This window comes from Cucumis sativus, chromosome 7 (assembly GCF_000004075.3).
Source record: "Cucumis sativus cultivar 9930 chromosome 7, Cucumber_9930_V3, whole genome shotgun sequence".
Lineage (NCBI taxonomy): Eukaryota > Viridiplantae > Streptophyta > Magnoliopsida > Cucurbitales > Cucurbitaceae > Cucumis > Cucumis sativus.
Genome location: NC_026661.2, coordinates 13,975,123 through 14,047,211, shown reverse-complemented (window position 1 = coordinate 14,047,211; position 72,089 = coordinate 13,975,123). Strand labels below are relative to the sequence as shown.

The window sequence follows — 72,089 nt, the reverse complement described above, 5'->3', positions numbered from 1 at the left end:
TTGATGATGTACCACCTACATTTAGGGGTAGTATTGTGTCCAAAAAAGATAATCAACTAATTTGAATAGTTAATCAATTATAATAATGTACTGCTATGACTCACAGGAGCTTAACTCAATGATCACCTAGGCTCTTCCTAGATGTGAGATACCCTATAAGTGTTCTTAGGCTCCCCCGAGTGTGAGATCCGCGTCACCTTCGACGTCTTTAAGCTCTTCTTAAGAGTAGTAATATTAGTGACTTTTTCTTCAGCTTTGACAGCATGCGTGAGGCTTCCTTCTAACGATATTATCTTTCCCTTATGTTAGTGAATTCCTTTCAGTGATGAATCTGAAGCTCCCCTAAGATTGAAAACTCATTCTTTGTAGCTGAGTCTTAAGGATCCTCTAAGATCAAGGATTCCATCTCAATAGCGGTGGTTTAGGCTTTCTCTAAATAGTAATTATCTTCACTAGCTACAATCAACATATGAACAAAACTTGCCCAATAAAATATAGTGAGTAGTGAGCAAGAATACAACGAAGAACACAACGGTCATAGTATATATAAAAAACAACTCTTGTCCGATGAAAAAATGAAACTGCTTGAAGAAACCAAAATTGACTTGCACAATAACCACATTGGCAACCTAAACAAAGTTCATAATTTAATTTAAAGACTAGAATCCAAGAAGGGAAATAACTCACAATTGGAAAAGATCTTCAATAAAATATAAAATCAACTTTTGAAATCTTGAACAGACATATTATAAAAGACTCATAAATTTATATTAGAAAATTTGAGTATAGATTTGTGTATTCAAGATAAACGTGACGTAGATATTTCCACTAGCTTAAAATCACTAAAATTAAAGACTTTGTTTGTTTACTTATTTTTCTAAAATGATGTTTTGACCAACAACATTCCAAAAACATAGAATAAAAAGATGCTCTCCCTGGGTGGTTAGCTTTTCTCTATCTCTATATTTGTAAGAGAAAAACATTAAAAATATCGTTGTTTTGGACATGTGTTGCCTAAGGCTCTCCCTCATCTTTGTAATTTCATTAAATTTTCTTCTTTTCCTATGCATGTATGGGCGATTGAATTTAGATACATTAATTTTTTTTATAACAAAACTTTACCCTTGTAATATTTATTAATAATTTATAATAATGGATAGATATTTAGACCCACCCAAAGGGATTTAGACATGTCGATCCATTGTCAAGAGAGATCAACATCTAATCCAATGTATTTTAATTAGGTTGGACTTGGATCTAGTTTGGATTGACTTTTGGACTTCGATCTAACCGAAGACATAAGGAACATATTACTTGACGTTATAATCATCTTCCTCGACCAGTTTATCGTTAGCATGCTCTGGGTTCTAACAGCAAAGGTTGACAACTAAACAGAAGGATTGCACCTGCTGCGGGAAAGTGAAGGGTTGGATCAAGTGTGAACTCGATTAATTGGTTAATTCAGATAGCAAATATTAATAATTCCAAAGTTTAATTAAATCAAATATGAAATCTAGAAATAGTTGATCTGTTACGTTTGTAGTTATATTTTTGTTTAAAGAATTGGTTAGTACATGGACAAAGGTGCCAATAGCATTTACCAACGTAATATAGAGATAGAAATTTGAAGATATAGTATTACCCCACGTGAGATAGAACGCTTCGCAAGAAGAGCTCACCCAAGAGGATCGTTTTGGAGTTATGAAAATTGGTTACATTTAATTTGATTTCAAATCCCAAGCCTTTCCGTACAATAATTTGATCATGCCTATCATAAAAACACGAATAATACGAAAGTTTTCGATTGTTTTTGGTTAATTTTCATAAATATAGCAAAACATCCAAATATTTACCGTTTGGATAACAAAATAAAAAAAGGTTATGAAGCCGACATTTTAAAAAAAATTCAGGTTTGTCCTTCATTTTCATCTTCTTTCTTCTATTCTTCTACAATTTTTCTTTTATATATTTTTTAGATCATGATCTTTATTTTCAATCAGTCATAAAATTTTGTATTTTTTTCAGGGTGTTATTTGATCTATGATCGTTTACTAAATATAAAAGATCTTGAAAAAAACTGTCAACATTCGAGATACATTTCGGCTCTTCTTTCTTGTTTGCAATAAAAAAATTCTCTTTCACATTGTGTTTATCTCTTGTTGGTTGCCTCTCTCAATCACTTTCTATGAATTTATATTAAAAATATATATTAAAATTTAAATTCAAATTGTTCTTAAAAATATATATTAAAATTAAAATTCAAATTGTTATAAAAAATATATATTAAAATTTAAATTCAATTTTTTTTATTAAAAGCTATATATTACGTGTTATTTAATAAATTGTTTAAAATATAACAAATTTAAAAATAGTCCGAGCATAAATCTAGCAACAAAATAGCAAATTTAGTTAACATTTACCAAATTTGAATGTTGTTTGCAAAATACACTCTTTTAATAAAAGAGACACAACAAATTAATTTTCTTTTAATAAAAATCAATCAAAATAAGTGTACAATTTGAAATATAAATTAAACTAACTATGTATTATCTAATAAATTTTTTAAAAATAATTTAAAATATAAATCCTTTCAAAATAGTGAAATAGTGATTGCCATTATTTTAGGAATTAGATTTCACAATATTTGAATTCAAAATACTATTAAATCTATAGAAAGAGGAACAGTTGAAAATCTTTTAACAATTTTTTAGGAAAAATATTTATTAAACATTAGTTTTATGAATTAAATAAATAAATGTTAATTAATTTGATTTAAATATTAATAATCCAAAAATTTGTTATGAATTATAGGCATATATTTAGGAGATATTGAGAAAATTTTGTCAATCTCGAAAATATATTAAATTAGTTAATATTTTTCAAAAGTTTACAAATACACTATATGGTATGATATTTGGTCTCATTATTTGTATCATGTAAATACAAGTAAAACACGTATTATCCTACATAAAGAGATATAACACATGTATTATACTTCTTGATCACACATGCATAACAATGATGATTGAAAATAAAACGTCACATAGAAAATAAAACGTCTAATTAAAATAAATATGAATATTAATGTAATTAAAAAACACAATGTGAAAAGTGTTGGATCGGTATGACAACCCTAGATGGGAGTGAATAAGGTTTAAATAAACTTTTTGACAAATAAAAAGTAAAATCAACTAATTAGATATTTTTTTAAATTTAAATAAAGAACTTTGTAAACTTTGTTAAATAACAAGATTGATAAAAATATATGAATGGAAGTATGCAATCAAACTCAACGAATAAGAATATGTACTAAAATTAAATTAAAAAATATTTAGAAAAGAGTTAGAGAAGAAGACACCGTAATTTTATAGTGGTTCGGTTAAACTCAACTTATGTCCACTTTCCCAAGCACCTCTTGGAATTTTGATTGAAAATTTTCTTTGCATTCTTTCCACGGATTTGAGCCGAACCGATTCTTGCTCCTTTTTCGGGTTCAAGAGTAAACCCGATCCTTTCCACGGGTTAGGATCCAACCGCTACAATATGTTGAAGTTTTTAAATCACACAAAAGAAAACTCTCTAAAAGAGTGAGTATACAATTTGAAGCTCACAAATTTAATCCTCACAATACAATAAGAAGCTCTCAAGAATAAGATGAAAAGAATAAAAATTGGAAGCTTTAGAGAGAATAACAATGTTGGCTTTTTGCTTGAGGATTGTAAAGATTTAATGATCTTGTCTTTTTAAAATTTGGGAAAAGTGAAGTATTTAAAAAGAGAGGAAAGATAAATTCAAAATCATTTTGGGTCATTAGATATAAGTAAAAGAAAAATGAATGGTTGAGATTTAAACTTAATTAGCCGTTAGACACAATACAAATAATAATATAATAATATGTCTTTTCAAAATATTTTGTTTAAAAAGAAATCAATAAAGCAACTTCACCATCTTTTAAAAAAACTAGCCGTTAGACACAAGAGAAAATAATAATATTAAAGTCATTTTCTTTTTAAATTCATTTTCTTTATAAAAGCCAATAAAACATAACAAAAAACCACATTTGTTACTCCTTCATTGCTACAAGTGGCTTTCTCTAATTGGTTCAAATTGAATGTTTGGTCGCCACGTCACCATCTCAAATATTTTTTCGTTAAGCTTCTTTTAACAATATTTTCTTCATTTGAACTTCGATTTGGGTGATTCAAGAGGCGTTAGAATCATTTTTCCAAGCTCTGCGATATGGTCTATTCAAATTAATAAAATTGTTAAAAGAAAAATCAGATTTGTTATCATCAAAACATAAATTAATTGAATAATTAAAATAAATTAATTTGATATTAAGGGCCAAAAAGCCAACAGTGAAAAGTAATTATTCGATACGAGAGGCACAATAAATTATTTTTTTAATAAAAATCAATCAAAAGAAGTGTACAATCATAATTAGTACGATTGTAGTAATGATAAAACTTTGTTTTTAAATTATTATTAACCATACGTACTATGTATTATCTGATAATTTTTTTAAAAATAACTTGAAATATAAATAATACGAAATGCTTAGTTTATGTTTGCCATTAAGGATATGATGTAATATTTGAAATCAAAATATTATGAAACATAATGATTTGGGAATGGTTGAAATTCTCATAACAATTTTTTTATTAACCATAAGTACTATGTATTATCATATAAAAATAATGAAATAGTGATTGTCATTGTTTTAGGAATTAGATTTAATAATATTTGAATTCAAAATATTATGAAGTCTAATGAATGAGGAACGATTGAAATTCTTTTAGCAATTTTGTAGGAAAAATCTTTATTAAACCTGAATTAAATAAATAAATGTTAATTAATTTGATTTAAATACTAAAAATTCAAAAATTAGTTATGAATTATACGCATATATTTAGGGGATAGGAAAATGTTGTTAATCCAAATTAGTTAATATTTTTCAAAACTAATTATAGTTTGCAAATACACTGTATCTATGATTGTGTGTTATTTGAGAAATAAATTATATCTAAAAATACTTATTATCCTATTTAAAGTGTCAAATAAATTATATCTAAAAATACTTATTATCCTATTTAAAGGGTATAAACGGATAAAAAAAATCTAAAAAATTATGTAACCACGCTATTTTTTAAAAGTTTGTTATATTAAATTTTGCTATTCTCGCTGTTAAAACTTCTCATCTTTCACACTATTGAAAAGCTCTCTCATAGAAGCCTTAGATAATGATCACAAATTATGGGTGTGATGGCCCATTTGATTTTGGCGGATTCAGAGAGTGGGAATGGGTTTTGTTCAAATCCATGTTTATTGCAAGATTATAAAAATATAAGATTGAATTAAATATGTATGTATGTGTAATCTATATACACAAAAGTTGTCAAAATAACACATTCGATGAAATACTTAATAGTAAAATTTCAAATTCTATCGTTAGTAGAGATTGATTTTGGCGGATTTAGAGAGTGAGAATGAGTTTTGTCATCAAATCCAGGTTTATTTTAAGATTATAAAAATATAAGATTGAATTAAATATATATATACATATATATATATATAGGAAAATTGTCAAAAATAACACATTTGACAAAATATTTACATCACATAGTAAAATTTCAGATTTTATCAATAATAGAGATTGATAAACACTGATACTTCTATCAGTGACATTGATAGACAGTAATAGAAGTCTATCAATTTCTATCATTGACAGAATTCACAATTTTACTGTAGATTATAAATAATTTAATTATGTATTGACTAAATTTGGGTGGTTGAATGTTAAATCGAGCGTGTAATAACAAAATTTAGAGATATTTTTTAATAGAAAAATAAAAAATATATTTATTCAAGCCAAAGATAAATTTAGTTTAAAATGAAAAAAAGTAGGAGAAAGTACCAAATTTTGTAAACCATTATAATTAGAAATTCAATAAAAAAAAATGATAAGGGATACAAAACCATGACACAACGTGTAAAGAGTGGTTGGAAACTAAAATTACATAACAAAAAGCTAAAACTTATTGAGAAAAATGTGAAAGTCGCTCCCACAAACCAACACAAGTCTTTTCTGCATGTTTTGTCTTCACTCACATGCATTCTAAGAAAATTTCCATAAAGGTCATTCTATATAGGATTGTTCCAAGCTAAGCACACCTAAACTTTGGAGCTCCTACGACCGAGCCACCGAAAAGGAAGGTGCACATTGTTTGTATAGGTAGTAACATTTAAATCTTTTAAGTCTTTATTAGTCTTACTTTCATGTTCTCAGAATTCCTCTCATTCAAATGTGTTACGATTCATTCACGTCCTTCTCCTAAATTCGAAACATTAAAGACAAAATACAAGAAAAGAGGATCTAGAGAGAATAAGAAGATAAAGTTCAGAGAGAAAATATAGAAATAGTTTTACTATTAAGATATAGAAGGAGAGAAAACAAAATCTTAAAAATATTTGGAAAAATGTTAAAAAACTTTATTTTAAAAGGGGCATTTGCAAAAATAGTAAAAACAATTATGATAATAGGATCCATGTCACTACATTTTCTAAATTACAAAAGTAGCAAATTTAAAAGCGGACAACCTTTGATAGTTTTCTAATAGTCATTTAATATATCTAATTATTTGTCATATTTGCATTACGTAAAAAAAAGATTTTGAACTGTTTTTTTCTAATTTTTTTTTTTTGTCATCCATGTAATTTTCGTTTTAAAAAAATCAAATCAGATAACATTTTAACCCAAATTTAGGTAAATATTTATATATATATCAAGGAGTATAGTTATTATAAAGAGAGTGTGGTTTGATTTTATATCTTGATGATGATTGATGGATATATATATGAAGGAGTATAGTTATTATAAAGAGAGTGTGGTTGATTTTATATCTTGATGATGATTGATGGATATATATGTATATATGATGATGATGATGATTCAAAATATGATAATCAAAATTGAGAGCCGCATTTTTTTAGATTGTGTTATAATTTTGTTGTTTTGGTTGGGGGGACAAAAGTGGCTTTAATTAATACAAGGAAATGAAGAATGAAATAATGGAAAGAAAAAAAAAAAGAGAGACATTTGTGGATGCTTTTTTTGTTTATAAGGCAGATTTTGTAAGAGAAGATGCCAAAAATTGAAAGGTGTTTGAAGAAGTCATCATGGTTTCTTCATTAATAATTGAGATTCATATTTGGGTTTGGTGGGCCTCTTCCCCTGCCTCCAGGCCCCTTCACTCCCTTTATCACTCTCTTTTACTTCCACCTTTCTACCTAACCTAACTTTTTTCTCACTTTTTTTTTTTTCCTTCTTCTTACCACTCATCTTCCTCTTCTTTTCCAATCTCATTCCATCAAATTTATGACTAATTTAGAAAGCTATCCTTTGAATAATATCCACTTTAATCCAACCTTAAACTTGGCTTTGATGCTTACAAGGACTGATTTGAGAAATGTCTGAGTAGAGAAAGAATGAAGGAGGAAAGGGAAAGAAATTTATGATGGTTGATTAAAGAGGGAGAGAGATAGGGAAGGAAGGATGGGGACACAGAAGCCATATGGTTGATGGGCAACTTCTTGATCCCACATGCAAAGGAAATAACTATGGGCCGGGCTTTTAAATGAATTTCTGTCATATGGTCAAGAAATGGATGAAAATTCAACAACAAAAATGGAACAATAATTGCAAAGATAAATTACAAATTATGTAAATAAGATGTCAATCTTATCTTCAGTAATCTAAAAGTGGGTAAGTGAAGATGCAATTCAACTATATGTCTTCTATTTATTGCCGCAAATGATTGTGTGGCTTATGAAATTTATCACAAACAGCACACAAATGATAGTGTTAATATTCAAACAAATTTATGATTTGCCTACCACAAATTTTGTAATACAAGAAAGTCAAGTGCTTCTGAGGTTGCTAATGATGTATTTGAAGCTCCATTATTAGGTGTAATAAAGCCAAATAATTATGTGTTTATTGCTTTTTTCTTTTCCTAATTCTTGTTGGGAGAAAACCTAACTCTTTTTTTTAGATCAAAACAAGAACCCAGGTATAAAGAGTTATTGTAGTTTATTTTCCGATTGATCATAGCAAGTAATTTCTTTTCCGTTAGAAGATTTTGGTGATGACTATTCATTGATGATAATTTTGAATAGGTGAAATGCTTTTATATACATATATATATATTTTTGTTAACGTTGGACATTATTTCATGTATAGGTTGTCAAATGTGCTTAGCTTAACGATAGAAGTTTGATCAACATATGTGTATAATTGTTGTAATAAAAATAAATATATATAGCTTAATTTTATTATAGTGAAAGATTAGTTGGGAATACTAATTCTAATAACTAATGAAAAACCCAAGAGAAAAAGTAAATTTTAAAAACCTATATCATATGCTTTAGATGTTACTTAAATTAATTAAATTCCTTTTAAAACAAGCTTTCTTCAATATATAAGTTTTACAATTTTCTAAAATATATCATCATCTTTTCTGAGTTTAGAGCTAAACTTCTTACTAATTGTTAGATCCATATTATGGTACGTTTCCTATAAATTAACTACACATATATTAAGAACACAGGTATTAATTAAGAAATTATCTTTGATTACTTCTAAAAGTATCTTTAATCTATTATGTTGTCAATGTGAGTATGTAGATTGTTTTCACTTGTCACTGAACATCAGGATTTTCATTAAAGAAATCAGGATATAATAAAATGAACTCACTTTCGTGTTCACTGCACAAGTAATTTTGTAATCTAAAGTTTAAATCAAAATATTAGTTTTCAACCTCTCATTACTAAAATTACAAATCATTTAATATTTTGTAGGAGCATTAAAAGTATTATGAATAGATTGCATAAATACAAGTATTTGATGTGACTGAAAATAGATGTCATAAACTTCTCTTTTAACCATGGAATAGAATTTATAACAACCGATTAGACTACTAGTATAACACAACGTAATAATAATTGCAATATTTGATTGATTAGCAAAGAAGCGTGAATATAATTTCAAACTAGTTAAGATTTATAGATAAAGAATTAATTTCGAACTAGTTAAGATTTTTAGATAAAATGGTAATTTTGAACTACTTGAGATTAATTTCGAGATAAAATAGTAATAAGGGATTGGAGTGGTTAAGAATTTAAAGCGAGAAAAATAGGAGTGAATGTAAAATGCAAAAAAATTAAATTGCTAGAAGTACTTAAAGTGCAAGAATGTAAAGTGCAAAAAAGAAATGAAGAAATAAAAGGTAAAATAAATCATTGTACCAAAATCCTTTTACTCTATGCCAGTTGATATGTATGTAAGTAGAGGTTTCTAATGAAAAGATATTCGATGTAAACATAGTAAAAAAACTTTCGTTTTGTTTCCACTTTTGATTCTTAGAGAGAAAGGAAGACTTATCTTCTTCACACTTCAGTTTTGTCTCGAAATCTTTATTTCTTTACCTCGAGATTAGCTTTAGCTTTCATTCTCGTTGACCTGAGATCAACTTTAGTTTTTCATTCCTTTTTTCCTTAGACCAGCTTTAATTTTTCTTTCCTTTTGTCCCGAGATCATGCAATCGAGGAATCAATACTACATAAAAGAGAGTATGAAGAAAAGGAAGAAGAACACCATATCTAAAGTGGTTTGGCAGTGAAAGCTTACATCCACTTTGTAGAAACAGCCATCAAAGACTTTCTTTATTTCCAGAGTTCAAAGATACATTTTCTCATACACCTCACGTTCACCTCTTTTTCTTTTGTACATATTATGTTTACTAATAGATTACAAGAACAATTTGAACTAACTGTATTTTAGTTTTAACGATTTTAGCAAAATGCTAACTAACTTCTTTTTTGCAGAAATTACAAAAGTGAAGCTTCAATCTTAAGGATCAAGGTAATTTTAGCTCAATTAATAACAAAATCTCCGCCTTGAGCTAAAATTAACTCAATACCTTGGTTTTATTTTGCAAATCTGCTTTTAGTTGGATGGTCTACTAATCTCAGTATATCTAGACAGTACTCAAGCTTGGGTCGTGGCACTGCTTTAGTCAGAAAATCAGATACATTCTCTTCTATATTTATCTTCTTTATTTTAATTTTACATTTCTCCGTCTCATGTATGATAAAGTGTAAACAAATGTCTACGTGTTTTGTTATGTCATGAAATTAGGGATTTTTGGTTAAATGTATAACACTTTTGTTATCACAATGTATGCTCACTATGTCATATGTGAAACCAAAGTCTTTTAGTAATCCTTGTAGCCATTTAACTTCTTTTATAGTTTCTATTAATGCAATGAACTCTATTTTTGTGGTAGATAAGGCTACAATAGATTTTAAATCGAAATGCATACCTTGTTAGAGACCTCTGGTTATCTATATCACTAACAAAGTTCGAGTTTGAATAACCTATTGGATTGAGACTAGTTGAGTCAGAGTGTTTAATAAAAGCCCTTTTCTATAAGTGCCAACTAGGTGTCTTAGTACCCATTTAGTAGCTTTCCAATGAGCATTCTCCGGGTTCCCCAAATACCTACTTACTAAGAAAGAGTAGTGGGCTAAATCAAGTCTAACATTAAATACATTAGGCTTCCTGTGACACTTCCTTTTGTTAGTCAGTATTAGGAGAGTTCTAAGTTGAAAGTTTAAAGTGTTGAGCTAGGGGAGTGCTTACTGCCTTGGCATTTGCCATGTTGAACTTCTTTAGGACTTTAGAAGCATAATTTAACTAGCATAAAAACAACTTCCATTTTTTTCAGTTTCTGTAGATCTCCATTCCTAGGATTTTTGTTGCAGACCCTAGGTCTTTCATCTAAAACTCTTTACTCATTTGAGATTTAATTTCATTTAATTCAGACATGTCACTTATTGTCAATAGCATATCATCTACATATAGTAGAAGATATACTTCTCCTTTCTTTGTGCACTCTTTTACGTAGACATAAGAGTCATAGCTTCTTCTTCTAAACTTTAGCTTACAAATGAACTTATCAAACCGCTTATACCAACATCTAGGAGATGTGGGGATACTCTCGACGTAGTGACCAATGGCGTCAGAAGTGGGTGTCTAATGCTCATACGTAACGTTACAGGTCGGGAGATATTCTATTTTTCGACGCCCTTTCTCCCAACGATGTAAATAGGCGTTGGGATATGAATTTTTTTTTTGTAGTGTATATATATGTTATTCTTTTCATTTTTAGGGTTACTTGCTTCGTTGGAAAAGTATGTTCATTCAACGTTTTGAGCTTAGTGTTTATCTATTCCTTAACCTTTATGTGCTAATATCTACTTTTTTTTGTGCTTGTCGTTGAAAATCATTGTCATTAGAAAAGTATTGAAGGGATAAAAGCCCTAGTCAGCAGAAGATTTTACAAAACCATTCCTTAAATTAATTTGGAAATCCCAAAATACCAATACATTGACAATATTTAGAAACAAAATTCTAAAAAACTAAGCATGCTTTTAAATCAAAAGATATAGAGAATGTAAAACTTACGTAGTTTGACGCCTCTAAATTTACAAAAACTCTAAATTGGAACACCATCCATAAGAGTTCTTCCTATCTTCTGGGATGAGATTGGTTTGTGGAAACCAATTGGGATGAAAAAAAGTATAGAGAGAAACTTTTTTTTTTTCTGTAGAGAGCAAAAGCATTCGCTTGAAGAAAAACTATTTTCTTCTCCATATTTATAACTTCATTTCCACGTGAGAATCATGAGACTTTATTAATTTAAAAATATAAAATTAATAGAAATTTCAAATAAATAAATAAATTAGTATTTCATTTAAATCATATTTAGTGAATATCTCTCCGAAATTAATTTAATTAAATAAAATTAAACTAAACTATTAATTAATTCTCCAATTAATTAATAGCTAAATTAAATATCTTATATTTAACTTAAATTAAATTTGAATCATGACCAATAATTTTAACATGAATTTTATTATGAATCCAATTCACATTAAATTAATATTTAAAGTTATTCAAATATTTTATCTCTCATAAATTAATTTTGAATATATTTAAATTAAATTTATAAAATAAAGTTTGATTAAAATATAAATTTTATATTATAACGTATCACCGTACATTATACTAATTCCTAAAATAAATTTGAACATTTCAAATTACAACCAATATAAATAAATTTTATTACCCTTTATGAGCTAGTAAGAGAATCTAATGAACCTATAGATCAGAAGCTACAACGATATGAGATTAATTGGCTAAACTCATTAACCATATTAATCAAAATTCATTAACTGTGTACACTCCACTAAAGACTCACATCTGAACTCTTCTCACTGTAGATATATTTATGAGTCCACGGATATAGACCAATACCACTAAGTTAGTCGTTCACAAGTGTTCGTAACACTAGCTGGATCAAATTACCGTTTTACCCCTAGGTTACATCTAGTCCTTAATTATCGGTGCCTCTCTAATAAACAACATGTTTATGGTCCAACTAATACACAGAAACACCTCTCATGTCATAGAGAGTGTAGGACACTTTGTTCAAGTCCTAGAGACACCATTTAAGAAAACACTCATATACTTACCCTAAAGTAGGAAGAAGTGAATTTCATCTTGTGTAATTATGTTTCCAACTCCCAACTCGATCTTGTCTCCAAAATGATAAGCGAGTTGGAAATCTGACCACTCTCACCTGTACAAATCAAAGGACAATCCCTTGCGAACAAGAGTTCATAATACGCTCAAGATTAAGACTAAGTTACCTAGGTCATCTTAATGAAATAGAAACCTAACTAGTTAACGGAGTTACATCTAGTGGTTACTATTTCATGGTTTGGTCTTATGTAAACTCATTGCATAGGATACCTTCACTCGCATGTCACCTATATGAACGTGTTAGATCCTTGCGTTTGTATCAAATACAAAGTGAGTTGTATCCATAATGTTGCCAGGATAAGGTACCCAGCCTTATCGCTATACTGTAGACACTTTAAGTCGATCTCGATCATTGATCCCTATATGTCTCTACCTACTGTTCAAGACTCATCAAACAACTTAAAATGTTAGTTTATTGGATTTGAGTTATTAAGAAGAAACTAATAATACAATCAACAACATTTATTGAAATTATAATAATAACACTTTATTAATAACAATCAATGGATTATATTTACAATCTACGAGTTTTAAGACATAAATCCCAACAAGTATGTGCGTTGAACTTTTGGTTCGATGACCATTGTAGAACTCAGGAGGAGTCCAATATTGATATTGTGTTTAGAGGAGCCTAAATATAGTGAATTCGAGGGGATCTCACTCTTAGAGGTAGCCTAAGCATATTGGATTTAGGGGATCTCTAGAAAGCTTAACGAAGCATATTTTGTGGAAGTGAGGGAAGTTAAAAATTACGGAAGCCTATGTTGAAACATTGAAGAGCAAGCTATACGGGAGTTTGTCAGATAGGTACTTTCGTTGTAATTGCTACTCTGTATAAATTGAAGTTTTGTACCACTGGACACATTGCCTCCCAAACACATGTAACTTTGCACTAAACTAGGTTATCAAATTCTGTGTTGCTATTTTTTTCTGTAATTGATGACCCTCTTTTCGGATATATTACCTATGACATCATGCTTGACATTGTATTCTCCGTCAGATTCACCCACATTTTTTAGATAGAATCTAAAATTCGCTATATTGATTTGTAATTATTTTCAACAATTTTACATTATGTATGCTTTTTTTTAAGTCATCCAACTATAACATTTATAAAAAGATTTGAGAAGTTGCCTTTTAAAATATGCAATTTCCTAAAAGTTACCTTGTAACAAAAGTTATTCTTTAACAAATTAATAGCACATTCAACTGTTTTATGAAATTAGTAAATTAACTTATATGATATATTGATAAAAATTAAAATCTCACTATATTACCTACTCAGTTTTTCAAATCTCTATTTGAAATTATATTTTCGACAACAAATTTTGCAATATTTTATAAAAACCATAATAACCTCTCCATATTCACATTCATATTCATGTATCCTAACTTAATTTTGATTTCTCTTCCAATTCTTTTTTATTAAAAAAATTATTGTAATGATAGTGGATTGGAAGGCTTGACATAGAAGAAAAAAAAGTTGATTATTAGTCTCCTACACCAAACCACATTCATTAAATAATTAATCACAAAATAAGGGCGCCAAAGAAAAAAAAGTATTGTATTATTGAAGAAATTAAATATGAAATATGATAGTCAAAAGTCAAAAGAAGTACATGCACAAACCCCTACGTGGAATTCCAATGACCTCTTTAATTTGTCTACACCTAATTTTGAAGATAATTATTTTATTAATTCTCTCTCTTTTTAAAAAAACTAGAGATTATTGTATAGTATAGGAGACATGCCAACCACTCTTGGCCAAACCCCAACTCCTTAATGCCCTAATTTTCCTCTCCCCATTTCTATTTTTCAACATATACACAATTAATAGTATGATCACACAAGTATAAATATAAATAAACAAATAAAGAGTTCAAAGTGTTCGTGGCTTTCCACGCTTTAATTCCAACCTTTAAATAATTTAGATCATAAAAAAGCTAGCATCTTTTGATCATTTTTGGTTTTGTTTACAAAAAAACAGTACTTCCATTGTCAATTTCGATATATATATATATAAAAGAATTTCAATTTGAAATTCACTTTTATTTAGCTCTATAATAGTTTAAAGTGTTCAAAATGTCTCTAAAGTTTTTTTTTGTTCCCATGAGAGTTTATAAAATTAAAAAATGTTTAGTAAATTTAAAAGTTTAAATTTTGTATCTATTTGTTAGATTTACAAAAGTTTTAAAAAATCATTAATCTATTATTAGCTAGATATAAACACATTTGAGTTTATATGTGAAGAAATCCTAAATTTTTAATTTAGAGTCCAGTAGATTCTTGATAATTTTGAAAAATATTGAATATTTTAATTCCTGTTAATACAAATCTAAAATTTATTAGACGTGGTTGAAAGACTAAGAACCTCCTTACAAGAAAAGAAAAGAAAGACGTAAGAAGCAATGTAATCCATTTCCAAATTTAAAATTTGTAAATACATTAATAGAATTCATATAAGAAGTTTGTTGTATCTATTTCTTACTGTTAACATCGTAAACACATCTCAGGTAGAGTTGTAATCGGGTTAGGTTGGGAGACATTCTCAACCCAATCTATACTTTCGGATTATTTAGGTTGGAACCAAAATAATCCAAATTTAGTTTTCAACTCAACCCATAAGATATGGGTTGGGTTGTTGAGTTGTATTGTTTTTTTTTTTTTTTTCGTTTCTAATTTCTAATGGATGGTTGTTGAGAAGATTAGAGACGGAGGAATGATCTGAGAGATCTGAGATCTGGCAAAGATCAAGGACGAAGGAGAGTTAGAGAGGAGATGTTGAAGATGGAGGAGATTTCGACAATCGGGAGACTGAGATCTAAGAGTTCAAGATTGTAATAGATAGAATTTGTTTATATAGAAGTTTTGAAGGATTAAATGAAAATTTGATAGTTAAATTTGTTACCACAAGTGCATAATATATTTTCACCTTAATTTCTCTTTATCTCTGCTTTTTTTTTTAAAAAAAAATTAGAATGGTCAAATGTGAATAAATATTAGAAAATAAATATCTTCCCATCTTCTAATTTGATATTTCCACGAGAACAATACTCGTTATCAAATATAATAAAAAAAATTAAACTATTTACAAAATATAATAAAGTCTATCGAGTTCTTTACCATTTATTTAAATTTTTTATTGCTATGTTTGATAATTTTAAATTTTTGTTATTTATATGAATTTATTTTTGGATAATTTTTTTCTCTTGTTGTCTAGTTTCCAAGAAAGTATTGATGTGCTTCATTCTTTTCAGGAATAATAATTAAGTATCTAGTAAGATTTTTAAAAAGTTGCAAATCTAACTATTGCTCGTAGAGAAGTTGACAGATATTTTTATATTTCTAATATTTTTAACATGTTGTTATGTATGCGAATATTTTGAATCTAATTATTATATTTTCAACTTTTTTTTATTTTTTTGGTTTGTTTATGGTAAATTTTAAAAGAAAAAATAAACAACATAGAGGTTTAGGATATTTGGTCATTAATTAATATTGGAATCTTTAACCGTTACTTCTTGCAATCCATTTGTTGAGAAGATATTATTCGATAATAATTTTCTTTAGACACCTATATCATTTTAAATAAATGTTCTAATATCATTTGTGTTTATGATTCTTATACTCATGTGTCAACTTTTTATATTAAGTTGATATCATTATTACCAAAATAAATAATTTTTTAAAAAAGAAACATAAAAACAAGATATTAAATCTTTCAATAAAAACCTCAAATACTCATTTATATATCATAAATAAATTTTGTAGAAATAAAAATAAAATAAAATCTTATTTTGGGTCTTATTTAAAATAAACAAAATAAATATTATAAGAATTCTTATAAGTTCCATAATTTTTAAATCAAATACTATAAATCAACATACTAAAATCATAAATGCGGAAGAAATCATAAACATTTTCCTATGACGAACTACATTCACTTCTTGTCATTCGCCAACTTTCCTCTACTTTTATCGTTGCTTGAAAAATTAAACATAAAAAGAGTGAGTATAAACATATACTCAGTAAATGACCCATTACTTATCCCACTAGGTGCTGTTAACTTTCCATTAGGATCCTGAAAGAAAGTACACCATAACCATCGTGCTCCTGAACACACGTTATCTAGTGATTTGAAAGGAAACACATCTCGTCTTTGGTGATCCCAAAGGAACACCTAAAAAAAACTAGTCTTCATTAACCTGAATGAACACCTAAAAGAATCATGTTGTAAATAACCCTATCGAACCACTCCTAAAACATATACTAGTCGTGATCTTGAGGGACACCTATGTGGGTATAGCTCTAACAGATAAAGCTAACAGAACACCCATAGCCTATACATGTAGGATATTATAAATGTCATATCTTAATCACAAAGTATCTTAATCATTTATATCTCAGTCATGGTATATCTCATTAATAAGATATCACAGACATCAGATATCTAAGTTATATGTACTTTAGCCATATATAACGGTTGTCAATTTTTTTCTTTTTTACTAATGCTGTGAAAGGCATACTCATCAAAATAAAACCAATGCCAAATAAATTCTAATACTATAGTGGAATATTGACTATAAATCAACTCTATGGGACAAACTACAATAGTTGTTATGTTTGTTGAAGTATTTAAAAAAAAATACTTGTAAATAAATATTTATAAAATATAACAAACGTTAATTAATATTAGTATTCTAATATATGTTGACTACTTAATAAAAATAAAAATGAAAATAAATTTTATAATCTTATTTTGGATTTATTTTAAATAATTAATAAATATTAACATCAAACACTAAAACAAAAGTACTTCAGAGAAAACAATTGAGCGTAAAAGTTAAAATCAAATACTTTCACTTAAGCAAATTACTTGTATTTCAATAACACATTAATTCAATAGTCAAAACTCCAAATTATACCACTAATTACATAGATTCATGTAGTTTAAATTTTTTAAATTTCTTATTTATAATTTGATCTTTATATTACTTATACTTTTATAATGTTGTCACTCTGATTACTATGTATATATAATGAATGAAAAAAAGAGGTGAATCATTCAAAGGGATAAAAAGACAATTTTGAAGATCTCTTAGAGTTGATTCAACTAAACCATAGAAATTAAACTGATAGAGAGAAGTAGGAAAAACTTCAAACTTTCAAAAGCATTGGAAAAAAAAATACTCATTGAAAATTTTGTTTAAACAATACAATAAAAACAAAAAGTGTCCCCAAAATTCAAATAATTAAACAGAATTGAAATTATTATCTCCATTATTTCCTAACTCATAAATTTTCTCCTTTTACAATATGAGAAGAAAAATCAAATCTTGATAGTACACATTTACGTCGCCATTAAATTAGGCACAATTTGGCTTCATCCACCAATTTTCTCATTCTCATTTTTAAAAAATTAAATTAAACAGATAAATAAAATAAATTATTTTAAATCAAAACTATAAAAATACGTTAATTGTAATTGATTATGTTTGGAAAAGTCTCAAAATTTTAATATTAAAAGTTGGGGCAAAAAGCAGGCTGAAAAAAGGAAAAAGAAAACAGATGATAAGGTTGGTTAAAATTACAACAACCGCAAGAAAAAAAAGTAAAAGAAATGAGTTTGATGTTCATACGTTTCTTCGAAATTGAAAGTAAATCTCCCTCACGTGCAAAAATATAGATCACGTGTCATAAAGTGGTATGATTTTGGACTCTTTAACACAAGTTTGTATAATTGGTTAAATATATATATTTACTCTCATTAGTTTTCAAATGCTTTGAATAAATGTTTATGTTTGGTGTTTAGGTTGATACATTTTTCTTTTATAATTCTTATTTCAAAATAACAAAACTCTCTACTTTTCTCCAAATAAACAAAATAAATTATTTATAACATTTGTTTCTTATTCTAACAAGATAAATGTTACTTTTCATCATTATTATTTGGTTTATTTTCTCGGTTCCGATGTAATTTGTTTATTTTTCTTATATTTTTCTCTCTTTCAAAGTCTCTCAAAGCTTCTTTAGGTTTGTATTTATAGGTAAGTCTCTCGTATAATCAACATCATCAAAGAATTTTTTTTAAAATCCATTCTTTTGTATCTCTAAAAAGTCGTGCTACTTACAAAATGAAAAAACAAAGTGATAGTAAGAGACATTTAGATTGATAATCCAGTCCGATATAATATGATTTACGTTTATGAGACAATATGCATTAAGAAAATCTAATTAAGCAACTTACGTGGAACAATGCTTATCTATTGAATAACTTCTATAGAAACTCCCACTCACTATTTCTAGTGTACTAAAACCTAAGTTTCTCCTATATAAGTATAAAGATTCCCGTATTAACTATAGTGATAACATTTCCTTGTCTTGTAAATACGAATACTTTAAACAAATGACAGCTACTCTCTATCATTATAACTCTGAAAATATTTTTTTCTTCCGCTGCAACTTCAACTTCACGAGGACATAAACTATAAAATCTCCGACACAATACAAAAATGTTTTGGAGGTTAAATATGTGAGTTTTTAAGCAAACAACTTAGTGTAAATATAGAAAAAGCTTGATATAGAGAGACAAGTACCAAATCATAGAATAACAAACTTCCTTCTGCTCAAAAACCTCTTTAAACACAACATTATTTCAATGGAATGATGACAAACGGCAACACCAACTGAGGAACACACAAATAAATAGCAACTTTCTTTTGGCAATGAAACCAATATGGATCAAAATCTTTTGTTGCCACATGATGAGAACAGTCCAGACAAAAAGGCAATACAATCATAAACAAAAAAAAAAAAAATTTCAGATAAGTTGTACAAATAATGGAACAACATATGTACAAGATCAAAGGAGGTAAATTCGTTGGCTTTCTATTTTATTATCTCCCTTTCTTAAAGTAAAATAGATAAAAAATTTTTTTTACTACTTTCAGCGTTTGAAAGAGTAAGCTTTAACCTTTTTTTATAAGTAAAATATACGTTTTTTTTATAAGTTCGTTGGTTAACAGTATCAAACATTATTATATTTTATTGGAAAACTACTCTGATTTAAAAACATTATGAAAAGGAAGATAAAAATAAAAGTCTCTATTGATTTAAATTTCTACAGAGTTATTAATTATGAAGATGGGACGAATTGACATTTTGAATATTTCAATAATATTATTAATATAATTTTGAATAATTCATATATGATGGATAGACAGCTAGCTTAGCTTTAGAGAATTAATTGTTTTACAAAGTTAAAAACTTTTTTCTTAAAATTGAATAAAATACCATATAAAACCAGTTCAAAGATAATGTGGGAGAAACCTTTCAAACCAAATATATATAATGGTTATAGATTTATATTTTAATAATCCAATCCAAATTTGAATAGTATAAATGCCATAACTCATTTGTCAACATATTTGCTCTTTTCCACGAAGGTTAGGTGTAAAATATTAATATAATTTTTAATTTTTTGACCATCAATATTATTTGGTACATTAAAGAAGTAAATATGTAAGCTATATAAAGGGAGGTGAGGCGTTGTCTCGAAAGCACAACCAAAATCCCATTGTGGAAGAAATATGAGGAAATCTAGGCCCTCTCTCATGGCCTATCTTTTGGCAACCATTTTGGTGGCGACTCTAAGTTTGCCATCCGTACTTGCTGCTGAGTATGTCTATTCTTCTCCTCCACCTCCTTATTATGTATACAAATCACCTCCTCCTCCTGTCTATTCCTCTCCTCCGCCACCAAAAGTGAAGTATGAGTACAAATCACCACCACCTCCGGTTTACCACTCTCCTCCACCACCTATTTATCACTCTCCACCACCTCCAGTTTACCATTCTCCTCCACCACCTGTTTACTCTCCACCACCTCCAGTTTATAAATCTCCACCCCCACCAGTTTACCATTCTCCTCCACCACCAGTTTACAAATCTCCACCCCCTCCAGTTTACTATTCTCCTCCACCACCTGTTTACCACTCTCCACCACCTCCCGTTTATAAATCTCCACCCCCACCAGTTTACCATTCTCCTCCACCACCAGTTTACAAATCTCCACCCCCACCAGTTTACCATTCTCCTCCACCACCTGTTTACCACTCTCCACCACCACCTGTTTATAAATCTCCACCCCCTCCAGTTTACCATTCTCCTCCACCACCTGTTTACCACTCTCCACCACCACCAGTTTATAAATCTCCACCGCCTCCAGTCTACCATTCTCCTCCACCACCTGTTTACCACTCTCCACCACCTCCAGTTTATAAATCTCCACCCCCTCCAGTTTACCATTCTCCTCCACCACCTGTTTACCACTCTCCACCACCTCCAGTTTATAAATCTCCACCGCCTCCAGTCTACCATTCTCCTCCACCACCTGTTTACCACTCTCCACCACCACCAGTTTATAAATCTCCACCCCCTCCAGTTTATTATTCGCCTCCCCCACCAAAAAAGTACGAGTATAAATCACCACCTCCTCCAGTTTATTACTCTCCTCCTCCAATTTATCACTCTCCCCCACCACCAGTTTACAAATCACCACCTCCTCCTAAAAAAGACTACGAGTACAAGTCTCCTCCACCACCAAAGAAAAACTACGAACACAAGTCTCCACCACCTCCCAAGAAGGACTATGAGTACAAGTCCCCACCCCCACCCAAGAAGGATTATGAGTACAAGTCCCCACCCCCACCCAAAAAGGACAATGCGTACAAATCTCCCCCACCACCAAAGAAGGACTACGAGTACAAGTCTCCACCGCCTCCCAAGAAAGATTACGAGTACAAGTCTCCATCACCACCAAAGAAGGACTATGAGTACAAGTCTCCACCGCCTCCTAAGAAGGACCACAAGTACAAATCTCCGCCCCCTCCCAAGAAGGACTACGAGTACAAGTCTCCTCCACCCCCCAAGAAGGACTACGAGTACAAGTCTCCCCCACCACCCAAGAAGAACTATGAATACAAGTCCCCTCCACCTCCCAAGAAGGATTACATTTATTCCTCACCTCCACCACCTCCTTACCACTACTAGATCAATATGCATTATATATTATTACTCCAAGGTAAGCCTTTCATACTTAGAAATGTCTCTCAAAATTACAATTGAAATATCATGTTTTGCTTCTACTATTATTTAAAATAATATTGTGAAGAATTAACTCAATCTTATAAATTCCTTGCAGGAAAAAGAAAAAGAAAATACTCATACAATAAAGAGATGGCCAAACGATGATCGTCAATGTGCTCAAACCATGGCCTTCCATTATAAATTATATATGTCTTGTTGATCCATATTTTTCTTTCCACAATTTAGTTCTACATAATGTTTGTATTCATATTTTACAGAAATTATGAGAATATTTCATTTTCTTTTCCAAAAGATTCAAAAACTTTATTTGAAGATTACTATCATTTTTACTCATTGATGTTCCAATCTAACTTAAATAATGACAAAAGGGATGACAGCCTATGCAAATTAAATATACTTAATATAGAATAAAATAAAATAAAATTGCTCATATTTGTATTATTTTATGTCAAACAACAAAATTAAACAGACGTATTTTTCGAAACTAACACCATATAATAAATTCTATCATCGTTTATAAAGGTTAACTCACGTCTAAAACAAAAATTGATAAATTAAGTAATATAAATAAGTGCACTTCAGTTCGTATGCATTAGACCAATATTATTTTTGGCAAGTTATCCTTCATTGTACTTGGCAAAGTTTAATAAACTAATTGAATACCTTTGTTGACCTTAGAATTCACTTTATAGGTCTATTTTTTTTTATTTTATTAAAGTAGTATAATGATTGCTAGTTCTACATGGGAGAATCATAACAAGGCTTCTTTCAAATTTGAAGGCTGACTATTTCAATAGATGTACCATTTCAATTAAATTGTTGTTTAATATCTTTAATTATTCCTTTATTATTAACATCTCTTTAAATTTCCTAGTAGAATTCGTTTAGTTTAATCGGATCAACGATAATACATCTCTTTCAAATGTAAGGGGCAGTTGCATACCAATGAAAGCATATTTAGATTTACATAAATATTGCAATGGATACGTTTTTTAAATTAACACATTTAGCAAAAGAAAAAAAAAACTTTTAGACTATTTCAATTTTATTACTCCAACTTTATCTTCATACCATCAAGTGTAATGAGTAGTAAGCACTCGTTCATTTGCTTTTATTCATGAAATTAATTAACTTGAGTTTTTATTATTCTTATGCATTATTTTTCTAGTACGGCACCAACTCAAAATGGTTCTATTTGTCTACTTACTAACCATTTTAAATGAGTACGTGTTGATAGTCTACATGTTGACATAACAATGCTACATTTGAAACATTTGATTTTTTAACACTGGTTGATTTTTTAAAAATATCAATATACTAATGATGCACCTATAATTATACTTCAAAATATAAATTTTGAATTAATATTGATATATACTAATACATAGATGTTATACTTAAATATTTTTAGCACAATTGTTGATAATATTGATAAATTATTAGTAGTAAATTTTGAAAGCTGAACAGTAATGTAGTATTTTTTTAACCTTGAAAACTTATAGTTTAGTAAAAACATAAATTTTTTGCTTAACATTAAAATACTAACTATCTAAGGGTTGTTGAGTGATTGCGAGAACTCATGTACTGTAACAACCAAACTTTCTAACATCTCTAACTATGTTCGTTACTTCATAAATGTAAAATTAAACTTGAAACATTTTAACTGTTCGGGTAAATTTTAAAAAAAAAATCAAGAATGACACTTCAAACAATATTTATAAAACTTATAAAGAAATAAATAGAACTTTTGCTTGGGTCTCCTAAAGTGTTATAAAAGATAACAATACAATAAAATAATCCTCATGTCTAGTTTTCTATCAAAAGATTTAAAATAGCTTGAAAACAAAAACTGAGCAGAAGCGATCCTCTAGTCCCATATGACGTGATCATAGGTGTCACTCTTCACTCACAAGTAATCCCTTTACCGAGGCTTTTTAGGTGAGCTCATTTCAAGAAAAGCATAAGGTACAAATCATAATATGACTTAGGTAATGAACTCAAATTAAGGAGAACAAAACATAGTATATGTAGTGATCCCGAAGGAACACATAATATTAGGTGTATACATAAGCCTGTTAGGAGAGTTAACAGTCACCTGAGAGTATCTAGTAGAAGAATCATTTACCTCAAATCTAAGAATAAATGTCGTTGCCTAAGAAAATAATCGAGGACAAAGCAAAAACATAACCCATAGACACACAATCAAACTTTAATTTATTCTAAATTTAGAGTCGAAATGCCATCCTTCAATCCCAACAATTAGTTTTACCGGTAACTAGATAAATAGTAAAAAATGAAGTTTAGTTTGTAAAAGTCGAAATTTTTTATTTTAATTATAAAAATGAAGAAAATAAAAAGAACAAAAAAAAAAATTACAAATAGAATTTAAATGTTCATACTCTATTACAAATGACACCTTCTAAATACAATAATTGTGAAAAAGAGAAATACACCATGATTAATATAATACCCACGTTCCAAAACAACATCAAAACGAACATTTTTATTTTCTTCCAAAAAGAAAACCCAAAAAATTCAAACAAATAGTCAAAACTCTAAATTGCCTCCCAAAATCTTTTCATCTTCTTCAGTCGTGGACCCCTTCAACGTTCACATGTTCAACCGACCTTCATCGATGGTGGTTCTTCTCTGATCCACACTCGATCCATATGGCCAACTAACATGTGAACAAATCTTCACCGTCGACCGTCGTTCACCATCGAAAACCCCATCGACAACTGCCATTCACTGTAAAAAACCCTACCATTCAACCTTCCATCGAATAACTAGTGGCCAACATCTTCTCCGTCGACCGCCCTTCACCATCCTCTTAAAACTACAAACATTTAGACAAAACACAAGTGGCCAAAATCTTCTCCATTGAAAACAAAATCAAAGTTTGAAAACCTTCTCTTCTTTTTTGTCTAGAGTATACTGGAAACTTGTTTTTGTCGTTTTTTGCAAAATAATAGGAACAAAGCTCCAATCCTTGCCAATTATGACATACACATGTGACACACACAACAACACCAAGAGATTTTGTCCATCATCCGAGCTTGAGATATTTAAATTTAACTAAATGAAAGCCATTAGATTATTATACAAAGGGAATACAAATTATAGATAAATATTCATTTATTTTAGAATAACGAATATTAACAAATTTTCACCTCATTTATAGGAAGAATATTTGTAACTAATCAATATTTAAAAAGGATTATCTATCTAATAATTTGACATAAAATTAAGGATATAAAAAAAGAGACAAGTGAAGAAAGAACAAGGGTAAGTGAACGATTAAGAGCTGCTAAAATAATAAGTTCGAAGAAATCTGCTTCAAAATAACCAATATCTTTGACAAGTGAGAATGAGGACGTATGCATTCCATCTCTTTTATCAAAAGTAACAAAAGAACTACAATAATTGTTTGATAATGTTGCTTCATAAATAAAAAAGAAAACTTGTTTAGTCTAAAATGAAGAGTTCAAAGGAATAAATATGAATAACAAAAAAAATGACATCACATGACTAATATAATGAGAACTATAAACTTGCTTATAAGGACCAAATAACTTAACTCAAATTGTTCCGTATTAATATGAATATTTACATATGTCCAACAGGAAATAGAAGATACAATGGTGGGGGGATCAACCAGCAAAATGGGAGAGTCCCAAATTTTCAAAAAAAAAAAAAAAAAAAAAAAAAAAAGAGAACTTGAAGAAGATAATAGAGAAAAATAGATGAAAAGCTTGGTAATATGATCTTGTTGAATGTATTTTTTAAGAAATCAATCTAATTCAAAATCTCAATAATCACGTGTAGGCACCAAAAAGGAGACTATTGAAACAAAAAATACCCTACTTAAAATTTAAGTCATTGTAATGGTACTCCTATACATAAAGAAATACCCTTAATGCGAAAAATATCATACTTAAATACAAGGGTTCCAATAGAAGAAATACAGTGTAATATAACTATGGTTGCATATCACACAAAAGGAATCTTGTCACTAAATATCCATAACCTAAGTCATCAAATTCGGATTATGGAAATCAATAAACATCACTCTATATCAGAAATACAATGTATAAAATAATACAACATATTCTGATATTATTTAAATTGTAAGCAATTTCGAAGTGTACGTGAAAAATATATAAATATAGTGTACGTGAAATATGTCATAATTGTAGATAACAATTTTCATAGAAGAAATATACTCGTCACGAAGTTTACAATTTTTACAAAATGTAGGAGTGCTAAAATAACATCCGATTTTCTAGAAGGGATAATGTGAGACTCGTGTCTAAGTTAAGGAGTAAATTTGACTAAGTGTTTAAGAAAAGACGTTTTGATTGGAGTGTTAGGTGAAAAGGAGTTGATATTTAAGTAGTTCACGTGAAGGGTTGGGCGACAAGACTAAGTTTAAGTATGACTATGTGATTAAGATACTACGCGAGAAGAAACGTTTGGCAAGAAGAAGGAAAAGTTTCCAGAAATTTTCTAAATATTTTTAATGGCATATAGAGATTAAATTAAGCATGATTAAACTAAATCTTAAGACTACATTTACACCACTAAGAGTAGGAGCTGACTAAGCTTGTTTAGGAACTAGTATAAATAAGGATCTTCAGCCAAATTATCAAGAATTGTTACTCTGCAAAATTTAAGAGGAAACTTAAGGGCTAAAGTGTTGCCAAAGTGTCTATGCGATAAGAGCAAGAAGAGGAGCATTTTGAGTTTAAGTTACTAAGTATTGTGAGTGTTTTCTTCAAAGTATTTAAATGATTTCCAACTTTCTTAGAAATTCTTTTATGTTTCTAAAGAGATTTCTAAGTAAAACTTACACTATGTTTAAAGCATGTTTTATAATGTTTTAAAGCATGTTTTATATGTATCAATGTTTATGAAATGGTGTTCAAACTATTAGTCTACTTCCTAACAATGAGTTGACTATTATATGCACATAAGGAGTAAAGACAATTATGTATAAAAGATGTGTATGCTTAGATGATGCGGGATAATGTATAAAAGATGTGCATTGTGCTTCGATCTGAGCAACAAATACGAATCTGTATATTCTTGAATGCTATTGCCATAGTAGTCTAAATGTGAAGTGATTAGACGTAGCATAGAAAATGATTTGAGATCCTTGATGAAATGAATGATTGTTGACTAATATGTGTTTATGTGAAATGTTGAACTTATGTGATTATAAGTAAAATAATATGTTATTGCAAATAGATGTGTTTATGCAAAATGATTTGGTATTTGGGGAAACAATGTTTAAAAAATATATTTCATGAAAAGGATTTCTAAAACCTCATTGAGTCTTTTATAGTCACATTTTTAAAGTTTAACTTCTATGTTACAAGCATTAAGGCCAAGTGGGAAAAAGAATGAAGGGTTTACTAGGCGAGAAGAGTAACCAGCCGTTTTAGTTTAAAGATTAATTGTTGTACTTATATATTTCTGTTAAGTATTGTAATTAGTTGTAGAACTTGTAGTTTGAGTAAATAAAAATTTAAGTTTTGATTATTCTTGTTGTATCAAGTTTGTTTATCGCCTAAAGTATATATTCTAAGTTAAGTTTGACAAGCCAAGCGATTAAGCAAAGGTTAAGGACCTTGAGCTAAGTGCTCAGGCGTTAAACACGTCAAGGAGATACTCCAAGTCATATCGTGTCTAGTATACCAAGCATGGGTATGTGCTAGACAAGGTGTAACAGATAATGCCAAGTCATTTTTTTTCTAATAAGATTTTCTGATTTGTTGCATCCAACAAGAGTAAGGGAATATGGTGTAACAAGGCAAAACGAACATACTTGTATTTGAGTTAAAGTCCAATATGAACCTTACAAAATTTTTCTTGATTTAGTTGAGTCCATATCGATTGAAAGAGTGACTAAATATTCACTGATTAATTGACCAATCTCATGAATGAGACTAATAAGAGTACTTGTAATGGATAGTAATGAGCCAAGTGAGAATTTGATGATTCTTACTGTCCAAATATTCTAATCATTCATCGAACCTACCATTATTCTCAGTGTACAATTTGGTTGGTTTAGTAATATGATCAGTAATAATGCGCCAAAACCTACATCCGATTAAAAGATAATTAATCCCATCAAGAATAGTACTAATATGCCAAAAAATGTGTTCTTTTCCATCAAACATAAGATATTTGAACATTGCACTATGAACAAATCTGGTTTGAACATGACAAAACTGTGCGTGAGGCAGATTTGGCACGACGGACAAAACAGGATCATAGCAAGCAAAATAAATGTGACAACAAATTTTTTCAAGTGAGCAAAACACATCTATGGCGATAGATCTTCCCTGTAGCACGGTCGAACGTTGAACGACAATCTAGGTTATAGTAAGCAAAACAGATTTGTGACTGTGGATCTTTGCATTGTGGAGGAGGTAGCAGCGAATCCTCCTCAAAGCTAGGCAGAATGACTGGTTTGTGATACGGATCTGTGGTGTCGCCACGTGCCCAAGACGACGCGGAGCGATCAACGTTCTCAAAAGAGCTAGTTTTAAAAGAAAATAGGAGTCGCCACCAATTTTTTTTACAGTGTGATTGGACACCGAAATAAAGTAAACAATTTTTCTTAAAAAAAAATGGTCTGCGAAAAATAGAATTGAGTTCGAGAGTTATTTGTGCGTGAGGAAGGTATTAGCACCTTACAACACCTATTTAGAAAAACGGTGACCAAATTTTAAATCTTGAATTGAAAATATTTATTTATTTATTTTAAAACTAATGTCTTATTTCACTCCTCATCACTCTAATATTTGAAGCAATGATTTCATAAAATAAGTGGAATAATATTCCATTAATTAGATTATATTGATGAAAATTTCCTACCTCAAGAAAATGAGAAATTATTACAATTTCTCAAAATCTATCATATGATAGTGTTCGAATATTTTTTTAAAAAAATTGATTAAATTCATTTTTTCTTGGGTTCAAATCTTGAACTCCCAAAAATATCAATCTCTCACCTCAAAAATTTAAACATAACGGACTTCCAGAAAGTTCTAGATTCTATCTTAGGATTTTTTTTAGCCAAATATAAATGAGTTATTAAAAAAAGTTGATTAGGAAAACTTATGAAATATAGATTTAAAAAAATAAAAAATTTAAAAAGGATAGTTTTAAAGTAAAAATTTCTAAACGGTTAACAATTTTTTTAAAGAAAGACTTCAAATTTAGGGTTAATAGGAAATAATGCACAAATGGAATCAAGTATATCACATGACGGTTTAAGCAAGTAAGATAAATTTTATTTAATAAAAAAATATTGGTAATCAGTCTTGAACTCCCAAAAAACCGATTCCCTCACCTCAAGAATTTAGAAATAACGAACTTCCAACAAATTAATTCACTGATATAAAATACTATGGTAATATTGCAAAGTGTAAAAGAAATATTCATAAATTTAATATTACATTGTAATAATTATTATTATGCAGGTAAGAAAAATAAGTTAAAAATAAATATAAAAATTAAAATACAAATGGTAGAGACAATAAATAAATAAATAAACAATAAAAAGAAAGAGGAAAGAAGAAACTCTCATCCAAATAATTGTTTGTTTTAAAAAAAACTATTTTCTTTTATCAGTGTACCATATAACGTAAATTTTATTTTCCTAAAATAAATAAATTAAATTAAATGAGATTTTTTTTTTTGAGATTTTGTAAAAAATTAATAAATAAATTAAATGAATATTAAAAGATTTTCTTTTTTAAATTGATTTTCTTTTATTCTTAAAATGATATAAAATAAGTTAAAATTGATATTAGAAAATTTTATTTAAAATAAATTCATTTATTTTTTCCTAAAATAATATAAATAAGATAAATGTGATATTATAATATTTTTATTTAAAATAAATTGATTTATTTTTGTTTTATAAAATAATGAAAATGAGATATTATAAGATATTATGTTATTAATAATTTTTTTACGTTTTTTAAAAAAATAAGTAAATAAAAGTTTTAACCACTATTACTAATATTAATTTTAAAGATAATTATTGGTAGGATAAAATTAGGTGGCTACGTGCAGGTTGTGAATACGTTGTACGAGTTAAACATACAACGAATAGCAAGAGCTAAGTGAAACGTGAAGCTAGAAACAACATATTTATGAGTCTTCTGATAGAGCTAAGCAAAATGCAGATATTTCACAGAGCTATGTGATATTAATTGGTGTCTTCTAATTTGTCGAAGCTAATTTGTCAATTGGTCGGATACCATGTGAATGGTTGAATATTTTATTGATATTGATATGTATTTACGCAAGAGAATGATGCAAAAAACAAACGAAAGACTGAAAAATAAGATCTAGATATGCCTGAAGTACACCATTTGTTTTAACATATAATAACATAACATGATCTCAAAATATAACAAAATGATCCCAAAATGGTCTATCAATCGCTTTGAATATCCCAAATGGTCTTGACTTTAGTGTCTAGAAGCTCACCATATTTGACATGGTTGGTTACGAATGGAAGGAAAAATATCAAATGCACCTAACAATCTCCTTTTGGTAATTTTCTTGAATTGAAATGATGCAATTATATTAGATACTACGTACGGTTAATGAAACAATTTGGTAAACAAATGACATTATCTTCGTGGAATTAAGAAAATTTTCAAAGTCCACGTGCTTTCTATACAAGTTACTTGTTGCTACATTTCTAAAAAGAAACCAAAGTTCGATCAATTCCTCGTGTAGCCCGTTGGAACAGTACATTTCAAACACCTCATTACCAATTTCACAATGAAATGCATAGAAATTGTACTTTATACACATCATCAACTCTAGACAACATATGCACATGATATTTTGAAGACCAAGTAATTCAAAATTGTTATAAAGCCAAGCTGCTTGTACTTGCAGTCTTATTTCTACTGCTTCATGTCACTCACTATCAACAAAATCTGCATCAACGACATCCCCATCAGTTTCTCCGGATGAACCCGATGAAGTAGACTGTGTTCTGGATGCAGTTCCAGCACTAGAGGCTGTTGCTTGGCTGTAGAGGGACTGCCCCATCTGCATTACTTCTTGATTCAGTGCAGCCATGGCAACTTTTATAGTTTCGATCGACCCATTAGAGATGGCATCCTTAAGTTCTTTTAGCTTAGCTTCTACGGTATCTCGTACTGATGAGGGAATTTTGTCTCCCAGCTCCTTTAGCTGTTTTTCAGTCTGGTACACAACAGAATCTGCTTGGTTCTTTGTGTCTATCGCATCCCTTTTTTCCTTATCTTCTTTTGCGAACTTCTCTGCTTCTTTAACCATTCTATCCACCTGCATCGTTATATTAAATAGGTATCTGAGTTGGAAACAAAATTAATATATTAAACATGTTTGCTTTTGCTTCGACGTCGACAGTTAGTTTAACGTACCTCATCACTTGGTAAAGTGCTAGCGCCAGTAATTGTGATGTCCTGCTTCTTCCCGGTTCCCTTGTCAATGGCAGTGACTGAGAGAATACCATTAGCATCAATGTCAAATTTCACTTCAATCTGAGGAACACCGCGAGGTGCAGGAGGGATACCATCCAAGAGAAACCGCCCGAGAGACTTGTTGTCTCGAACAAACTCCCGTTCACCTTGACATACATTAATTTCAACACTTGTTTGTCCATCTGCTGCCGTTGAAAACACCTCTGATTTGGATGTGGGTAAGGTCGTGTTCCTTGGAATGATTTTGGTCATCACTCCACCCAACGTTTCCAAACCAAGAGAGAGAGGTGTGACATCCAAGAGGACAATGTCACTGACATCTCCAGCCAGAACACCAGCCTGAACTGCCGCCCCAAGAGCCACCACTTCGTCGGGATTTACAGTCATATTTGGATCTTTCCCTGTCATTTTCTTGACAAGCTCCTGAACTGCTGGGATACGAGTTGAGCCACCAACAAGAATGACTTCATCTATATTTTTGAACGACAACTGTGCATCCTTTAAAGCCGTTTCCACTGGTGATCGCAACCTTAAAAGATAATATCGAGAGTCAAAAATGAATTTAAACTCATGCATGTAGAAGCAAAAGCACAAAATTAACAAATGGGAACACAACTGACCTATCTAGCAAGTCTGAACACAATTCTTCAAACTTAACCCTAGTAAGTGTAGTATCAATATGTTTTGGGCCGTCGTTGGTTGCAGTGATAAATGGTAAACTGAAACACAAGGTATAATCAGAACATACGCGATAAATAAATTGGTGAATCAATCGAAAGGTGAAGGAAAAGATGATGTTGTCATACCTAATATTCGTTTGTGTTAGAGATGATAGCTCAATCTTTGCCTTCTCAGCAGTTTCGGTTAGACGTTGCAGGGCCTGTTTATCTTTCAAAAGGTCAATTCCTTCATCCCTCTTAAAGCTCTCGGCAAGCCAATCGACAATTCTCTGAAGATAATAAAGCAGAGACGTCATTTTGTGCAAATAAAGAAACAAATGGAAGTTGTAGAAAAAATGAGTGACCCAACCTTGTCAAAATCGTCACCACCCAAATGTGTATCGCCTGAAGTAGAAAGAACCTCAAATACACCATCTCCAACCTCGAGGACTAACAAGGGAAAAATGAGTCATTAAGAACAATCAAGATGAATGCAAAAGATAGAAGAGATGTAGGGCACATTGTTTTCTGTGTACCTGAGACATCAAACGTTCCACCGCCAAGGTCGAAAACGAGAATGGTCTCGTTGGTTTTCTTGTCAAAACCATAAGCAAGGGAAGCAGCAGTTGGTTCATTGATGATGCGAAGAACTTCAAGACCAGCAATCCGACCAGCATCTTTCGTCGCCGTCCTTTGAGAGTCATTGAAATATGCTGGTACTGTTACAACTGCTTTTCCTACTTGATCATTCAAGAACTTGGATGCATCATCCACCAGCTTTCTTAAAACCTATACCAACCAACAAAACCTTAAGTCTACAGCAGAATCAAAATTGGAATGGTTGCATTTCGATAATGGTATTAGCATCAGATTGAATTCATGGATGTCATACTATTTACAGAATTCAGAACTAAAACTAAAAACCTAAATATATATCAATGAAAGTTGTTTTGATAATTTGGAAAGAACTTCTGTTCTTTCATATGATTCCACATATGAAATATGCTACCAGTCATTAAAAATTGTTGTATATTGAAGATCAAGAATTATTATTATTAAGACAGAAGTAAAATAATGGATGTGTTGAAGAAAAATAGAAAATAAAACTAAACAAATGAACTACAAAATAGCAAAGGTTAAAAAATAGTACAACAAAAATGTTAAAAGGTTTTCTAATTCATGTTCATTTAAAGTTTTGGTTTAGTTATCCAAACATATCATAATCTATTACTACAACATCTACAATATATGGATTGCTGCAAAGTTAAATGATTTTGCACAACCACACAATTCAACTTCTACTCTAAAATATTGGAGAGTGTGTCCATTCTTACTATCACATTTTTTGTATCTTTCAGTTAATTGTTGAAATTTTTAGCTGATTTTTTAAAAATACAAGCAGTCTATGTATATTTTGAAACTTCGATCTAAAGAGATAAAATACATTCCAATTAATATATTTTTATTACATCTATTCACTAATTTTAAGAAAATCTAGAGAATTGAACTAATCCACCATATCTTAATAGTTTCCATAAGATAAGAATCGCAATCCTAATGCCATCCCTTTCTAAAGACACCATCAATTTCCTAACATGTTTATTAACGATAATTCACTGCCAACGCATGACTATATTCTTATCAAAGAGAATCTTAAAAGAGAATGGTTTCTAACGAATCTAATCTAACTTTCCATTAATTAATATTTAAAAAAAGAAATAAAGAAGAGAAAAATACATTTTCTTACTGTCTGACCATGAAATTAAACAGAGGTCTTATTTGCTCGAAAGTTGAGCTTTTGAACTCGCACTAGGGGTTGTTATAATGTCTGGTAACAAATATATATCGTACCAAAGGTTGTTTGACGTTTAGTAATAAATTCATAGCAATTCAAAATATATTTTAAGCACTGTATTCCAACATTCAGCCCTCTTTATATTTTTGAAACGTCTAATTTTAATTCATATAATTATATTTTTCAATAAACCTTCAACTTAATTTGGTAGACTTGTTATTGTTATTTTTTTCAACTCTTTTCTTAAAAAAAATAATATTAGCATTTTTATTGTAAGATATGTAAAGGTAAAATATAGCATTTTCATTCTAGATTTTGAAAACATATTCACATGATAAATATTGACCAAACTTGGACATTTAAGAATACAAAAACTAAAATGGAAAGAAATGAAACAAAATTATATTTTAACAAATAAAACGAAAGTGCAAATAATTTTACTATCTATATTCTTAATGCTCCATTTTATTCTATAAAACTCTCAATAGTTCTTAGGCAGCTCGTTTATTGTTTATATTAAAAAACTTTCTAACTTTCTGTTTTTTTTTTATTTGTTATCTATTACCGTTTGAAAGCATAATCATATAATACCAAAACTATTATTATTATATAACTAATTTCAGGAAAATTTTAATATTAAATGATGGTTTCAAAACAAAAAAGAAGAGAACTTATTTCAAGCTGACGTTGCATATTACGAAGTGGAATGAATAAAAGTGGTTAAATATTTAAGAATATTCATTTTCTTGAACATTACAAAATTCTCGGTGCTTCTAAGTTATGATCACACTAATCATCAAAGAACCCAACAAATTTCAATTCAATTTCAGATCACATGTAGAGAGTATTGTATCAACGGGCAAAATTTCAACGAAAGAGATGGAAGAAAGAAGAAGAAATACCTGAGCCGAAATCTCCTCGGCGGCGAACTGCTTACCGACGGCAGGGCAATCGAGCTTTACATTTCCATTCTCGTCGGCGATAACCTTGTAAGAAACTTGCTTCGCTTCTTCATCCACCTCCACCATTTTCCTTCCAATAAACCTCTTCACAGAGAAGAAAGTATTCTCCGGATTAACCACGGCCTGCCGTTTCGCCAACTGGCCAACAAGCCGATCCCCGCTCTTCGTATACGCCACTACCGACGGCGTCGTCCTCTGTCCCTCGGCGTTCGTTACAATAGTCGGCTGCCCTCCCTCCATTGCCGCCACCGCCGAGTTCGTCGTTCCTAGATCGATTCCCACGACCTTGTCGCACCGGATTACAGGAACCACAGTGGTTCGCCGCCTCCGGCTGCATGATTTGTTGGAGTCAGGCAATCGGAGATTGAAGGTTCGGAAAGCATGAAGATGCGATGCTACAGCGGAACTGAATGCCATTTGATGAGTGTATTGTTGTTGAAACTTGAAGGGGAAATGGTGAGAGTTAGGTGGAAATTATAGAGGGAAATTGGGGAAGAATTTGGTTTGTTCGAGAAGGATCGCAGGGGTTTTAGAAGAAGCAACTCGAAACGTCTTTGATCGTCCTCGTTGGCAGTTTCTAATTCGTGGGCCCCTGACTTGCTCGTTCTTTAACTAAACGATTGTGGATTTTTTTTTCTTTTTTCTAAACAACATTTTACACTAATAATATATTGAATTTTTAAACGTTCTTAAGTGTCACCAAAATACCAAACTATTTTCACTAATTCTATACATTTAGGTTGATGTCATCTACCATTGCCTTCCGCCATTCACCTTAAACATACTTTGGCAGAACTCCAAGAACCTTCAACAACGACCGACTTCATCTACCACTACTAATGTCTCACTTTCAGCAACAACATTGAATAACCAGCTTCAGAGACGGCCACTGATAGCCATCTTTCACGATCATGTTTAACGATAATTCTCAACTCTGACAACTGCCTTTACCAACCAACTCTAAACACCAACTCCCACAAGGATCACCTCTAACCCAACTCCAGTAACCAACCATCAATTATCTTTAATGATCTAATCTAACAACTAGCTCTAATGATCCATTAGATCGATCATACACACAAAAACGTCAAAACTCTCTCAAATAAACTTATATGTAAAACAATTTTTTTAGAAATGTAACCAAACCCAGCCACCACATCCATGTTTTTTTTTTTAATTTTTAACTCTTTTTTAAAAGTTATTGTTAAATTAAAATGACTCTTTCGAGAACTTTTAAGATGTGTTTCTGTCCCAAACTATGGGGGAGAGAAGTGAGTAATTTTAGCACACTCCATTGGTACCCAAAGGATTTCCTAATCCTTCCTTTCCCTCACTTTTGGCAATAGACTTCCCACTCCTTCACATTTCCTATTCCTAACTCCTTCCTATCTACTGTTCTTCACTCTACGTAATCCTTCTCCCTCTCAAACCCTTCTTCGAATCCCTACTTTGTTTCCCATCTCTCTATTTCTCTCTTTCCTTTGAATCCCTTCTCTATTTTCGTTCTCTAAATCCCAAATCTAAAACCCTTCTCCTTCTTCGTAGGTCTCTTGAAGACTTGGTTTTCCTTGCCTAGCTCTAAAATCGTTTTCCTTCTCCGTCGTTGTTTGGTTGAGGATGAGGATGATTTGATGAGGACCAAGAGCTTAATGGATTAGGATCTTGATGAACTTAGATGCTATGTAGATCTAGGCTTTTGTTTTAGGTACGATGAGATTCTGGAGCTCTGTAACACTCTGTCAGCTTTGGATCTTTGTTATTCCATGAGTCAGAAGTACATGGATGATCACTGGTTGTATTTTGTGGACTTAGATTTAATGGTCATGAAAGTTACTATAGCAATACTTCACTAAGTCAGGTCCTCACGATTTATGCGCTCATCACACAACTTTCTGTATTGCTTGCTCTTGATTTTTGGGTGCTGAGTCATAAGTCATGATCATTGCATTTGAGGTGCTCCCATGTACTTCTTCATCGCATAATTCTTGAGTTCTTGTTGAGTACAAGTTTTTTATTACTCGCTCAACTGCAAGTGAACAGTAAGTTTACTTGGGTGATCCAGAATCGGACATAGGGAATTGTTATAGATGTTAGTTCTAGGTTCCACTTATCGTTTAGGCTTTACGGAAATTAAATAAAAAGAATGTAATGCTAACTACGACTACTTATTTACAACTTTAGACTCATGCACGTAGAGTAAAATAAAGCTAGATGAAAAACGGATCGAACTCACTTGGGTGAAAGAAATTCTATGTACTATTAGATGCATAAGTGTTGTGGTCGTCTTAATGCACTATAATTGCATAATCAGCACATGATTAGGGCGACATTCTCTCGAAGTGTTTAAATGACACACTTGTTTGCCTTTCAAGATACAAATGAGTATGCTTGCTTAAGTAGATTATACTTAGAGATCATGACTTGTAATACTTATAGGACTTCTCGTTTAAAAACGACAACCTCTTAGTGCATATTGTCCGCACTTGTTCTCCTTTCGGGATACAAATGTTGGAAGCTACCTCACTAAGATGAAGTTTGTCACCAAACTCTCCCTTGCGTGCATTAGTTCTATCCTTGCTACTTACCCTTTCCGATAGTTGGTGATTTACACTGGTCAAGTGATGGACATAGCTTAATTAATGCGATAAGGTTTATAAGTTGAACTCCTTATCAAGAACTTATCACAACTCTCCTCATTTAATAATCTAGCCACCTATTTTTATCCTACCAATAATTTTCTTTAAGAATAATATTAGTAATAATGACTAAACTTGTATTTACTTATTTTTGAAAAAAAGTAAAAAAATTAGTAATAACATAATATCTTGTAGTATCTCATTTTTATTATTTTAGAAAATAAAAATAAATCAATTTATTTTAAATAAAATATTTTAATATCACATTTATGTACTATTTTAAGAAAAAATAAATGAATTTGTTTTAAATACATTCTTCTAATATCAATTTTGACTTGCTTAAATCATTTCATAAAAAAAAGAAAATCAATTTTAAGTAAAAGTAATATCAATATCCATTTGATGTATTAATTTATTTTTCTAAAATCTCAAAATATCTCATTTAATTTATTTTAGGAAAATAAAATTTTACTTTATTAATATAAGATCAAAGTTTGATTTAGTTTTTTCTAATTTATTGTATACCTCGGGTCTATAAATAGAGACTTTTGTCATTTGGAAAGTAGAAGAGTTTTATGAAACAAAGAATTCTTTGGAGGAAAAAAGTTCTTACAAAAAAATCTTTAGAGAATTTTTTTTGGGAGTATCTCTCCGAATTGGAACAAAAGTTTCTTCAAAAGGTAGGTTTTTTTTTATTAATTTCATTACGTTAGTATCTTTACTTTTTTTGTTTCGGTACTTTTTTTTATTTCTCTTTACCAAATCAAATCTCGTATTGAAATAGACTTTGTTAAAGGTTGTATGTGGTAGGGTTTTACTCCCAAGTATCTGCACCTGATCGACGAGTAATTTTTTTGGGATTTGATCTTTTTTTTTCTCTTTTTTTTTCTTTACTTTTTTTCTTTAAAGATAGAGAGAAAGAAAAAAATTGTATAAGATTTTTTTATGGCTTTCTTTTACTTTTATTGTTATTTTTACATAAAAAAAACCTTATCTTTTTCTTCTTCCTAAATAATAGAGAAAAAGAAAAAGGCATAAAATTTTTTTTTAACTCTGATCTTTATTTTGTTCTCTCTCAAAATATGGACAGAAAGAATGAGCAATAGAGAATTATGTCATTATTATTAATATATATATATATATATATATATATATATATATATATATATATATATATATTATTATTGTTGTTATTCTCATATTTATATTTATTAGTGTTTTCTTTCTATTATTACTATACTTGTTATCGTTGTTGATATCATTTTTATATTACTGTTTATTCTCTATGAATTATATGATTGTTATTAATTTATATATCTATATATCTATATATATATATTTCTTTGTATCACTACTTTTTTTTGTTTCTTTCCTTATTTTATTTACTTGATTATGTTTTCCTTTCTTTTACTTATTCACGTTACTATCATAATAATTATTGTTATATGCACTTAAAAGGTAATTCTTTTTTGTATTTTAAAATTTTCAATGTTTTAAAGTCTCTATGCTTTTTTTAAAAAAAAAACTCTTTGTTAATCATTTAGCAAATTTTATCTATAATGTTATAATTTTTTTTAATGTTTTTAAACTTTCAAAATTTAATCTATAATTTCATAAAGTTTCCTAAATGAATCTTTTTTAATAACTTAACCATTTTCTTTAAATAAAATTCTATGATGGAATCTAGGAAATTTGAGAGTCTGATCTTCTAAATTTTTTGAGGTGAGGAATCACATCTTTGGAAGTCCAAGATATCATCCCAAGAAAAAAGGAATTTAATCAATGTTTTAAAAAAAATCTTTATTCGAAGTATTCAAAGACTAACTTATGATAGATTTTGAGAAATTGTAATAATTCCTCATTTTCTTAAGGTGAGAAGTTTCCTTCAATATATAGTCTAATTAATGATAATATTATTCCACTTATTTTATAAGATCATTGCTTCAAACATTGGAGTAATGAGGGGTAGAATAAAATATTAGTTTTAAAATAAATTAAAAAATATTTTCAATTCAAGATTTGAAATTTGGCCACCGTTTTCTAAATGGGTGTCGTGGGGTGTTAATACATTCCTCACACACAAATGACTCCCGAACTCAACTCCATTTTTTCGTAAACCATTTTTTAAAGTGTTTACTTTATTTCGGTGTCCAATCACACCGTATAAAAAGATTGGTGGTGACTCCTATTTTCTTTTAAAATTAACTCTTTTGAGGACGTCGGTCGTTCCATGTCGTCTCGGACACGTGACGACAAATAGCACAAAGATATTTGAAGGGTTAAGAAATGATAGATTGAAAAGGTATAAACATGCAATATATGTATAAAGAATATAGGCCTTCGGCCACTATACAATATGAATAATACACAACTTACAATGAAATAAATAATTGATATGTAGAAGAATTTAAAACATTAGTACAAGTTAAGAGATCAACAAGAAATGATATTTTCTTTTATCACAATCGCATATGCTCCAGGTAGCTTGTTTTGGCTCTCTCATTCTCTGTGATTTTTCTTCAGTCATTTTAAGTCTCTCTCTCTCTCTCGGCTTATTCAGGCCCCGAGCCTATTCGGGCCTCCCTCTCGGTGGGGATGACGTGCTTGTATAGGCTACTTTTCGGTAAAAGACTATGTTCCTCTGAGTGTGTCAGCGTTGTCATCTACCCATATCAGGTCACATCACTCCAACTACCATTCTTGTCTTCTTATGAGCTTTCCTCGCGTGATGTTTAGGTTCATCGCCTAAAGTTATTAAGTGTCAGGCATGATCCATCGCATTGTCTTTGTGCGAGATGTCATGTGTGGATTGCTCCTTTTTGCTTTTCACCACTTGTCTTGCTTTTAAACATGATAACCGTGTAAAACATGAATTACATTTATGTAAGCCATTTTTCTAAGTATTTATGCCTTTAGAACATAAGTTATGCGTTCTGAGCATCGCTTAGCTAGGTGTTTTAACCTCATTATTCTAACAAAAGGGACTATAATAACAGTTATTTCTACACGTTATCAATCACCAGAAGTCATCAGAGAGTTTGCTGACTTTGGCGGTTCGAGCAGACTCATGTTTGTGTATGTCAAATTTGATTGCAAATTGGAAGATCTCCAATTCTCGTGAGTGGTAGTTTTTCTCTGGGATCTTGATTTTGGAACTGGATTTAATTTGTTTGCACATCGTACATTTTTTGTGTTATCTTGATAGTGTGTAGATATCAATTTTTTGCCCTCTTTTCTTTGAAAGGAGTTTGAATTGAGAATGAGCTGCTCTTGTTTCTTAGTTGACTGAACTCTTATCTCTAAATTTGTACAAATAATTGCTTGAAATCAACTTGGGAGTCTCTATATTTATCTTTAAGTTTGTGTTGATTATTGAAACTTACACTACTAGATTTAAGGACTTTCTTGACGTTTGTGGTTTTAATTACTTGACATTTTCTGCAAAAAAAAAAAAAAAAAAAAAAAAGTCAAGAAATTGGTTATTTCAAAGATAAAACGTCAAAAGTTTCTATGAAAAGGAAAAGGTAGATCAATTTTCAATTTTCTTTTTACATTTTTTAAATGTCAAGCAATATGTATTTTTCTTGACGTTTTAAAAAGGTCAAGTAATATCTATTACATTATTGATGTCTTTAAACGTCAAGAATTTTTATAAGAAGGTGGAGTGTAGACCAATTTTTGATATTCTTGACGTTTTTTAAATGTCAAGTGATATGTACTTATCCTTGACGTTTTAAAAATGTCAAGTAATATCCACTAAATTCTTGATGTTTTAAAGCGTCAAGAACTTTTATGAAAAGGCAGAGGGAAAGTCAATTTTTGAATTTCTTTAAGAGGAGAAGAATTCATACTTTTGTTTTTTTCTAACTTGTAATATTTTTTCACTCTCTTTTCTCTCAATTTTTGAACTTCTTCAATGTATGTTGTTCATATTGTACAATGGCCTAAGACCTACCTTCTTTACATATATATTGCATGTTTATACCTTTTCAATCCATCATTTCTTGACTGCTCACTTGTCAATGTGTTGTTAGTAGTTAGACTTGTGATAAGTTCTTAATAAGGAGTTTAGCTTATAAGTCTTATCGTATTAGTTTAGCTATATTCATCGCTTGACCAGTGTCAATCGCCAACCACCAGAGAGGGAAAGTAGCAAGGATAAGGCTAAGGAGAAATTTGACAACAAACTCCACCTTGGCGAGATAACTTCCAACATTTGTATCCTAAAAGGCGAACATGTGCAAACATTAGGCGTTGAAAGGTTGTCCTTAAACATGAAGTTTTATAAGTATTGCAAGTGAAGTTTTCTATATATATTTTACTTAATCAAGCACAATCATTTACATCCTGAAAGGTGAGCAAGTGTGGCATCTAAACACTTTGAGAGAAGGATGACTTAATCATGAGCTGATTATGCAAGTTACATTGCATCAAAGCTATCACATTGCTTAATCGTCTAACACTACAACCCTCGAAACTGCAACCCTTTACATTTAGCCAAATGTTTTTTTTTCCTACTAACCATGACACATACCTTTATGACACTTTTTTCATTACTCCCTTTAACACTTAATCTTCCAACTACTTTGAAAAACTTAGGTTTTTCTCCAAGGTTTGGGGTTTACAGTTAATATAGATGTTAAAGTCTTGGAATTTTCCTCATAATATTTATGAGATTGTTGGATGACACTATAGAGATTAAAAGGGCAATATATAACAAAAAATTTAACTGAATTACAATTTTAAAAAAATCTGAAATAGACTTAACATTTTTTAAATGTCATAAAAAGTATATTCTTGACGTTTTTTAAATGTCATAAAATTTATATTCTTGATGTTTTTCAAATATCATAAACAAGTATATTCTTAACGTTTTTTTTAATGTCATAAACTAGTAAATTGTTGACATTTTTTAAATGTCATAAACAAGTATATTTGTTGGGGTAAATATTGACCCACTTCTACGTAGTTTATTTCTATGTAGTTTATTCTCAACTCATATCATACATGTATTTATTATTTTAATATTTTTTTTTGTAGAATATGAAAGAAGATTCCCATAAGAACCTAACACAACAAAAATCTCACTTAAAACGGAGTTCAAACGAAGGAGAACAGGAAAATTGAACATGAGGAACATTTAGGTAAATACCCGAGTAGACTTGACACGTTTCATCGACCCACACACATGTGCTCAACCCAGACGTGAAGAGTTCAAACACTAGTCACACGAAATAAATCCCATTTATTTGAATTCCTTGTCCACGCGTCCGCCTCCCCATTCTCGTTCGCCACGTGTCAATCTCTCAACGCCAGCACGTCCTTAGCCACCTAGATTCTGATCTTACATATGTAAAAACATTTTTTCTTCACATTTGTTTTTCTCGTAAATATTTATAAGAAAGTTTTAGACAAAAGACGTTAATTGATCAAGAAATTTCACAAATGTCCTAATTTAAAAATTATTTTCTTAAATAGGAAAGACAATATTTTATAGACAATTCTAACTTTTCAATATATTATTAATTAGATGTTAGGATTATTAATTAGATATTTTATTCATAATATTATTTGAAATATTAACAATGATTTGAATTTAATAAGAATTTCATAACATTAATGAATATGGTAATAAATTTTAAGTGACTTTTCAATCAACTATAAATCAAAATATATTATAATATGGATAATTTTATTCTAATTTGTAATAACTGTATGATTTTTCTTTCCAAAACTATCTTTTTACTTATTATTCTCTATCGTCGGTAACCATTATTGTCCATCAGTTGAAGCTTTAAAAAATTCAATCATAAATTTCTAATTTCTTGTTACTCTGTTTTCACAATTTTTCGACTATTCAATTTTGTAATAACCGTAAGTTGCATCTTCTTTACAATTCTGCATTACCTGAAGCTAAGATAATTTTCACAGTAAGTCATTTGTTTTTTTACCCGTTTAAAATTAAATAGTTAAACACCAAAACTACATTATTAGATCATTGAAAGTATATCATCTGCGTATATATCGTATATTTTAACGATATACCCCTCATTTTAATGGTTTTCTGATATGATTTAGTAAATATATACCACATATTATTTATAATTATACTAGTTTTATAATATTATCGCAATATATAATAGTTTGTATATGTGATTTATTATATATACACCACATCTTGTTTACATTTATATTAGTTTTATAAGTTATACGTAAGATATAATACTTTTTAGTTGATGTTTTATAATATATATACCATATATTATTTACAATTATACTAATTTTATAATATTATCGTAATATATAATATTTTGTATATGTGATTTATTATTATATATATCACATATTATTTATATTTATATTAGTTTTATATATTACCTGTGAGATATAATACTTTTAGTTGATGTTTTATAAAAGATATAATACGAAAGGGAATTGATTTTTTTTAATATGGAAAGTGAGAAAACGGTGATTTGATTTTATTGAATATGGAAAGCGAGGAAAACTGTTCCATCGTGACCCACGTTCTTCTCATTATAATTAATATTTATGCATATTTTAAAACAATAAAAAAAATACTATATGGGCATATTGGTAATTTGGACCTATTTTTGTGTAATATTGTGACTCATTTTGTACATTTGTGTAGAATATTAACAATTTGTGTTTTTTTTTGTTATATCCTATGATAAATTAGGCTATGAGCTAAACACACCATATTTATAAACTATCCAAAATTTCTCCAATTTTTAATTGCATGCAGGTTGCAAGTTCGAGCCCGATGATTATTTGCATTATTTTCTATATAAACCTTCCATTACCCCTAATTTCATCCATCAATTCATCATTTTTCTTCTAAATTAACCTCAAATTCTTCCAAAACTCTCCCAAATTTCAGAATTATTTTGCCATTCTGTCATTTTTTCATTTTTTTAATTAAATTCTAGATTTCTCATTGATGGTAATTACTTAGAGGTAAGTGGGCTTACGGTTAATATTTTCTTTGAGAATTATTTTATTTAATTTTACATGTAATTAGATTAGATCAATTCTTGAATTTGATGTAAGTTTTTGTTGAATCTCTAATTTTTCTTGTATGGATAGTCCTTTGGACCTGTCTTATGGCATCCAAACCCTCTTTTTGTTCTTCCTCTAAAGCATAAAAGTCAGATCGGGATTTTCCTCTTGTGATAAATGGACATGATACCTTCTTACGGAAAGACAATTGTACCAGTTTGTAATTAGGTTCTGCGTTGAGACGATAGGCTCCTCCAAGAAGAGAGGGAGCAGAGCTCCGAGAAAGGGACTCCAAGAGATAGAAGTGGAGATTCTTATTGGGCTACCGCAGGAGCACGGCTACCATCCTAGCAGAAGGTTGGAGAATAAGTAGCTTTCTTGGCTCCGACGGACGTAGGACTCCAGACTACTTCCATATGGATAGTCCTCCGAATAAATCCTGCGGACGTAGAATTAAATTCATCTCTCAATTTCAATCTTTCTTGTCAATTTAATTCTTGATTTTTATTTTGATTCTATCTATGTATACAAAGATACTTTAAGATTAATTAGATTACCTTCCCCTCACAAAAACTCACCTTAATTCTTGATTGCTTCATGTCAAATCTTTCAAATTGATTAATTGCCGGATGAATCTCTCTTGTTCTTGGAAATTTCTTTGAATTTAATTGGGTCATTGTTGTAGTACACAATTAATTCCAATTAAATATTTGATTGCAAATTTGTGAAGATAATGTCAAGTAATATGTACTTTTCTTTAAAGAACAAGATTAGGATTTAATCGATATTGCAAGAATACAAATTAATTCCTTATGGAGATCATCCCTTTTCTTGAAATCTTGATCAAAATTATTCCAAGTAAGCGGATCTTGGAAAGAATGTGGATCAAAAATCTCTCTTAATTAACCAAAAATCATTTCTTAATCACCTTTAATTTAAGGATAAGGATTGATTAGTACTCTAAGCTCATTCCCTCACTTTTTTCATTGAGTTTCATTCTTTACTTTTTTTTTTCTTCTAAATTGACTTTGTAAATTAAATTTCCCCTTAATTCTTAATTCTTAGTTCCGCTTGATTTCCCCAAACTCTTTTCAATGCTTTTCTCTATGTTACTAATAGCACTTCTTTGAAGCTTTTATCCAAGAAAATTATTCAGCTTCACACTTTTAGGTTCGACACCCGTACTTCCACCAACTATGGTAAGAGTAAGGGTAAAATACAAATTACTTTTGTCGGTTAATCTAGGTAAGTACCCTTTTGCAGCAAATTTCATTTCCAAACATACTTGTGCTTAATTGTAACAACCTTACCTTTGCATAATTCTTTACATATTCAAATTCGCTTGTCAATATTCTTAACCTTTTTTAAATGTTATTAACATGAACATACATGACGGTTTTTACATATCATAAACATTTGTATACTTGACATTTATAAACTGTCAACGTTTATTATTTTTGACGTTTATTAACTATCATGAACTTCGACAGTCTTGACCTTGGATTCAATGACAATTTTAAAATCGTCATGATTAATAATTTGACTGTTAAAAAATGTCAAGCGAGCCTGTTTTTGTAGTAATGCACTATTGAACAATTAGTTTAAGGTCTAACCTATAAATAAAATTTCTCTCTAACCAAGGAAAGGGTGGACCCTTGTTCAAGACTTGGATTCAGTTCTTAAAGGAACAACCTATCTACTAACCCTGAAGCGAGTATGAGTTAATTTCGTTTTGCACCATATGTCTTTAGTTATCCACCCATTTTTACCCCTTAAATGGAAGACTTATTGAGCCAGCTCTGTTGAGCTGCCCTTACCTATACAGATCAAAGAATAATTTTATGTAAACAGAAGTTTATAGTTAGCTCAGGATTAAGATTAAGTTACCTAGGTCATTAATAATTGAAATAATTAATTTTATACAGTCAACAGTGTTATAACTTAAAAGTGACTATTTCAAGGCCCCAATCTTATGTTAACTCTTTTTATAGATGCTCTCACTTCCATGTCTCTACATGAACAATTCGGGATCACATTGTTATTATCTACAAAACGGGTTGCATCCATAGTTTCTCCAAAATAAGGCGTCCAACCTTATTCATACGCTATAGACTGTTTGGGCTATATACTCAAACTTGATCCCCTTTTATGTCTCTACATAAAGTTTAAATCTACATTAGATAGCCTCATGACTTTAGTTTATTGAGTTCAAGATTATAACATTCAATTTTCACTAATAAGTCCTTAATAACCACTTTATTGAATAAAATATAATTTAAATTACGATCTTCAAAATTTATTACATAAATTTCAAAAAATCGAATCAATAAGAAGCATACAAAATTCAAATTTATATTAATTGCATTAAGGTTTAGGGCTAGTTAGGTAGAATATTTAATTTTCAAGTGCTTAACTATTATTGATGCAAATTCAATTTTAGATTAAATTGATCAATATGCCTATTCAAGTAAATAACAACTAACCTTAACCTATTACTTCAACAAAGCAATAATCAAGCAATGCCCAAACATTTGCAAACAAGATATGAACTCATACAAAACAAAATCGCATTAACAACCAAGACATAATCGAGTTCAAAAATCACAAATACATTGAAACAAGAAAATCCCAAACAAACCAAGCTAGAAAAGATTACCTTAGCTCATTTTCGACATGTTGATCAATGGGGAAATGTTTGAGTACATAATAAGAACTGAAAAGATGAGAAAATTAAAGAGAAATCGTGCAAATTAAAGGACGACTTAATCGAATGTATCAAAACCTAGGTGACAGAAAATAAATTAAATAAAATGTAGTCGCGTTGCAATGCTGATGCAAGTTCAACAACAAGTGATCTTCGGAAGCGCCACGACGTGGCATCGTGCGAATTTCGAAGAACACAACTATTCTACCATAGGCACCACACATATCGTAGTGGGCCACTACGACTGATAGCGTTGAAAATATGTTATTGTAGTCTGCTTAAATTGATATCGTTATAGTATTCTACGTATCTATTCCACAAATTTTTATGTATCAAGCTTAATTCAAGTCATTCTTGACTTTAATGTTCATTTCAGAACTAAACGAGCATTATTGGAGGTTTAGAGCATCAGTGGAACAATAAATCTCATGTCGAGACTAAATCAGCGTTAGGCAGAATAGATGGCTTTCAGATAAAATACACAATGCCACAACACTACGAACTTAGTAGATGGAATGGATGTGCACAAAGCCATGACATTGTATCCTACCACCGCGACGTTGACACATTACTATCTTGAATTACCTAGCCGCCAGCACTCGGGAGACATACTTTGACGCACAAACTTTTACATTCTTCATATAAACTCTTGGCACTCTTTTGTACTATTTGATCGAAAACTTTCTTTTATTTTTATTTTTTATTTTTTCAATAATGTACGGTAGCTAAGGTACACATTTCTAGCATGGGTCATCAAGATTAGTCCATATTTCATTGTTTGTGAACTTTTCATCTAGATTTAATGTAATGGATGATTTCATTCTGTTTTAATATTAATTGAAACATATTATCAGATTCTTGAGGATGTATGTTTACATCTTGAGTTCATATGCAATATCATGACACTATAAGACTAGTGTTTGGTGTTTGATTCGATAATATATTTGACACAAATTTGAGCAACGAAATTTGTTCATCAAATTGGCGTTGTTGCTAGAGAGCTGCTTGTTGAATGTGTGAATCATGTTTAGTTCTTTCATGGATTTGACATTAGATTTGTGCGTATTCTACTAAGCTAGGCAACAAGACTAAGTTTATGCCATAAAAGTGTTGGATTTATGTCCTAAAACTCGTAGATTGTAGTTTAAAATCATAATTTATTAAATAAAGTTGTTATTGAGGAATTATTAGTAAAATTGAATGCTATAATCTTGAATCCAATAAATTAAGGTCCCAAGGCCATCTTAAGTAAACTTGAACCTTATGTAGAGACATAAACGTGGATCAAACTTGAGTATATAGCCTAAACGATCTACAATATATAATATAAACAGGATCAACATCTATGCTTTTTCCGCAATTACTCGCCCTTCAAGATGTAAATGCTGAAATAATTGAATGATTCATATCTAAATCTTTTAGGGTGCAACCTTTACATTTCATTCTCTTAGATAGAATTAATTAGGCGTTGAATAAAGCTCTGACTAAACAAACTAAACATTATGAACTTTTGATTTTTCAAGAAACATAACTAATTCTTTGCTTCATTCATAATATAGAGAACTAAAGTATGCAACAAGTAAAGAGACGAGAGAATGGAATTGAAATGATATTGCATTAATAATAAAAAAAATTAGGTATCTCGACCGTGGATTTCATACTACCAATAGAACTAACATAAAAATTACAAATGATAAGAAATAAAAGTGTCTCTAGCCGTAAAATGCAATCTCTTGCATTCTTTGGCTTCATTGATGTCTATTTCCACAAAGTTAGGAGAATGGTATGTGGTGTTCCCTTACAACTCTCATTCTAAGCTCTCACCTAAAGATATAGAGAAGGAAGGTTAGGGATGAAAATGGAAGTTCTTTCACTCTACCGCACAATATCACACACGAAAATGAAGAATGAGCCATCTATTTATAGGTGTTTTCTTCGCGGGATTGCACGTGACTTTGATTCGCAATAAATTCTTCGGACTTCTAAATACTACAATACCACCTTTGCTTTCAATTTGCATCAATTGAAATGTTGCATGGTTCTCTTGCTGACAATTTTACCAACTTGTTCATCTTCTAGGGATTCATATCACTTGGTTTGTTCTCACCACCTAGTTGGTTGACACGAGCAATAGTTGCCTATGATAGCTTCTTCATTTTCCTTTCCTCTTCATTTTTCTAAAATCTCGCGTTAAGATAAGAAAAATCATGATAAACAGGTGTTTTATCTTTTGCAACTCATAAATTATATAGTTCTCAGTTTCAGATGATTTGGTCATGTTATCCCCTCTTTATCACGATACCACTTCACTATTCTACATATATAAAAGGACATAATAACTTGTATTTCTACAAGTTATCAAGCGCCTAGATTTCTCTGGCAAAAGAATTTTCTTCCTTTTTATTGTTCTTTATTTTTCTTTTCCTTTGTATGATCCGATCCTCCCAAGATCAAAATTTGTTGTAATATTTTCTAGAGCTAGGTCAGGAGGAGAGACGAAGAAAAAGAGAAGCTAAGAAACAAAGAGCTTTCTTAAAAGAACATTTATTCTAAAAGCATGTGTAAGGAGAAACTTCTAGAGCATGAAGTAGAGAGTATGACAGGTCCTGTGCAAGAGTGAACTTCAAGGGATCTAGCTCCTCTGGCTTTACCCAACAATCCTCTACATTACATATCTCGAGATGACATGTAATTTTGAACTTAAAATGGGGTTAATTCACTTACTACCCATTTTTCATGGCCTCAACAAAGATTTTTTTTTTTTAAGGATGAGATCAATTCAAAAGTAACATTTTTCTTTATTATTATAACAGACATAATTCTATTGGGTTAATTTGGGGACACACAATAGATTTTTATCTTATAATATTCTACAAAAATGACATAGCAAGATAAACAATTTTGATACGCTCCTTAGATTTATTTAAGGCCCTCAAGGAGTCGTATGAGGTGAAAATCTCATGTACGATTTTGCAATAGCGAAGTCGAAAGCCTAGCCGAGTCAAATATTCCAAACCTGCATTTCTCCAACTAATGAGAATATGAGTATATACTCTTATCTACATAATATTCTCAACCGGAACAATCAAAGCTACTGCCTCGACCAAAGGGTCCTTTTAGGGTCAGACGGGGAGAGGTTCTTAAAAGCAAAGAGGGATCTTGCTCTAGTTTCAGAATATCAACACCTCTCAAATACTTTGACCCTTGACTCGCTATGCAAATAATATGGTTTATTGTAGGCACCTCGCTCGAGCTAGCAGCGTACTTCTTTTTCGATTCCCCATTCAAGTGAGAATGCTAACTTCCTTGCAGATGAAGACTCACACAAAATTCATCAAGGAGTTCCACGTAATGTGTTGTAGCATGAGGCCACACGAAGTGACTGAGGAATAGCTGAATCTTAGAGTCTTCCCCTTTACCCTGGAAAATGATGTCGAGGATTGGCAATATATTCTCCTTGTAGGATATGTGACCACTTGGGGCTAGATGAATACGCTTTTCTTGGAAAAGTTTTTCCTTGCTTCTCACGCCTCCAAGAATTAGAAAGAAATTTATGGTATCACACATGCAAATGACAAGACTGTGCGCGAGTAATTGGAGTTGTTCAAGCACCTGTGCATCAGCTTTCCATATCATTAGATATATGATGCGCTTCTAATTCAATACTTCTATATTGTACTAGTCTCCAATGATAGTTATCGCGATGCAGTTGCAAGAGAAGCCTTGGTTAATAAGATTCCTACAGAGGCCAGAGCATTGATCTCCACCATGGTTGTTAATGCCAAGCAGTTCGAGACCCGACCGAGTCTCCCTATCCACCACATCTTCACAAGAGGTAAGTGAAATTCGATCAGAAGTTCTTGAACTAACAACTTTTGTAAAACAAAACTATAAATTCTAAAATGATAAAGTACATTTACAAGAACTTATTAAGGTAGTTAATGAAGTTGTGACTGAATAAATGAGAACTTAACATTATAGGAAGCTAGGTAAAATTTTTGGTTGAGAGTATCTCAATCAGGTGAAAAAACAATTGATCTACCTTCTAACGACACTTTTCTAAATCACTAAAATATGAAAGCAAGCACTGGAAAATGATTTATAGGGTTCATTTTCTCAAATTTTTTTATTTATATGTTGAACTTGAATGGATATTTGATTGCTAATTGTTAACTAGTATATTTTATGTATTTCAATGTTATTTCATTTTCTGGTATAATTTTAAGATATAGCTTATATTCATCTCTTAGTTGACATATTAGTTGCCAAGTTTAGAGAATAAACCAAAACATATATGTAATGTTTAAGTCAATACGATCTTAATTTATAAAATTATCTAAATAATTAAATTTGTACAAAATTGATAACGCGTATAAATATAATTATAACTGCTCAGCATTTATAAAATCTATATTGACTAAAATTTCAGGATATTTGCAAAAATAGCAAAAAAAAAATTACGACAACATGACTTATGTCATTCAATTTTTAAAATTGTAAAAGTAGCAAATTGAAAAATTATGATATTCACAATATGAAAAAAAAAATAGTTACAATAAACTACTTTTTAAAAATATTTTTATCATCTGATGCAATTTTCCAAAATTTATGGTTAGGAGTTGGAACAAATATATAAACAATTGAAGAGAAATAAACATTATAATTTTGAAAAAAGAAAACAAATATTGTAATTTTGAAAAAGGAAAACAAATATTGTAATTTCCACGTGGGTGGTTGCCAATAAGAAACAAGTCTCAACCACTGCGAAATCCAAAAACCTTATCTCAACTTTCCCAATGCATCACCTCAAATATATATATACACACATATATTTGTTTCTAAATGAAAAAATAAAAATAAAAAATAAGAGTTTTGAGATTAAAAATTCAAAATAATAACGCGACCATTGACCGCTGTTTCCCTTCCAAGAATGGTCCATTTACTTCCAAATCCCCTCCGAGTACCATCGCACCTCCGCTCGGAGCCACCTCTAACGGCGGTTCCGACGAGATCGAAGTCCGGCGTGGTCTGGAGATATGGAGGAGGAATTAAGGTTAGATCGGCGGTGGTTGTGCGGTGCAGTAGTGATTATTCGAGTCCGATCACGGCGGCGGCGAGAACGGAGGAGGAGTTGGTCGGAGTATCGGAAGAAATTGATGAGAATGAGTATTTGGCTACAGAATTTGGATGGAAGGTGAGAAAATTGATTGAAGAAGAAGATGATTTGAAAGCAGTTGCAAGAATTCAAGCCGAAGCTTTTCATGAACCTGTTCTTCTTTTCAACCATTTTTTCTTCCAATTTTTCCAGGTTCTTTGCCCCTTTTTTCCCTTTTCTTGTAATTTCTTCTTTAAATCTTGTTAGAAACTTCAATCATTTTGCTTCATTGTGTTAGAAGTTTTAAAAATCAAAGACAAATTCTGATGGGTAGAAAAATTTAAACCATTTTTCAGTACTTACAATAGTTAAATTTTTAATTAATTATAATTCTTTTAATTTAATTGGCCACCTTATTATTTAAAGTTACACCAAGGTTTAAAATGCAAATCCTAAAAGTTGTTGATGAAATGAAATTGAAAATTTAAGAATTAAATGTGATGTGACATTTTCTCAAATTTTAAAAACTATTTTATAACACTTTAGTTAAGTAACTTGAAAAAATATGCTAAAAAGTTGATAATTATGAAATCTTTTTAATTCAAGAATTCAAATGAGTTAAGTCTTTAGTTAAAAATTTGAAAATTGATGGATTAGGTTTAAATGAGTTTAACTCAATTATTAGTATGCATTATACTTGGGAATCAAATTTTCAATTATTTTCTTCATACATTGATAAAAAATAAAAAAATAAAAAGGCTAGTCGAACAATAAGGGTAACATTCATTTTCTCTTGGCTGGGTAACAATAAGGAGTTTTTGCATTTTGAAAATTTAATGTTAAAAGAAAGTAATTTATTTGTTAATTGTTATGATTTTTCCCCTCAATAATTTATAAAATTCACATTGAAAAAGTATGCAGTTTTGTTACAGGCAGAAGTGCTCTCAGCATTGATTTATAGATTGAAAAATTACCCTCAAGATAGGTACGCTTTCTTTATTTGTATTATTTTAGTATATTTGTGAATGGTTTTAAAAGATTTACTAACTTAAAAATACTTAAATAAATATAGAGAAAAAAATGTTTATTTTTTATATTATATTGACACAATTACGCATTCTATATACTATTTTACGTTGTGATATAGCATAATTGTTGTTTTACTTCTTATGCCAACTAGAACTTATGAATATAGAATGTATCTTGAATTTTGTTATTTGTTAACATAATAACTTTACTGATTTAACACATGTATGTTAAAGATCTCAACTAATTAACTTTATTAGTTTTTATTCACAATTGAATTCTGTTAAAATTTAAAACAAATTAAACCTTCCTAGATAGGTTTCTTTTTTAACTTTCATTTTATGACTAATACATCTCTAATATATTAGATCTAAAATTCATACACCTGCCAAATCTCTTCATTATTCACTTACCTAATGTGTCCTTAGACCAGTAATATTTAATACGTCTGTCATTTAACAATTCTTTGTCCTTACATAATTTTCCTAATTTCAAAGTTTTTGGATTCAATTCAAAGATAAAATTTGTGTTGGACATATTTCAAAAATAATTGTTAGATATAATATTTTATCCATATATATCACTAATAAACGTTTACATTTTATTATATTTTGTTTGAAAACAAAGAAAATAATACAGGTATAATTTAAATAAATGATCAAAATGGTTAACCGTGAATTGCTTTTTAAATTTTTGTTGAGGTATGCTTGTTTGGTTGCGGAACCGGAGAGTGAAATTGGTGAAGAAGAATACAATTTTGTGGGAGTGGTGGACGTGACGGTGGCGGGAGATTTGAAAATAAAGCGTCTCCTTCCCCCCGGCGTCAAGGAGTATCTCTTTGTAACTGGAATTGCCGTCGCACAAAATGCCAGGTCAATTTAAAATCTCATATAATATTAAATTTGCATCCCCTTAATTAAAAGCTTTCTGGCTAGGTTAATTGATGATTTTAAAAAATAATTATATCCATTATGGTAATTACTCTATTTTCCTTTTTCAATTTGGTTTCAAATTAATCCAAGGATATTCCATCTTAACCCAAACCTTATTTTTCAAGTCGGGTTGGTAATGTTTTTAATATTATCATATTCTTTTAGCTTTAATACTCCCTAGCCTGTTGGCTCAAAAATAAGATACTATGTTTAAATTATAAATATAGTCTCTAAATTCTTCTTTTATTTTTCTTTTAAAATTAAGCCTATTCTTTTTTCTCAATTTTTATGAGATTGAGATTTGAATTCTTAGTCAAAAACCACTGGCTAACAAATTTAAAGCTGAAAAAACTTTTATAGACTTAATTTTTAAAAATAATTAATTAAAATTGAAAAGGATTACTAAACAAGGTGGTGTTTTGTGAAGTAAAAAAGGATGATTATAGACTTATTTTTCAAAAAACAAAAGCTTAAAAACCTACACACTCTTACAGACTGGGGTCAAAGACTAAATTTTCCTCTTTTTGTAGGTTTTATTTAGTATTTTTCATTAACCTGTTAATTTGGTCATTTTTGCTTACACAGAAGACGAAAAGTAGCAACGGCATTATTAAAGGGGTGTGACATGCTTGGTAAGGTTTGGGGATTCAAGTTTTTGGCATTAAGTGCATATGAAGATGATTATGGGGCTCGTAATTTGTATAGTAAAGCAGGCTATCAAGTTTACTATGTTGACCCTCTTTGGAAATCTACTTGGATTGGAAGAAAACGTTGTGTTACCATGATTAAAAAGCTCTAGATTCATTTTCTTTTAACTATCTATTTACGAGTCAATACGAATATAGTTCAAATATTGATCACGATCTTAAACAAACACACAATCTTTAGAATCAAAACACGCAATAGTAATTTTCATAGCAAAGTAAGGTATCAAAAAATAGATTACTCGATTCATAACATCGGTTATAAAAAAATAAAAAAAAGAAAATGACTTGGATTTTATAGAATTATGGAATGATTCCTAATCGAAGGTATAAACTAAATATAAAATTGAAATTTGTTTTTTTCCGTCCTCAAATTTATCACGTATCAGCATATATTTATCACTTTCGAAAAGAATACTTGTTTACTTTTTCAACATATATTTACTCACTTTTCACTTAAAGTTTCTCTCTAACTCTCTCACTTTTTTCTTAATCACTTTTTGCTTGCTTACAAATGATGACTCAACTTCTACGAGTATGCTTGTAAGCATGCAACAAGGCACTTCTAGAGTACCCTTATAAGAGGTAAATTATTTTCTCTTGCACGCCAAGTTGTTTGTCGTATATCATCCATAAAATGATGCGGGACAATCACCACAACCAACTCCAAAACTTGTCATTTATCAAATATCCAATTACAAATGTGTTGGTTTTCGTGTGATTGTGATTCAATACCTCAATCAAACATGTGCGTAAAAATCACATGCACTTAGTGATCTTGAATATATCACAATCTTTCATTTTGATTGCACGAGCATCTCATTTGCATTTCGGATGGATACGTCATACGCTAAACCTCATTTTCACGTTGCTTGTACAAGTTTTCCTCTCTATCGTCCAATTGTAAGCTAAAAGAGGTTTTGTGGTAAGTTCATGGTCGAACTTAGGAAAATTGTGTTCTGATTGAGTTTATCGCGTAGCTAACCTTATGCGATATACTCTATGCAATATAAGTATGCACAATATGTTTTTCCTAATTATATACACTAAGGTGCAATTGGCGGTGCAGGAGGGACATGCAGATGAAATGTGGTGAATTGTGTATTCATATAGCATGCACATAATGAAAGAATATTTAACTAATTAATTGTAACGTATTGTGTATTAACACATTGAGGCAATACAAAACATCTATTAACTTTAGAATTAAGGTAAGCATCCTCTCGGTGCCTTCGTCATACTTGTTTGCCTTCCGGGACTCAAATACTTAAAGTTAAGCTATGATTCGTATTTAATTAATTTGTATGTGTGATAAGCGATTTATCCTATTTTAAGGTGCACATCCTTTCGATGTTTTTGCTGCACACGTTTGGCATTTCTGCAACCTATGCTAAGGATGAATTCAACAATGAGATTGTATTTCGACAATCTCTTCATCGTCAATAGAGTTTTCACGTGTCAAGTGATCACAGTCAATACGATTGTCTTTCCAAGAAAACAAAGCATTGATATATGTGTTTAGGTAAGCAGGACTTATAATACATTGTAACAAGCCAGTTAGTAACTGATTACCCAAAAGTTATCTTTCCCAACCTCTCACCAAGGTTTATGCAATGGGTTTAATTTGTTGTGAAAATCTATCTTATGGCCAGTTTAAAGATTATGTGCTTTCAGTCTCTAAATGTTGTTTTTGATAATGGATTATTATGGGCAATAGAGTTATTTAACTGTTGGTTTTGAAGCTCGCTCTCGTAATCCTTTCATATTTTCTAATCTTATTAAAAAGTTTGTTTTGTGTTAAAAACAAGCAAACTGGAGGTGCTTCACTTGCAAGCAAACTGCAGGGCCTGTCTTCTGAAGGCTTCATTCAACTTTTAAGTGCCATTTTCAAGATTGTACCGGTAATTTTTCTTGCTTGAGTACTTTCTATAGGACACTTAATTTGTATTTGGCACTTTTATCTTTCTTGGTTGATCTTATCTCCAAATATCTTCCTGTTTCTTTCTTTTGAAAGAAATCACAAAAGAGCAGCACACAAAGCTAATGTATAATCAATCTTCGCTTAGAAACTATATACTACTTCCTGTTGCATAATCAATCTTCGTTGTGAGTGGATAACGATGAAGATACCTATCACAGCTCTAAAAGAAAAATGTCCAATCTATCGGGTGTGGCGCTAAAAGCATCATTCTTAATGGAACTTTCATAAATTTATTGAGAATTCTGTTCCTTTTTTATTTTCTTCTAATAAAAATGTTTGTTGTTCACTTTATGAATATTTACTTAGTGATAATTTCCATTTTTTCCTTTTAACTTTTTTGTAGTCTCGACTATTGAAGTAATTTGATTGTGAGCAAAGTTGATGTATTGCGAGAAAATACTGAAGCTGTTTTTTCTGCTTGGAAGATATTGCCTTATGTACATTTTTGCATTCCTTAAATCAATTTACGTTGCAAGTAATAAGTTCATTTTAGCTGGGGAAAAGGAGACTGTTTCTTCAGCCATTCAAAAGGCAAAAAGATTCAGATCAACTGAGCTCCTTAGACGAGGTGTGCTCTTAGTTCCTGTCATATGGGGTGAAGGTAGGGAACCCCAAATAGAAAAGAAAGGGTTTGGTGCTTCAACCACCATTGCTACTACTATGCCATCGGGTAAGTAAGATCAATTGGTTTCTATTTTGTCCTATATTTGTTCAAGGAGATGTTTTGAGTTTTATTGTTGGTTGTTCATGTTCCAATAGAAAATTTGTCAGTTAATCGGTAGATTCTATTGTTCTCATGGAACTCTTGTAAGAAAGTTGGGAAGAATTAGACATATTACATACGGGCATTTTTAAAGAAGAAAGTTCGCAGCCCTACTAGAATCTGCTGGTTAAAGAATTATGACCAAAAAAAAAAAAAAAAACCTATAGTGATATATTATGTAATTAACAGTGATTACAAAATTTTTGAGGTACCAAGATTCAAGTTTTGAAGTCATTGCTTGTAATATGATCCCAAGAATCATAAATGAAGTTTTTATGTTATTTTCCTCAAAATGAAACTTGCACTACAACAAAACGTACCTACTGTGACAGTTACATATATCCCAAATTGGAAAAAGGAAAGAAAAAACTGTCACAAAAGGTTAAAATTCGCGTTTTTGGCCGAAAAAGACCGAATTTTTCGGATTCACATAAATCTATGACAGTTTTTAAATGTCATTAAATATAAATAGTAAACTATAATTTTTCATTAAAAATTATTAAAATATATTTTCCCCTTAATTTCCCTCCAACTTTTCATTAAAAATTATTAAAATATAAACTTACTTTTATTTCCGCTTTCTTCCTTATCATCTTCACGAACCCAAAAAACTCAACTTCAACCCCATTCTTCACCATCTCCATGAACTTTCTTCTCAACAACGGAGACCCACTGCGACGGTAACCCATTGCGATGGAGACACATTGCGACAGAGACCCACAATGCGACATCGGATCTAAACATTTCGAAGACAATGATCTACACTTGTTTTCTCATCGACGGCGACCCACACTGGTGACCCATACTCTTTTTAAAGATTTAGAAGACAGGTTAGTGTTTAATACCTTTCACTTTTGTGTCTTTCCTTTTTCTGGTTTTAATTAGTAGGGTGTAAGAAATGGAACAAAACCATTTGTGAATAGTTTCTCACCTTTTCATTCACCCCCTCCCCATATATATGTGATCTATGTCTCTGATTGTTTCCTCATAAAATCTTAATAATCGTATTGTTTATGGTAGATCAAGGAATCTTTGAAAGTTAGAGCGTGGGTGTTTAGTGGGAAATTTTTTTTAGTACAGAAGTGTTAGAAATTAATAAGCTAGATACATTATGGACAACACATTAATTGATACATTTCTAGTTTCAAGATACATATGCATTTCTAGATACATGTAATTATTCAAGTACATGAATGATATGTATTCATGTACTTCATTTATTTTGTGTCTTTTAGGAAGTGTCTCTTGAAAACTATAGAGAGAGATCATTTCCTTCATTTGTATGCAAGATAAGAGAATCAAATCAATAGAAGCAAATTGAGTTTTAGAAAGTAAGTGAGTTTCAAGAGAACAACATTCTTCTCTTGTGTGTTATTGAGTTTTCTAAGAGAACAAATTTCTTATCTTAAAAGTTTGTGAGGTTTAGAGTAAATTTAGAGTGGGCTCGTCAACGCCTCCAACAGGAAGTTGTTTGTGAAAATGTCTGAGAGAGAAGAATAGTGTTTTTAAGCTCGTGAGTGATTGAGAGGTGGCTTTGACTTATACTTGTACTCTTTTGGAATATGTCAGTTCATGACTAGTACGAACTCCTTGTAACAAAGATCAACTTCCTTTCCTCATCATCCTGAAATACAAGAATAAATTGTGCGATAAAAAATTTCATCAATATAATTTTAGCCCCATTTCATAACAATTTTATTTTCGCTTGTATCCCCAAATTATTTTACTAAAGAAACATATTGAAATATTCTTAGTCAAATTCTTAAGAGAAAATAAGTTTCATGAAAAGGACATTTTTTTCTTTCAAAATTTAATTTGCTTTGTTTTTTTAAAACATGCATTGTTATGGTTTATTGTATAACAGTTGATATTGCATTGCATACTCTCTACTCTAAGGACTTTTAGTGTTTTTGAATTCCATATCTCATTTTAAATATAAAAATCATGTATATTTGTTCTATGGTTATAGGCAAGAAGTATAAAGTTCTTTGTTACTTCATTTTCAAATTAATGAGATTTATCTTTGAATGTCAATGACAATATGAAGAAAAGGAAGGAGCATACATTACACTGTAACAAAACAATTTCTCTTCCATAAATCAGGATATCTAATTGAAAGGTGAAAATAATCAATCCATGGTAGATAAATTCAGAGATGGACATATTTGAATATGCCCTTCCATTAAGCCTCTTCTCTAATATTTTCTTCCTTTTTATCAACCACCCTTAAAAAGGTTCTCCACCTAGCCAAAATATTCCAAATATTCTTGGAAGTGTTGTCTATCGTGTGTGACCAGATAAAGTTTATCTCCATCTATATATCGACAAACCAATGCACTAGAATCATTCGAAGCTACTATTTCAGAGGTAGTATTATGATCTTTTACAAATTTGTACCATATAGATTTGGAGAGTGTTATCTCTGTCAGGTCTTCCATGCCATGTTTCGATGTAAAACAAGTACTAGTCATTGCATATAAGTATCCTTCCATTATGGAATTAATCCCAATTAAAATATCCCTAATAGTTTTGGAAGTATCGTTTATTGTGTGTGATCAAATAAAGATCATCTCTATCTATATATCCACAAACCAATACACTAGAATCATTCGGAGCTACTACTTCAAAAAGAATATTATGATCTTTTACAAATTTGTCCCATATAGATTTGGAGTGTTATCTCTGCCAGGCCTTCCATGCCACGTTTCAGTGTAAAACGAGTACTAGTCCTTGCATATGAGTATCCTTGCATTTTGGAATTAGTCCCAATTAAAATATTTTTTTGCAAGCAACAGACCATATTTGCAATTAGATTTGGCATAGACTTCTTGAGTAAAGGATTTGACCATATCCCCGTACCTTTATGGACATCATGTATATTGTTGTATGTCCATCCACAGTGTCACAAACAGAATGGGGTAGTAGAATGCGGGTATTATGTCATGCGGTTCATGCGTGACATAATTTTGTCAAGGAGTACTTCTATTGTAGATGTCGTAAGTATAACAATTTTAAAACTATCATCATGTCATTTATTTTGGATCAAACTCATTCTTAACCACTTTATTGTCTATAGATGAAAAGTTTACCTCATACATACTCGCAAGATGACATCGATGAAGTTAGATCAGAATGAGCAGAGTTTCTTTCTAAGCACGTACATCATGCGTAGTGTCAGATTCTTTATAAAAAAAATTGATGTATTTTGTGGATCTTTTTTTGTTTATATAATTTTGTTGAACACGAACGACACATAAGTAAATGTTTAAGATCATAGCTTTTAACAAACTAAAGCAGCACAGAGGTAAGTTCATGGTTCTTGTATCACACTTATATATATATGTGACTGGCTTATAATTAAACGAATATGAATGTATGTGCATTTATTTATTTTTTTTGCTTAGGAAGAGTCCAATATTTTTGAAGTAAAAGTTCACGTTCATGAAAACCTTTTGTTTAGGGGTCTACAACTCGTAGGAATTGATGCAATTCGACCCTCCTATCAATAACTCACAAGCTTGTTGATCTCCAATGCATAATTGTTTGGGATTTTACTTTGGTACGTTACTTGTAATTTTATTTTTCATTTTTAAAAATCTATAAGTTCATGTTTGATATAAAACTTGGTATGTGTATAAAAGTTTGTATGTATATAATTGGTATGCACAACCATAGTATTTTTTGAGATCTAGATAATGTTTTGGAGATGGTTTTATTGGTAGAGGATTGATTTTGTTGGGGGGTGTTTGATAATGTTTTGAGAAATTCTTGAGTTTTTTTTTTATGAGATTTGATACGGGGGTGGTGTAATTTTAAGGTTGTGTGTGTGTGATTGAGATTGTATTCTGTTTTTGTGGGGGTGTTTTTAGAGATGAAGATGGAAGATTGGTATGCATATTGTATTATGTTTTTCTGGTATTCCCAAGATTAAGTATGAAGTATGTTGGTGTGATGAGTCAAATAATCATTTATCTTTGTATATTGTATTGAATTATGCCTAGATAAATAGAATTCAATTATAGTGTCTGCAAGTTTTACTTCTTTTGGATAAGTTTGCTGTAAAATTATCCTAGGTATTTCCATGCACTATTTTAAATATTTGCCTTGATTTTTTGCTATGATTCAGTATGGATTGTTGCAAAGGCAGTGATAAGTTTCATTATTATGTTATTGAACTCCATGACCATTGAATGTTGTTAGACTTATATTGGAAAGTTTTCGAAGTTTTATTTTGCTCTTTTTCATCGGCTTGCAACCCTTAGTATGTAAATTTTGAAAAACATTTTGTAGGTAGCTTTTCTTCATGTTTTCATGATTGGGAAGGTTTGGCTGATAGTATAGACTATGCTTGTAGTTTATCAGATGGTACTGTATTGGAATATGGATCTTCTTGCAATCAATTAACTACACAAGGTAATTTTTTGTTTGTGTCCTTGTGGTTTTATTGTTTGAGTAGTGTATAGTTTGTTCATGCTTGTATACCTTTATACACTCTCTTTTAGAAAGTTTGATAGCTAGTAACTTTCAAGCTCATAAAAAGATTCTTCAATTATAAGAAAATACATCAATCCATGAGAATGATATTAAGCTAGTAGTAAAATGAGCATAGGTCAACTAACTTAACTTGCAATATTAACTTAAGTCATAGTTTTGATTTTCTCTCTACCATTAACGGAGAATTCAGTTTTAGGATTTTCCAATAAGGATGGACAAACATTAACCTTATGGATGGTCTAACATTAACATTAACCTTGTGTACCACCTCTATCAGGTTTATTCATATTTTACTTTCTTCTCTCTCATTTTTTTTTTCGATGATCTATTTCTTGGTAATCTATTTCTCATAGTTACTTGGTGTCAATGGAAAATTGTATTGTACACACTTCTACAATAAAGAGTGATAATCTATTTTTAATTATCTAGTTCTTGGTAAGCCCTCGTTGGTGAAGAATTTCAAAAATTTCTGCTCAATTATATCCACCATTTCGTGTGTTCAACATATCATGCTTAGAACTATTTTACATAAGCTTCTTCACGGCTATTTTGATCCTCCTTTTAGTGGTACAGGAGTCACATAAAGCTATTATGCTAATACAAGTCTCTTAGAAATTGCAGAAAAATCATATTAAAATGAACTTTTTTCACACAAAAACTTGATGAATTCATAACGTCATATTAATTTTAAGTACTCTCAATTAAAATTTAACTGTGTTCTTCTCAGTTTGGAGGGTGACGAAATTGTTGTTCAGTGGAGAAGTGTTTATCCTTTTTCCCTGTAGGTGCATAACCCACTTATAAGACAAGAGTGATTGCTGAAGTTTTTATACCTAGCTAAAAGTTGATCTTATGTACTTGTTATGATGTCTTTCCCTATAAAATACCATATTTGTGTTGTGCTCAAAGATGAATACTGCACTACATTCTTTTTCAGTAGTTTCACTTTTTCTACAATGATAGAGACTATGTCGATGATATGGGAAGCTGCAAAGACTGACTATTATGTTACAAAGATAGATATTACAACTTGTTTGAGGAATTTTCTCTTTACTCCATATTAGCTACACTTTCTTTATATACTTTCTCTAGCCCACCTCTGTTTTATATTTCAAATATGTTTTTTGATAGGTTCTATTATTTATGCACTGTCATTTGGTTTGGCATTGATGTATATCTTGATTTTTTAACTTTGGAGGGTAAGCAGATAATATGGAAAATATGTTATCAGTTGAGGGAAGGAACATATCGAGGAAATTAATATTAATTAGCACCCAATTTTAATGGTCAAGTTCACCCATTATCTACAAGATGTTATCTAACTTGGTTGTATGTCCGGTCAAACCCATTTTATACGAAGGATTTTAGTTTAGAATATCAAATCTAATTTCCTAAAGTCCTCTATGATTTTTTCTATTATTGTTGGTAGGCTCATTTCTGACCTCCAAGCATTTCTTGTTGACTTACACTATTGAATAATTAAAGGAGTGTGGTGCATGGTGGTGGGTGAGTTGAGTTGTTTATGCCTTAAATATCCATTGGCTCCATTGATTTGAGCTAAATATTCAAGGATTAAAGTTGTGATATCAATTAAAGAAGGCAATTATGTTTTTGTAGGGGTGTTTTTAGAGATGAAGATAGAAGATTGGTATGCAGATTGTATTCTGTTTTTTGGTATGCACAACCATAGTACTTCCTTATATTCATGTTGACTTTGTAGGTTCTAATGGAGCCGACAAAGTTCATGAAATTTCCTTCAAAGAAGCTAATCAGGGTCATCAAAATACACCGACTATTTTTAGAAATGAAGGATTTGACCATGGTTCAAGCAACAAAGAATATTTTCAGATGTGAAGGATTACTGGTTGGTTGTTTATGCTTGTACAAAAAATCATGTTATATGTATTATGATGGTATTTACACTGGTTTTGATTAAGAGTTGTAATTTCATACTTATAAATTGTTCAAACTTGATTGGAAATGTATGAATATTACAAAGTGTATTATAGCGTATCTATATTAAAGTATCGATCATTTGTTTCTATATGGGTCTTATGTATTATAACATTATTGTCATTCAAATGGTTCGTGTAATGGCAAAGCGACAAGGAGAACGAGGAAAAACAGAACTAATTGAGGAATTTGCAACAAGAAATAAATGTCATAATATTAAAACAATAAGATTTTTGTTATAAAAAAAACTATCACGATTGCCATATATTTAACAGAAAAAAATTGTCGTTAATAACAAAACAATGACTTTTAATTTTCTAAAAAAATTGTCATGATTGACAGAAAAAAATTGTCGTCAAAAGCAAAACAATGACATGTAATTTAAAAAAAAAAAGAACTGTCACGATTATCCTATATTTGACAAAAAAAATTATCGTCAATTTCAAAAAGATGACATTTATTATTAAAAGAGTTGTCACGATTGACATTTCCTTAACATTTAAAAAATGTCATAACAAACGAATTTGCGATATTTTTTTAACTGTCGTTAATACACAAATGATGATAGTTATTTGTTGTCATAATATAAAATATGATAGTTATTTGTTGTCATAAAATAGTAATTAACGACATTTATTTTCTGTCAAGAAAATACTTATTGCGACAGTTTTCAAAAACTTTTATGGAAGGACTTTCCATGACTCCCGATACTATGCCTGTAAATAACTGTCACAGATTTTATTCGTGACAGAAAATAACTGTCGTCGTAGACCATTTTTGTTGTAGTGTTGATTACTTTTGTTGTGTATGGAAGTTCACTTATTTTAATGAATGCAAGTGATTTGATTGGTGTGTTTGATTTGAAATAGAACCCATCTTGATTGTGTATGTTAGCTTATTTTTATGTTATTTCATTCCTCATTCTATGTGTTGCATGCTTTTCTTTGTTTAGTTTCGTTTGAGAGTGTTCTGAATGTGATTTGTAGGACTTTATGCTTATCTTATGTATCCTAGCAATTGAAGAGGATACCCCTAAGATAGAAAGAAGTTCATAACAATCTAACAATATACTTAACAAGTAGTATTCATTTCAAAGTATTCTTCAAACTCTAGTTTGTTGAAGTTATTGAGATTTGATTATGTGTGTTGAAGCATGTTATGGCTATCTTGCAGCTATGGTAGTCTTTTTTTTAATCTTATTTTATGTGTGCTTAAATGATCATTTCTTCCTAAACGTGTTTTGATAAAGATTTGGTTAACTTATTGACTCTCTCTCTTGATTAAATTGTGTTGTAACTTCTATACTTATTCGCTCTTGAAGGTGTTGCTTTTGATTTAGACAAGTCACCCTCCCCCTCCCTCCCCACATTGTGGTTTCTACTATAGTTCAAAACTCTCAATGCAAAGTTTAGAATTTTTTTTGTCATTTGTTGGATGCTATTGGAGTTCAAAACTCTCTATTGTGGTTTAAAAGTGGTTTTGATAAGAAAGTGAGTTTGGACAATATCATCTTGTCAGGTTCTATGTTTCTTTGGGTACCAGTGTCAAAATCTTTTTATAATTATTCTTCATTGCTTATTTTGTTTGTTTGAATTCTCTTTCTTTGGTGGGATTTCTTTTTGTGGGCTTGGATTTTTGGATACTTTTTAATTCTTTAACTTTTCTTGACTGTATTCTTCCCCATGTAAAATAAATACATATTACAAAAGGCTTTAGAATGCACTAGACTGTTCATGTGATCATGTCTCTTTGTATATTTTTGGCTTAGTTAAACATCTGGTTGAAAATTGCACATACAATTTTCTTAGGTAATTTTTGTTTGCCACAGAACCAGAATGCTCATCTTTCAATTCTTAAACAACTTTATTGGAGCAGTGAACCCATATTGGAGCAACTGATTGATTTGTAGAACTTTTTGTAGGGTTGGTAGGAAAAATTTGGTTGGAATGTACTTATTTTAAGCTTGTTGGTACCAAAAGATTATGTCTATGTTTATTCTATCATTATAAACCCTTTACCAACAATTATTATACAAATATTACAAAGTGTATGATAACGTATATATATTAAAGTGTTGGCTGTTTGTTTCCATATGAGTGTGTTGTATAGTACTTTATGATTGAATTGGTTGGTGTAATGGCAGGGCGGCAAGAAAAATAAGGATTGTGTAGGAAAATAGGGTAAGGAAAAAATGTACTATTAGAGGAGTATATGACATTTGATTTTTAAAAAAGCTGTCAAGGTAAAGGTATTCTTGACAGTTAATTATAGTCATACTAAGTGTTTTCTTGATATTCAATAATTGTTATGATTGACATATTATTGAAAGGAAAAATAGATAATTACTCCAATATGTGTGAACTGATGATAGTTAGTTATTGTTATAAAATATAAAATAATGACATTTATTATCTGTCCAGAATATTGGAGATGTGACATTATTTTCTACCATGAAAATACTTATTGTAACTGTCTTTCCAAATTGTCATAGATAGACTTTCCTTGACTGCTGCATCAATGACTAAAAAAACTGTCAAGATATTTTATTATGAAATATTTTAACTATCGTTGTAGGCCATTGTTTTTTTGCAGTGCAAGCAACTGAGCATACCCTACCACAACATAGTAAGTCAAGTTAGTGGATCTTAAGCCATGAGTTTCTTTGCTAGAAATATTTTCCTACAAAGGTACTTATAAGATTATATTATATGTGTTGCATACTTGTTCAGCAAACATGCATGTTTTATTTTTAAAAGCTATCACTCACAGAGCTTTATAGCTCATCCTTTTGATGTTTAATTCGCTTACAATTAGTATCGATCATGGTTATGACGCCTGTTAAATTAATCATCTGTCTACTCCGCTAGAAGTTGATTAGATTTTGTATGGCCCATTCCATGCATGCATGATAATTTGTAATCAAGCTAAAAGAGGACTTAGTTGGCACTGTTTCTAATAGACTAGTATAATAATTTGGTTTGAATTTTGTAATAGTGTTGTTTGGTTGAGACTTTGAACTTCATTTTGTCTATATAAGACTGTTGAGTAGGTTGTCCATTGGTTGGATAAACCTGAGAATATTTTGCAAAGATTTAAATTATTATTTTCAAGTTCGACTATTCTTTCCACATTTTATGTCTAAGTTTAATTGAAAAGAGATAGATAAGAGTTACGGGTTAAGCAGGGTTGACATGCATTGTCGGAAGAAGCACAATGTCAGTCGACTTCACACACCACATCTCGGACCTAGTGAGGAGGTGCTTTGGGATGGGGTGTGACAATTGGTATTCAATCTATACTAAAGCATACCGGAACCAATGACAATATTGGAGGCGCAATTGCTTTCCTTGACTAATTAATTATGTATGGAACTTACCATTACTAAGAATTAATTGTTAGTCTTTTTTTTTTTTTAGCTCTTCTATCACATAGTGAATTTACTCCTTCATTCATTCACGCGGTTGTAGGCAATATAACGATTGTCTAATTTATTACATCCACGCACACTCACCCACCTTCCATAGCATTTTGTTGCATTCCACCCTAAATATTGTACATATTAGTTATAAGTAATAGATTTAAAGTCATTGTATAGATTCACCTCAACAGATACAACTATGCGTCTAATTCAATAGATCCCTCAATCCATGTTACCTAGAAAATACATGATTCCCTTCATGTATTTCAGCTTTCCATTAGAGGGGAAGAATGGCGCCAAGGTGGCTTGGAACGCTCTTGAAGAGAAGTTTAAGTAGAAGGTTGATAAGCAGAGGGGATTGATCGTCTCTAAAGGTGGTAAGCTTACTCGTACTGCTCAATAATTTGTCAATAGTTTGCCATGTTATTTTTTCCCTGATGTAAGCCCCAGTGAAGTTTATTAATCTCTTCCAGAAAAAATATTAGAGACTTGGTGTAGAATGGGGGAGTTTGCTGACCGACCACTCACCCTGTCAATTGAAAATGATCCTCCCTGAAGACCTCAGAATTGGCTTGCTTTCTCTTTAAAATAGTGTTATTTTGATGAAGTGGCTTTGAAAATTTTGTAGTGAGGAAAGTAACGCCCTTTGGAGGCGTGTCATTGGTGCTATTACTTGTGAGGTTGCTGACCTTGGCTGGTGCTCCCTTATGCCTAGAGACAAGGGAAAGTACAAATTGTGGAAGGGGATCATGAAACAGAAGGAGAATTTTTTTTAACTTCGTTATAGGTGATAGCAGAAACGTAATAAAAGGTTTTGAGAAGATAGATGGTGTGCCTCACAACCTCTTGGGTTTCTCTTCCAAGACATTTACGCTTCTTCCACAAAGAAGAATTCAGTTGTGGTTGATAGCTGGACTGATTTAATTAGATCAATCGTGGGATTTAGGGTTCAGAAGAAACCTCTTCGGACAACGTAGGAAGTGGCATGTCAACAATAGATCTAAATTATACTACAAAATCTATCCTTAAACTTAATTAAGAAAATCAAAACATATTTTTCAAGAAAGGTGGTTAGTAAAAGCTTGTTTTTGTAAAAATTAAATTTTAGAAATTTCATAAGTTTTCCCAAAAAATTAGATTGAACACACAAAAAGAAAACATATGCACCCTGCTGATATGAACCAAGACATATTCGTCTTATCTCAAGGAACAAGCACTCGTTCAAGGGGCAAAAAAGCAACAAAGGTTTGAATTTTTTGGGAATACACAATAGAGAAAACTCAATTCAAGGGATTGAGCTGACCATAACCGAATCTCTATAATTGCATGGTTTCATATGACGCTACGAGATGAAATCTATTACACTTATTACAGTTCATGATAAAAACATTTAGGTAAATCTGATCAATTTACTTATGGAGTGTTCGAACTTGAAGGAAGAATCAGTTTTTTCTTATCTTCTGGTGGTTTAAGTGTCTCTTTGGACTGAGGTTAAATTCATTTGGTGGCCTTAATTAGAATTCGATATAAGAGGTTCGAAAAATGGCACTACAAAAAAAATTCTGATTCCTAAAATCGTCGGAAAAAAGTTAAAATACATCGGACGTTCATCTCCAGATCCAACAAGGGCATCAAGATTAGAATAGTCGAGAAATACCCATTGGAAGAGTAACCCTGACGCCTAAAGCTACACCATCGGGAGTTGGTGCTTACTTCCAAGACACTATAATTACACCATTGAGAGTTGTAACGATTAGGTCAAATGACTCAAATCCAATATTCAAATCTTGTATTTGGATCGTTGCAATAAATGTAATATACGTTATTACAAAAATTCTACATTCAAACTCTTTTTCCCTAAAAAATTGAAAGGGAAAGATTATGAGAGAAGAAAAGGACAGGGTGTGAAAACAGATTGCAATACTTTAATATTTTAAAAGCAATAAAGAAACCCCAAAATTAGAGAAACCTTCAATGCATATATGTAAATATCATCATTACAACTGTTTGAAACTCCATTTTATAGGCATTATTTTGTTGCTTTAAAATTTCAGTTTCAATTTCCTCTTTGTTTAGACTAAATACCTCACATGAATTCTCTTAGCCAAAGAAGAAATAATAAGAAAGAAAATGAAATTTCAGATATGAATAAGAAGATTAAGAAGGGAATTATTATTCCATGGGAGCAAAAGAAACAAGTGATTGATAAAGAAGAAATTCAACTCCAAGAAGACATGGATCAACTTACAAATTGGGTAATGACTATTTTCTTCTGTTTTCTTATATCTTATTTTACTTTATTTTCAATTAAATAGAAAAAATTGCCATTGTTTTGTAGATAAAAATGGTGGATGCAATGAATGATGAGAAACTGAAAGAGTATCTACATGATACACCACAAGAATTCAAGATTATCAAAATAAAAAAGTGCAATCCTAAGCGCAAAGTAAGAATATTATTGTTTGTGTTTTCATTCAGGCCATTTTTTTGTTTGAACTAGTTTGAGATATTTTGAGTCGATTACACTGAGGTAGGGTTTGAAATTGTTAGGTTTTCAATTTTCTGAAAATTATATATCATTCATAAGGATTTTTGTTGAAGATTTGGACCAAATTTGAGAATTGAGTGTTCGAAATTGTCAAACAAACAACACAAAAAGTGTAAAAATGAAAGAATTGCCGCACACATTTTTCGTGATTCATTAACGATGTGTTTTGCTACGTTCAAGAGATAGAAGAAGAATAATTTTATTAGAGTTAAAGGTTTAATTACATGATTTAGGATTAGAGAGTTTACGTAGTCTAGTTTTCTAAACCCTACCGTTCATAATCATAAATAATTAAATTTACCCATTTCCAATCTTTAAACCTTTTGTCATTGGAAGCATATCATGTAAGACATTCCAACCTTCATAACTAATTAAAATTAAAGTTAGAGTTTGTTGATGCAGGAACAAAAGATTGAGAATCCTAAATATTTGGCTTCTTACGGGATAATGGCTTCAGTTTGGAAATTTCACAAGCAAGACAATGACTAGCAGCAGCTTTCTTAATACTTTAATTACTTTCCAAAGCTTCTTAAATTGTGCTTGTGTTGTGTTGAAGAAGTTAATGGTGGAAAAGTTAGTGATTTATTAAACCAATGAGAAGAAAAATATCTATATGAGTAGAAGAAGACATGTGTCGTGGTTAAATTGGTAATACTGTATTACTATAGTTTCTTCTTAAATGATAGAGAGGAATTGGATTATACATATATCATTCAACAACCCAAGACTTTAAAGGTAATGTTTGAGTTTAGGAGTGGTACATAATTTATGAATTTATGATTACAGTAAGTAGCGAATCCATAAAATTTATTGACAGTGGGCTTTATAATTTAGTAAAAAAATGGATTATTGTAATGAATGACCATTTGAGAAATAATAATTAAGGATATAGCAACATTTAAAAAAAGTTGCAAATATAGCAAAACTATCGTTGATAAACTTGTATCTATGATGAGACTCGTATGATCTATCGGTAATAGACCAATTTTTACAACATAATCTATGAGTGATAGACTTTATCATTGATAGAATTTGACAAATTTTGCTATATTTTCAATTTTTTAAAAATGTTGCTATATACTTCATTATTTTGAATTTAATTTCTAAATTTGCAACTATCCTTAAAAAATTATATATACAGGACCTTTCATAACTTTTATAACTACCTTTCATAATTATTATTACTTTTCTTCAAAGAAAATAATGTCTCCCGTTGATTTTCTTTTAAAATATTTCTCAATTTAGATTTCAAATTAAATCTACAATACCATAACATTATAATGAGAATAAACCAAGAAGATATTGATATAGAACAAAAATATAACTTAAACAACCTAGCATGAATTAATAAAAAACTCTTCATCTTAAATTTATTATTATTCCTAAACTGTCATTCAATAACTTATTTCTTTTCATCTTTTTAATGTCTTACTCATTGATTATTTGTTCTCTCACTTTTTAAGATCCTAATTATTTATTTATTTATTTTTATACGAGAAAAAATATTTGTTCTTTTTGTCTTATTCTTGATTTTAGAATATTAATAATACATAATTGCAATATGAAATATAATATGAGTTGATCAAAGTAATTTAACTTCATTTATGGTCTTTTTTTTTTTACTTTTTTTCAACGTGTATTTTGAGTTAAATCTGATTTCAAATGATTTTTTTTTAACATTGATTTTGTTTTGGTTTTACGTTGTCTCAGTTCTGCATACCAGTGTTGTGATATACTTATATTATATGTATTAGTTGATTGATATACTTACTCCGTGATTTTCATTTTATCAAATTTTATGATGTTCATTATAGTATTGTTAAATATATGAATGATTTAACTCAGTTTATCATTATCAAGTGTATCAACAATATATTGTTAAAGCATATCAGTAAAGTCTGAATCATTATCAAGTATATGAATCAAGTTTACAAGTGTATATCAATAGTATATCAAGTGTATAAGTAGGAGTTCAAGCATATTAAGTGTATTTAATCAATCAAATATATAAGTGAAGAATACTAAGTGTATTTGCACAATGGATCAAGTGTATGAAACATATCATGTACATCAAACGTATCAAATTTGTTGGGTGTACAAATGAAGCATGACAAGTTTATTAGTGGCGTAT

At 30.4% G+C, this 72,089-nt stretch overlaps 3 protein-coding genes across 4 annotated transcripts; 2 read left to right on the top strand and 1 right to left on the bottom strand.

The window, feature by feature from the left end:
- Positions 1-20,216: 20,216 nt before the first annotated feature.
- Positions 20,217-22,062, top strand: LOC101212064 (extensin-3). The gene is made up of 2 exons (XM_004139697.3): positions 20,217-21,745; positions 21,866-22,062. Exon 1 carries the CDS (start codon positions 20,254-20,256, stop codon positions 21,712-21,714), a length of 1,461 nt encoding a protein of 486 aa, XP_004139745.3. The 5' UTR covers positions 20,217-20,253; the 3' UTR covers positions 21,715-21,745; positions 21,866-22,062.
- An 8,340-nt stretch (positions 22,063-30,402) lies between these two features.
- On the bottom strand, positions 30,403-35,205 carry LOC101212307 (stromal 70 kDa heat shock-related protein, chloroplastic). Its single transcript, XM_004139698.3, has 7 exons — positions 34,628-35,205; positions 32,467-32,719; positions 32,301-32,380; positions 32,078-32,220; positions 31,892-31,990; positions 31,212-31,800; positions 30,403-31,113 (listed from the first exon to the last, which is right to left on the bottom strand). The coding sequence occupies exons 1-7, from the start codon at positions 35,102-35,104 to the stop codon at positions 30,721-30,723; spliced, it is 2,034 nt and encodes a 677-aa protein (XP_004139746.3). The 5' UTR covers positions 35,105-35,205; the 3' UTR covers positions 30,403-30,720.
- Positions 35,206-51,884: 16,679 nt separating this feature from the next.
- On the top strand, positions 51,885-54,948 carry LOC101214390. 2 transcript variants are annotated; one of them, XM_031888432.1, is made up of 4 exons: positions 51,885-52,352; positions 53,054-53,124; positions 53,867-54,037; positions 54,683-54,948. In XM_031888432.1, the coding sequence occupies exons 1-4, from the start codon at positions 51,975-51,977 to the stop codon at positions 54,894-54,896; spliced, it is 834 nt and encodes a 277-aa protein (XP_031744292.1). In that variant the 5' UTR covers positions 51,885-51,974; the 3' UTR covers positions 54,897-54,948. The 2 variants fall into 2 exon arrangements, with proteins under 2 accessions (XP_031744292.1, XP_004139678.1); XM_004139630.3 differs by having other exon boundaries at positions 51,886-52,352; positions 53,072-53,124.
- The last annotated feature ends 17,141 nt before the right edge of the window (positions 54,949-72,089 follow it).

Coding starts and splice junctions, on each gene's coding strand:
- LOC101214390 (XM_031888432.1), top strand. CDS start 51,975: ATGGTCCATTTACTTCCAAATCCCCTCCGAGTACCATCGCACCTCCGC. Junction 52,353..53,053: donor TTTTCTTCCAATTTTTCCAG/GTTCTTTGCCCC, acceptor ACATTGAAAAAG/TATGCAGTTTTGTTACAGGC. Junction 53,125..53,866: donor AAAAATTACCCTCAAGATAG/GTACGCTTTCTT, acceptor ATTTTTGTTGAG/GTATGCTTGTTTGGTTGCGG.
- LOC101212064 (XM_004139697.3), top strand. CDS start 20,254: ATGAGGAAATCTAGGCCCTCTCTCATGGCCTATCTTTTGGCAACCATT.
- LOC101212307 (XM_004139698.3), bottom strand. CDS start 35,104: ATGGCATTCAGTTCCGCTGTAGCATCGCATCTTCATGCTTTCCGAACC. Junction 31,991..32,077: donor CTAACACAAACGAATATTAG/GTATGACAACAT, acceptor CTTGTGTTTCAG/TTTACCATTTATCACTGCAA. Junction 31,114..31,211: donor GCACTTTACCAAGTGATGAG/GTACGTTAAACT, acceptor ATAACGATGCAG/GTGGATAGAATGGTTAAAGA.